At 46.0% G+C, this 72089-nt stretch overlaps 1 pseudogene; it reads right to left on the bottom strand.

The window, feature by feature from the left end:
- Nucleotides 1–17553: 17553 nt before the first annotated feature.
- On the bottom strand, nt 17554–59219 carry LOC136548485 (U-box domain-containing protein 33-like; annotated as a pseudogene).
- Nucleotides 59220–72089: the final 12870 nt, after the last annotated feature.

The following is a 72089-nucleotide window of genomic DNA, read 5'->3' as shown; positions in this document are numbered from 1 at the left end:
GGCTATAATCGTGGTCTACTGTTCTTTGTTCTGACCAGAATACTGGCACATTCGCTTAGTCAATGTTACAACCAGTTGGAGATGACATGAAGACAGATCGCATTAGCCGAAGGAGATCGAATGGCGTTTCGCAGCTTAATACATGGTGCTCGGGGACTAGCTATGGGGGTATTAACCCCTATACCCTTACGGCTAGGCTTGGGCCGGCCCAGACCAGGGGGTCTAGCCCACTAGAAGATGACGCGTGGCCTGGCCAATCTATTCGGAGTCCCACGCAAGGAATCAAGGTAGATTTGGAGATCAAGCAAGATCTTGGTCGGTTAGAATAGGAATCCTTATCCGGCCACCTATGGCAATTGTAACTGATTAGGATTGGTTTCCATATCTATAACCCTACCCCAGACTATATAAGGAGGGTAGGGGACCCCTCTAAAAAACATCTCTCATTGACATATATTAATACAATCAGACATATGACGTAGGTATTACGCCTTCACGGTGGCCAAACCTAGATAAAACCTCGTGTCTATCTTGCATCACCATCTTGTTTGTAGATTGCGCATCTATCTGCCGATAATCTACTACCTTGGGCATACCCCTAGGTAGACTGCCGACCATATTTTGTCGACAATGGGTAATTGCTATTACTATTTGTTTCTTCAATACGTTCCTCTTCTATACAACTTACATGGCATACTTATTGTAGTCTTCCTTGGCTGAAGAAAACTATGGGTTCACTAGGTGGGTCGATCCTCGACCTATTTATCAGCATGCAGAGTACATCTACTACCGGTAGGATCGTATCTTCGATCTAGAAAGGGAAGTTAGTAGCGGTTACAAAGATGACAAACATGACGACAACAACAATGGTGCTGATTCACTAGGAGGCACTCTGTAATGATCCGTATTGCACCTACCTATAACACCCACAAATTATACTACAAATTAGCAATTTATTCTTATCCTTTAATACATTTTCCAGGCATTTTTAACTTAGGCTAAATGATAAGTATTGGATAAATAAAATACACTATAAGGATTAGAAACAATGGTTGTTGCATTCATGCCGAAAGCATATGGTTTTTGATTGAGTGTAGGGCTAGATGATTTGAAGTTGAATTTGGCTTAAAAGTGAAAATGGAGAAAATATATTTGGAAAAGAAATTGATTTTGAAAAATTCATCTCCTTCCCTTTTTAGCCCAGCCCTTCCTCCTCCTTTTTTTTCCTGTGCTGGCCTCCCTCGATGGCCTATCTCGGTGGCCTACCCTGCACCTGGCCTGCACTGCCCCTGCACCGCACGTGGCCTAGTTGGCACCCCGGACCCACAGCGTCGCTAGCTTGCCCTGCCATCACGTGCTCTGACCCAAAGCACCCCACGCCCGTTCGCTCTCTCTCTCACTGCGCCCTATCCCCACCCGTCAGCGTCTTGTCCCTTCTTTCCTTTCTTCTTCCTTAGCTTTCCTGTTCTTCACCGCCGACTGCCTTCCTTTTTCTCCGGTCACCACCGATGGCAAGCGCCGCAGCCGACGCCCACAGAAGGAAAGCAACCCCCCTCTGCCCGAATCCTGCCGCTTCCCTTCCCTATTTCCTGCCACCTAGCTGGCCTATATAACCCCGAGCAGAGCCCCGCCTCGATCTCCCATCCTCTGCTCATAGCCATGAGCCACCACCGCCATAGTTCCCCTCTTCCGTGCCTCAATCACCGACACCGACGCAACCCAGAGCTCTACCGTGTTTTCCCGCAGCCGAAGGTACCACCGTCTCAACGTTTTGGTCACGAAATCCCTAGATTGAACCTCACCTGCATGCCTTCTCTCTCTCTAGAGCCCCACCGCCATCGACCTCACCTCTGGAGCCGTCCCAAATGCCGAGAACGCCCCCATCCGACTCATGGTGAGCTACCGATCCCTCCCGTACCCTCCGTTCATGTTTTGGTGCCCTGGAATGCCGTACCGGCGATTCCAGTTCACGCCGGCCATGGCACCACCGTCGGGCCCTTCTTCCTCAGTGACCCAGTACCCCGCACTCATCCTACGCCGTTAGATCTCGCGTGGATGGCATGGATTAGATCTTACCGGTTCGGTCCACAGCGAGCCGTGGACTCGATCCACCGTGGCTGCGTCAGCGCCCACTGTTAGCGCGTCCACGCCTGCGTGGTGCACCATGCCTATCAGAAGCCGCCACGTGGCCACCCAGTCAATAGCTGCAGTCAAACCAGCTGACAGCTGCGCTCATTTTTCAGAAAAGCCCCTTTGTTTTATCAGAATCAACCCGCAGTCCATTTTAATTCAAAATAGTTATTTTTCAAGTCCTGTTTTTATTCGGTTAGGCCCCTGTACTTTTCAGATTTAATGCCTGCAGTCCTATAACCATGATAATTTACATTTTTAATTGTTTTAATTCAAAAATAGGTTTAGTTTATTTACAGAAATGCCATTACATCTTATTTCATGCATAACTTTCATGTTTTAAGTCTGATTTGAGTGATTCTTTCGCTCACGTGTTTCGTAGCAATGCGTAGAATAGTTTTGTAAGCTTTTGAACTTATGTTTTCACTATTTGGTGTACTGTTCTAATGGAAGTCTATCTTGTATGCATGTAATGATTGGTATGATGCTTGATTGATGATTGGATCACGATTAGAGGGTGAGCCTTTTGAGGTGACTGAGGACCCCCAGCAGGATCAGCAGTACGCTTAGGACAACTTTGAGGAAGGCAAGTGTACCAAAGGCCCCTTGTTACTAATGAACTACTACCACTTACATTCATGCATGTGTTTAATTTGAATTGCCTTTAAGGACTTTACCTAGATGATTCCTTGTACCACATATCCTTGAAACCTAGGGATTATTGGGTAGGCATTTTGGATAGATGTTGCAGCGCTTAACATGAAGTAATTGTCAAACATGATTAAAGACTATATGCAATGTGATAAAATGGAGTTTTTTTAGCAACAGATAGGGGCTGGAGTATGGGGTTGAGTACTCTAGTGCCTCTTCATAAGGACTTAATCCTGAAGCGGCAACCCAGGAGGGACCATACAACCCCGAGTGTCACATGACTCTAACTTTAACCTATTAACTAGATTGTACTAGCTCGTCTGTAGCTCTAGTAAGGGGTAAGAGGGTATCTTTCCTTTTTCTGTTAGGGTGTGCACCGTGCTGCGATGCCCACGCATGCCATTCCTTTGTAGCTATGACCTGTTAGTGCAACTAGCTAAGGGTTTCATAGTGAAACTCTACCACACTTCCTAGGAAGAGGTGTAGTGGGTCTCGCGAACCCTAGCATTGGGAATCTTGGCTCGATGGGTAAAGATGTATAATTTCTATAGAAATGAATAACCTGTTATAACAGCTATGCTCACGGATATGAGCGGTCTGGATCCTTCGAGATTAGTGGTTACTGTGGATGATGGATGGTTGGGATTTGAGATAAAACTTGATGATACTTTAATACCACTTGGGAATTGGGACTATTGATTAAAGTAGTGATTCAGGATGCTAAAATTTGATCAACTAAAATTTTGAACCACAGTCAAACAGTGTCAAGCCTTTTTGAGTCTCATAGATCCCTTTGATATACTTGCTAAGCATGGTGAGCTTACACTTGCTTTACATCCAATGAAAATCCCGGATGGGTAACAGATAATGGATATGAAGAGTTTTTGGAGGATGTCCAGGACTACTAGGGAGATGTTCACCAGTTAGAGTCCCCGTGGTAGTTGGGCTAGATAGTCCATTGTGATTGTAATAATGTTGCCTTGAGCAAACTTTGTATTTACTTTATGATGAGATATGCGATGTAATAAGTACTTTACTTTGATACTATTGCAATTTGTGATATATGTGTGTGTTTGGACATCCTAGGCGCACATATATGAGTACTTGGTTTTGCTATGCAAAATTGGGTGTGACAAATTGGCATCAGAGCAATAACTGACTGTAGGACGAACAACCTAGTTAGAAATAGATGTTTCTAGGATCACATTATCTTTATTTTACTACCTTTAATTTGCTACAAAATTTATGCTTATATTCTGTTCTTTATCTATTGCCAAAAATTATTTTGTTCTAATACTCAACCTTTTCATTCTTGTAGATGGCCCGTACCAAGCAGACCCCATGCAAGAGGACCATCCTGATGCCCACTAGGAGGACCAGGTTCACTTTGGGCAAGCGTGTCCCGACACATCTGGTGGAAGCTCTGAGGACCTAGGAGGAGGAACCGCCTGTGGAGGTGCCCATGGGGGAACCTCTGGAGGACTTGCTGGAGGATCCAATGGATGAAGAAACTAGAAGAGGGACCCATGTTCAAGGAGCCCATTGAGATAGAGGAGTCTAAGGAGGATCCTGAGGAGGAGCATGAACAAGGTGGCCAGGAGGGAGCTGGTGACCCCGACGATGGAGATGGCTCTGATGATTCTGATGCTAATGGAGGTGATGATGGTGGAGACGGTGGAGATGGAGGTGATGATGGTGGAGACTGGTGGAGATGGTGGTGATGATGGAAGGAGACAGGTGGAAATGGGGGTGATGACAGTGATGATGATCACAATGCACTATTGGCTCAGGGATGGACCATGGAGATCCCCTACGACTTGGATGGTGATGGATGTGGTAGAACCTCCTAAGGAATCAGGCCCACATGCACCTATTGTTGTCTTCACTAGACCTCGGATAGCGTACACGAGTTCCCAACAACTCAACTAGGTCTATCGGGTGTCCTCGGGAAACCCAAATCATCCACTGATTCTCTTTTCAAACAGGATCCCAATCACAGTCATTGCAGATTACAACAGTTTATTCAAATATATACCAGAGTAAAAGATAGCGGAAGTCTTAAGATAACATAATTACAAACCAGTTGTTTTCAAACTTACAATACCATAAGTGTTATACAACCATAGTAGCGGGATAATATTACATTGACTTTATTTATCATACAATCTAGTGCCTTGTCCAAAGGCCATTCATTACTCCTCATCGTCGTTGACTTCAGACACCGACATGCAGCAGGGACCAAAACAAGCCTGCTGCATGCTGACTCACCTGCAACAAGGGTTAACAAACCCTGAGTACAAAAGTACTCAACAAGACTAACCCGACATAACGGGGTGTAAGACTTTAGGGATGCAGGGGTTTGGGACAAGGTAAGGAATGTAGCAAAATTCAAAGTCCTTTGCCAAAAGCTTACTATATTTATTCCTATTCTCAAATTTTACCCCTAAGTCCTTTTAGTTCATTATCTCAACTAAATATACATTTCCCATATTCCATTCCTTCTCATTCCATTCTTATTCTCATATTTTAGTAATTCACCAGTCCTGCATTGCTTCTGTAATGAATCGAGTCTCCTATATCCTGCGGAGCACCGGCAATTCGAATTGATTCAAGTCCCTAGCTGGGGATTCCTTATCACACGACATATGTAGAACTTAATCTTGCATATATCAACCTCGCTACCGGATCCTCCTATACTAAGCTGTCTCCACGCCACCCGAGAGCACAGCACACCTCAAATCTGGCCACATTCTAGCCACGAGGGTACACGCTACTCTCTGCCATCTCTCCACTCCTAGTGCGTGGGCATTCAGTCTTAGTATCGGATTAGCCGAAGTAGGCTTACCGGAGTATGTGACCAGTACTACAAAATGTCTCATTCAGAAGATCCACAATGAGTGGCCTTTAAGCGACATAGTCAGGCAACATTACCCAAAAATTCAAGATAAGTCACCCGACTAGTCTCTAATTCATTCTATCTTCTTTCTTTCTTTGGCCAGTATGCCATCTTTGATTGTATCAAAACTTTTACTTTGAAAGCCTACCATAAAGCATACTAAGCATACTACGCTTTTATAAATGAAAACATCTTCAAGGATGGTAAACAATTATCAAGGTAGGTAATGCATCAAGTAGGTAACATTTGAATTAAACAACTTAATGCAATAAGTAACATAGGTGATAAACTTTTCAAAGTAACAAGGTAATGGCTTAATGCATAAACCTGGGGCTTGCCTTCGTTGATGATCTCAGGTTCCGGAATCAGTACCACAAATATCAAATCCCGTGACAACCGGGGATTCTTCCAGAACTTGTTCAACTAGAATCAGTTTCGTTCTCGAGTTCTACACGAAATGATAACATATGCTTTAACATGATGATAATGTAAACATGATGCTTTCATGGTACATGAAATGTAAAAACACCCGCATATGATTTTATTTCACGGTACAGTTGCAAGCCAACAAAACCAACTTGCAATCCTACCATCAAGAACCACACATGTGAATTGACCAAATGGATCTTGAAACCCTACTAGTCACAAAACATGACCGAAACAAGATTCAACACCTAATCAAACACTTAGGGTTTGCTTTTATTTATTTTTGAATTAATTTGGAATTAAGCCCAAAAATGAACTTGTTCCAAATGACCTGAAAATTTTATGTAAGATTCCTCATGACAAATTAGTGTACCAAAACAAATTTCATAATTTTTGGAATTATACAGTGACCTACAAAAATCATAGAAATTGCATTTTTCAATTAATAGACTGAATATTTGAACATTAAAACTTTATTCAAATTTCAAGTTTCAAATTTTTAAATCATACTAGAACATGTACAGAAGCTACACATAAAATTTTAGAATTTTTGGAGCTATCATGAATTTCCTACAAAGTCCCAAAGTTTCAGCACTATTCACAAATTCAGAAAATAAAAATCATCACTGTTCTTCTTCCTCACTCGCACTAACAGCCAGGGCCCACTGTCAGTGACTCAAAGCAAACACACTGGTGGCAGTGGTCAGTTTCGATTGAGCAAAACGCGCCGGCGGTGCTTCTCCGGTGAGATGGACTGCACCAACGTGATCTACACCATGTCGCGAATCTAACCCAACCGTCAGAACAGCAACAGGCACACCTAGATGGAACCCTACGCTGGCCATGGTGGCTCGGACCCGATGGCGGTCGACATAGCTATGGCTACTGGTGCAGTAGAGTCAAAAGAAAGGCGAGCATCATGCTCCGAAGCTCACCGTGATCACTGAGGGCTGTACTTGGTGTAGACGGAGGCGTACTGAATCGCCCTGGCCACGGTGAGGTGGGTCGCGACGGAGCTTCGTCCGGACTTGGGGAAGACGACGTCGCGCGGTGGTGCTGGACTTCCAGGAGCAACACGACCAGGCTTGGGAGGAGCAGGAAGACGAGGCAGAGCTACTGGCGGATGCTACTGACTCAAGATGCTACGACGGACGGCGAATTTTGCGAGCGCAGCGAGATCATCGGTGACGAGCAGAGGCAGGAAAAGAAGAGAGGGACGACGACGGTACGGACTATTTATAGCTGGGGGAAACTCGTCTGGCTTCAACAGCACACGATGAAGATGCCACATGCGATGAAGACATGCCAGGGCGCGAGGAAGCGGCGCAAAACGCTCGGCGGCGGCAGAGGCGTGGCGCCGGCGGTAAGCGGTGATGTAAATCTTAATTTTTGAATTATTTACAGAACTGCCACTGAGTCTATTTTTCAAATTACTCCCAAATTTTCTAAAGAAGTTGAAAATCTCCAAAAAAGAAAGTTGTTCAATTTTTCAAACTCTACAACTTTGCTTCTAGAAATATTTTCAAATTCTGCCTCCATTTTGAAATTTGAATTTAGGGGTGCATTTGAGCATTTGAATCATTTCAAAATTACTCCAAATTTTATATGTAAACTTGAAAAACTTTGAATACCAAAGTTGATCTACATAATATAATCTCCAACTTTGCTTTTAGCCTCAACCCCAAATTCCTCATGGATTTTGAATTAGTCAAAAGGGGCAAAAAGGACTTTTATAATTTGAATATGAATTCAAATTTGATTTGTCTTCCTTTTACTTAGATTTTGATTTTTGACCAGTAACATGGCCCATTAGGGTTATTTGAGTCAAATGACACATGGCCTCACATGATCACATGAAATTTGACCCTTGTGGTCATGATCTTTATTTAGGGTTTTTAAAACACATCACATGAAATAACAACATTATGAAATAAACCTTATTTAGTGAATGCATTCAAAACTTTATACTATATGAATGCTTTGCAATGCACATGATGACATGTCAAATTTTAGTATTAGGTCAAAACACCAGAGGTGTTACAATGGATACTACCACCCCAGGCTTCTCGCACTTGTGCATCGCTACCACCCCGGAGGTACTGCTTAGTACAGGACGGAGCATTGGACCCACCCCGACTACATCGGCTTCTGGGAGATAGAAGTGTACATCCGAGAGGGGACTCGGGTGTGCTACATCCACCACGCCACCACTACACGGCTCACACGTGCGGCCAGTCATCAGGGATGCAGCTCGATAGGCATTGATGGTCAACCGCGACCAGTCACTTCGACGACATTGCCTGGGAGGATGACCGCTATCTTCCCTGCCAGTCGGAGCGGACAGTCTATGTGCAACATCGCTGCACCACTTGGAGAGGCAAACCTAAGGCTGAGGCCTACCCTATTGTGCTTGGCTGAGATCAACACCGACTTGGATCAGACCCTGGATGAGCTCGATGTCATGGGAAAGGCCTACATGCAGCTGGCCCGTGAGCACGCTACATTGAAGCAGCAGCTAGGTGGTCCAGATGTGGAAGATTCAGGAGTACCCGCTCAGTCACCCCCGAGGACCAGAGGAGAGTTTGGAGACCCCAGCACCAGCACCAACATCGACCCGTACCCATAGGAGGGTCTTAAAAATATGTAATAAACACGCGTAGTTACGCGAGAGAGTGTTTAGTTTCTTTCTTTAATGGTTGGACAAGTGTTAGTTGCATGGTTGGATGTTTATCATTATGAAAAATGTTTGATTTGGATCTTTGATATGATTGTGATGACTTGTGGGCATGTCCACGGTCGTTTAGTTAAGGTTAAGGTTTAAGGATATTATGAATAAATAGTTGAGTTTTGTTTGATCATGCTGTCCATTCTGTATCATTCAGAGCAGTCTGTCTTTATCAGTTCATATCTCATAATCTAGATATCGAATGATCATGAAATTTTTATGGAGATAAGTAGACTTCAACATCTTTCTTTTGGCTCTGGTATCACCGCAATACCTATTATAAATTGTGAGATACAGCTGTTGTAAGTTGAGGTTTCTGTGCTGTCAAAATTTCGGAACAGTACTACTTATCGTCTATATTTGACTAAGTAAACGTCAGAATCTGGAAAAGTGTTCTAAATGAAAGTTGTAGAGAATTTCATAAGCTTTCCAGAAAGGTAAAATACGCAATTATATGATAAACACAGAGTGAGATATGCTCGTTTTACAGTACTGCTGTTGTCCGACTCGCTGAAAAAGTTCAGAACAAATATCTTCCTGCATACCCTACATATATCTCTTGTCTACACCTACTCTTGTTACACCAGTATCTTTTAAGAGTTATATGCTTGGATATGTGAGACTTATATGATGCATCTACAGATGGTTAACACCAGGAGGAACAACCAGGGAGGCGAGGAACTGCCACCACCACCCCAGTCACCATGGAGCAGCTGATGATGATGTAGACCCAGTTGCTTCAGCAGATGGCCCAGAATATGCAGAACATGGGGCAAGGGAATGGGAATGCACCCCCTCATGTCAGAGATAAGAGGGGAGAGTTCCTGAAAGGACACCCACCTATATTCAAGCCACTCTACCGACCCACTCCAAGCTGATGACTGGCTACATGCCATTGAGAGGCAACTGGAGATTGCCCAGTGTGATGATAAGGAGAAGGTTTTATATGCTTCTGGACAGTTGCAAGGAGCTACATTAGATTGGTGGGACTCATTCCGCTTCGGCCGTACCGAAGCTAATCCCATCACTTGGGCTGAGTTCCGCAGTGCCTTTCGCACTCACCACATGCCTGCAGGACTGATGAAGTTGAAGAAGGAGTTCTTGGCTCTCAAGCAGGGGTGCATGACTGTTGCTGAATATCGTGACAAGTTCATATAATTGTCATGGTATGCACCGACTGAGGTAGATGAGGATGGAAAGAGGCAGGAGCTATTTATGGAAGGCTTGAATGATGGTCTCCAGTACCAGCTGTTGTCTCATACCTTTGCTTCCAGCAACTGGTGGACAAAGCTTTAGTGATTGAGAACAAGCGCCGCCAGATGGAGGACAAAAAGAGGAAATTTCAAGGACAACAATCCGGGAGCAACTCTCGCTTTCGTACCAACCCTCAACAAGCTCAACCTCAGCAGTGCTATCAAGGTTAGACAGGTCCCAACCACAACCAGCAGCAACAGCAGTAGTACAAGGCACCAACTCAGCGCCAGCAGCAACCCAACAATGTACCAGTGAGGAATAATGCCCCAATGCTCCGTAGATGAATGGCGCACCAAAAGCGCCAAATGCAGTTAATGATAACAAATGCTTCAATTGTGGAGAGCAGGGACATTACTCTAATAGATGCCCCAAGAAGACGGCCAACTCACAGCAGAACTATGTTCGAGGAAAGGTGAACCACGTGACTACTGAAACAGCTCAGGAGGCACCGGATGTGGTGATCGGTACATTTCCGATCAACTCAAACTTAGCTACAGTACTTTTTGATTCTAGTGCTTCGCATTCCTTCATAACATATACATTCATAAAGAAGCATGGTATTCCAGTAAGTGTTATGAAGAAACACATGTTAGTAAGCTCACCTAGTGGGGTAATGAAAGCAGAGTGGATATGCTTAGCTGCTAGTCTCAGCATAAGGGGGGTAGAATTTCAAGCCAATCTTGTAGTCATAAACTCCACCGGTATTGACGTCATCTTGGGTATGGATTGGCTAAGGTTGCAGAAAGCAATTATTAATTGTGGTAATAGTTCTGTGAATCTTATCACTTCATCTGGAGAAGAAGTGGTGTATGTGGCAACTCAGTCAGCTGTAGAAATCTATCGGGTTAATCAGTTAGGAGGGCACAACCTTAGAAGATATAAGGATAGTAAATGAGTACCTAGATGTCTTCCCTGAGGAATTGCCAGGTATGCCACCTGACCGAGACATCAAGTTTATAATTGAACTTTTACCTAGGAACTGCACCTAGAGCTAAGAGACCCTATAGAATGGGAGTGAATGAATTAGCAGAACTTAAGAAACAATTAAGGGAATTGTTAGATAAGGGTTATGTTCAACCTAGTTCATCACCTTGGGGTGCACCAGTACTATTTGTAGAAAAGAAGGATGGTACACAAAGGATGTGCATAGACTACAGGTCACTTAATGAGGTCACAATTAAGAACAAGTACCCACTACCTAGAATTGATGACCTATTTGACCAGTTGAAAGGGGCTTGTGTGTTTTCCAAGATCGACCTTCGATCTGGATACCATCAGTTGAGGATAAGGCGTACTGACATCCCCAAGACTGCTTTTGTGACCCGGTATGGACTGTATGAGTACACAGTCATGTCTTTTGGTCTGACAAATGCACCTGCTTACTTCATGTATTTGATAAACAAAGTGTTCATGGAGTACCTTGACAAGTTTGTCATCGTGTTCATTGATGACATATTAGTGTACTCTAAGAATGAAGAAGAACATGAAGGACATTTGAGGTTGGTGTTGCAGAAGCTTAGAGAACATCAGCTTTATGCCAAGTTTAGCAAATGTGAGTTCTGGCTAAAAGAAGTATCTTTTCTTGGTCACATAATCTCTAATGGAGGAGTAGCAGTAGATCCCAAGAAGGTTAGAGATGTGTTGAGTTGGAAGCCACCTAAAGATGTTAGTGAGATTCGGAGTTTTCTAGGTATGGCTGGGTATTATAGGAGATTCATCGAGGGATTCTCTAAGTTAGCCAAGCCCATGACTACTTTGTTAGAGAAGAATGCCAAATTTGTATGGACTAAGCAATGTCAGGATAGTTTTGAGGAGTTGAAGAAGAGATTGACTTCTACCCCAGTGCTTATCTTACCTAATCTCACCAAAAGCTTCTCTATCTACTGTGATGCCTCACGGCAAGGTCTAGGTGGTGTTCTTATGCAAGAAGGCAGAGTTGTTGCCTATGCATCTAGATAGCTGAGAAAACATGAGTTAAATTATCCGACTCATGATCTAGAATTGGCAGCTGTGGTGCATGCTTTTAAGATTTGGAGGCACTATTTGATTAGTCATAAGTGTGAGATTTATACGGACCATAAGAGTTTGAAGTACATATTCACATAGTTAGATCTGAATTTGAGGCAGCACAGATGGCTAGAGTTAATCAAGGATTATGATTTAGATATACACTATCACCCGGGAAAGGCTAATGTTGTAGCAGATGCCCTGAGTAGAAGGAGTTATGTGAACATGGCCTATACAACTCAACTACCTGAAGAGTTGTGTGAGGAGTTCAAATACCTAAATTTGGGTATTGTGGCCAACACCATAGAGTTAGAGGTAGAATCCACTCTAGAACAAGAGATTTGTAAGGGACAGCTGAATGATGAAAGGATCAAGGATATTGCAGAGGGTATAGTGATTGGTAAAGCCCCAAGATTCCACATGGATGATCAAGGGACGGTATGGTTTGGTAAAAGGATTTGTGTGCCAGAAGTAAAATCTATTAGGGAGTCTATCTTGAGGGAAGCTCATGACTCAGCCTATTCCATACACCCAGGAAGTACTAAAATGTATCTTGATCTTAAGGAGAGATACTGGTGGTATGGACTAAAGAGAGATGTAGCTGAACATGTGGCTATATGTGACACGTGCCAAAGAGTAAAAGCAGAACATCAGAGGCCAACAGGTTTGGTACAGCCTATGAAGATACCCGAGTGGAAATGGGGAGAAGTTGGAATGGACTTTATAGTTGGATTACCCCATACACAGAGAGGATTTGACTCTATCTGGGTGATTGTTGACCATCTAATAAAAGTGGCACATTTCATTCTGGTCAAGGTAACTTATTCGAGTGCAAAGTTAGCAGAGTTATATATGGAAAGGATTGTATGTTTACATGGAGTACCAAAGAAGATTGTTTCGGATAGGGGTGCACAGTTCACATCACATTTTTGGCAGAAATTGCATGAGTCAATGGATACGAAGTTGAACTTTAGCTCAGCTTACCATCCTCAAACAGATGGACAGACCGAGAGAACAAATCAGATTTTAGAAGATATGCTAAGAGCTTGTGCTCTGCAGTATGGGACAAGTTGGGATAAGAGTTTACCTTATGCTGAATTCTCCTATAATAATAGCTACCAAAAGAGTCTCAAGATGGCACCGTTTGAGGCATTGTATGGCAGGAAGTGCAGAACCCCGTTGTTTTGGAATCAAACGGGGGAAAGTCAAGTCTTTGGACTAGATGTCTTGCAACTGGCAGAAAAACAAGTACAAACAATAAGGCAAAACTTAAAGGTTGCACAGTCCCGACAGAAAAGCTATGTGGACACGAGAAGAAGAGATTTGGTGTTTGAAATCGGTGACTTTGTCTATCTCAAAGTTTCACCTATGAAAGGAGTTAAGAGATTTCATACCAAGGGAAAGTTGTCACCCAGGTATGTGGGACCATTCAAGATCATCAACAAGAGAGGAGAAGTTGCTTACCAGCTAGAGTTACTAGAGCAACTCTCAGGTGTTCATGATGTTTTCCATGTGTCACAACTTAAGAAATATTTGAGAGTACTTGAGGAACAACTACCTTTGGAAGAACTGGATATCCGAGGGGATCTATCATACAAAGAATATCCAGTAAGAATCTTGGAAACAACAGAGAGAATCACAAGGAGCAAAATAATAAGAATGTGCAAGGTTCAGTGGAACAGACACTCAGTGGATAAGGCAACTTAGGAAAGAGAGGAAGATCTGAGAACTGACTATCCCAATCTCTTTGAACCATCCAAATCTCGAGGACGAGATTCATCTTAAGGGGGGTAGGTTTGTAACACCCAAAAATTCTACTACAAATTAGCAATTTATTCTTATCCTTTAATACATTTTCCAGGCATTTTTAACTTAGGCTAAATAATAAGTATTGGATAAATAAAATACACTATAAGGATTAGAAACAATGGTTGTTGCATTCATGCCGAAGCATATGGTTTTTGATTGAGTGTAGGGCTAGATGATTTGAAGTTGAATATGGCCTAAAAGTGAAAATGGAGAAAATATATTTGGAAAAGGAATTGATTTTGAAAAATTCATCTCCTTCCTTTTTCAGCCCAACCGAATCAGCCCAGCCCTTCCTCCTTTTTTTCCTAGGCTAGCCTCCCTCGGCGGCCTATCTTAGGTGGCCTGCCCTGCACTGGCCTGCACTGCCCCGCACCATGCGTGGCCTAGTTGGCACCCCGACCCACAGCGCCGCTAGCTTGGCCCGCCTCACGCGCTCTCACCCGAAGCACCCCGCGCCCGTCCACTCTCTCTCACACTATGCCCTGTCCCCACTCGTCAGCGTCTTCTCCCTTCTTTCCTTTCTTCTTCCTTAGCTTTCCGTTCTTCACTGCCGGCGCCTTCCTTTTTCTCCGGTCACCACCGATGGCAAGCGCCACGTCGACGCCCACAGAAGCAAAGCAACCCCCCTCTGCCCGAATCCGCCACTTCCCTTCCCTATTTCCCCCACCAGCTTGGCCTATATAACCCCGAGCAGAGCCCCACCTCGATCTCCCATCCTCTGCTAGCAGCTGTGAGCCACCACCGCCATAGTTCCCCTCTTCCGCGCCTCAATCGCCGACTGCCAATGCAACCCAGAGCTCCGCCGTGTTTTCCCACAGCCGAAGGTACATCATCTCTATGTTTTGGTCATGAAATCCCTAGATTGAACCTCACCTGCATGCCTTCTCTCTCTCTAGAGCCCCGCCACCGTCGACCTCACCTCTGCAGCCGTCCCGAATGCTGAGAACGCCCCCATCCGACTCACGGTGAGTTGCCGATCCCTCCTATACCCTCCATTCACGTTTTGGTGCCCTGGAATGCCGTACTGATGATTCCAGTTCACGCCGGCCATGGCGCCGCCGTCGGGCCCTTCTTTCTCGGCGACCCACTGCCCCGCACTCATCCTGCGCCGTTAGATCTCGCGTGGACGGCATGGATTAGATCTTACCGGTTCGGTCCACAGCGAGCCGTGGACTTGGTCCACCGTGGCTACGTCAGCGCCCACGTCAGCGTGCCCACGCCTGCGTGGTGCACCACGCCTATCAGAAGCCGGCACGTGGCCACCCAGTCAACAGCCGCAGTCAAACCACTGACAACTGTGCTCATTTTTCAAAAAAGCCCCTCTGTTTTATCAGAATCAACCTGCAGTCCATTTTAATTCAAAATAGTTATTTTTCAGTCCTGTTTTTATTCGGTTAGGCCCCTGTACTTTTCAGATTTAATGCCCGCAGTCCTGTAACCATGATAATTTACATTTTTAATTGTTTTAATTCAAAAATAGGTTTAGTCTATTTACATAAATGCCATTACATCTTATTTCATGCATAACTTTCACGTTTTAAGTCCGATTTGAGTGATTCTTTCGCTCATGTGTTCGTAGCAATGCATAGAATAGTTTTGTAAGCTTTTCAACTTATGTTTTCACTGTTTGGTGTACTATTCTAATGGAAGTCTATCTTATATGCATGTAATGATTGGTATGATGCTTGATTGATGATTGGATCACGATTAGAGGGTGAGCCTTTTGAGGTGACTGAGAACCCCCAGCAGGATCAGCAGTCATCTTAGGATGACTTTGAGGAAGGCAAGTGTACCAAAGGACCCTTATTACCTATGAACTACTACCACTTACATTCATGCATATGTTTAATTTGAATTGCCTTTGAGGACTTTACCTAGATGATTCCTTGTACCACATATCCTTGATACCTGGGATTATTAGGATAGGCATTTTGGATAGATGCTGCAGCGCTTAACATGAAGTAATTGTTAAACATGATTAAAGACTATATGCACTGTGATAAAATAGAGTTTTTTTAGCAACAGATAGGGGGCTGGAGTACGGGGTTGAGTACTCTAGTGCCTCTCCATAAGGACTTAATCCTAAAGCGGCAACCCAAGAGGGACCATACAACCCCGAGTGTCACATGGCTCTGACTTTAACCTATTAACTAGATTGTACTAGCTCATCTATAGCTCCAGTAAGGGGTAAGAGGGTATCTTTCCTTTTTCTGTTCGGGTGTGCACCGTGCTGCGATGCCCACGCGTGCCATTCCTTTGTAGCTACGACCTGTTAGTGCAACTAGCTAAGGGTTTCATAGTGAAACTTTGCCACACTTCCTGGGAAGAGGTGTAGTGGGTCTCGCGAACCCCGGCATTGGGAATCACGACTCGGTGGGTAAAGATGTACAATTTCTATAGAAATAATTAACCTATTATAACAACCGTGCTCACGGATACGAGCGGTCTGGATCCTTCGAGATTAGTGGTTACTGTAGATGATGGATGGTTGGGATTTGAGATAAAACTTGATGATACTTTAATACCATTTGGGAATTGGGACTGTTCATTAAAGTAGTGATTTAGGATGCTAAAATTTGATCAACTAAAATTGCGAACCGTAGTTAAACAGTGTCAAGCCTTTTTGAGCCTCATATATCCCTTTGATATACTTGCTAAGCATGGTGAGCTTACACTTGCTTTACATCCAATGAAAATCCCGGATAGGTAACAGATAATGGATATGAAGAGTTTCCGGAGGATGTCTAGGATTACTAGGGAGACGTTCACCAGTTGGAGTCCCCGTGGCAGTTGGGCTAGATATTCCGCTGTGATTGTAATAATATTGCCTTTGAGCAAACTTTGTATTTACTTTATGATGAGATATGCGATGTAATTAGTACTTTACTTTGATACTATTGCAATTTGTGATATATGTGTGTGTTTGGACATTCCTAGGCGCACATATATGAGTACTTGCTTTTGCTATGCAAAATTGGGTGTGACACTGCCCTAACCACAAGAACAAGGAGCCTCCGCCGTCACCCCAGCCACCACCAATTACAACAATTGGAGGCTACCGTGGAGAAGGTGCAACACAATTTGTTATGTGGCCACACTATTATGACGACCCTATCTTATCACATGGCAATCCATGTGTTTGTTGTTTGGTTTAATTACCTAAGGCATGTTAGATTTAGTCGAAGGAACTCTGTACCCTAGTTCGGTACATGTTCTCACATGCCATTTCATGTGTTTTGTATGTTGAATTATATAATGCCCTACTTTGTTAGGTTGTGTTTGCAGCATGTGATCACATTTCACTATGTCCACAACATTATACTGAATATTATGACCACAAATAATGAAAATAACTACATAATAAAAAAGTCCAATACTATGTCACATTAAACAACACAATAATACAAGTACGTGCCGACAGTAGACAACATTGTTCATGAATAAACCATAGAATTAGCAAGTTATGGAGACTACTAAGTGCAACGAGGCCACTTTCCCTTCCTCAAGACATCGGGATTCTCCTCCATCACTGCTTTCTCTCGGCGTGTACGCTCAAGCTTCTTCTCCCTCTCCTCTCTGTACGTAGCAACATGCCTCCTTTCCTCCTCTTCCTTGTGCTCCTTTTTTGTTGCCTCCTCTCCGCGTCTCTTCTCCATCATCTCTCTGTTCTCTGCCTCCCACCACAACAGTTCTGCATCCATTCCTTGTCTTCAGGCTTGATCTCAGTGTCGATCCACTGCTCAAAATCATAGAGCGGTGGAGGGGTCTGTAAAAAATGTAATTGTTACAAAAAAAAAATCATGCAAGATGTCATATGACACAAACATCAATTCCTCACCATCTTGTTAATGCGGCGCTGACAAAGTGTAGGCTCAAACGTAAAATTGGAACACATCCAATACCTCTGCCTATACGTGTCCACTTCATCGGACTTGGCTACCTTGCAAGGATTGCCGCAAAAGCACATGGGCACTGGAACACCACTAGGCAGAGGCAATGGGTCGAAGGCATTTCCGGTCATCCGTCCATAACTACAATACAACCAATTTCGTTCTAAGAACCAAAAGCAATTAACATTAAACCATAAACCTAGGGTTTCCCATTTGATGCACAACGATGAGCCCATAACATAACAACATGCGCTGCGGTTACCTTGGTTTGCTAGCTTTTCCACGTCTTGGCGTCCCTACGGTTGTATAATACAAATATTAAAAATTGCATGAAACCCTAAGTAATGACGATTCTTAGGTTGAAAAATCCGACTAATACATACCGAATCGATGCGAAAAAAACTAGGAGGGGAGCGATGATATCTTGCTCTCGAAGATCTACGGATCAAATCAAAGTTTCCAAGGTCCAATATGCCGATTCGTGGGGTAGGATCCAATCTTTAATGGCGTCACCTTCATATGTGAATCCATCAGCGGCAATATGTGGATCTCGCATAATCTCCTGAAACAACGCAATAATGCATATGCAACATTATATTAGTTGAAAGGAATTAAAACTTTACTCTGGTGGCTGACTGTTAAGAGTTGTTAAGACTATAATGTTAAGACTATAATGCTACATACAACTGCTGGGGAGCTTGCCTATAAACATTCTATACAAACACCATCATAATGTTAAGGGAGTATTTGGTTCCATGGACTAAATTTTAGTCCATGTCACATCGGACGTTCGGATGCTATTTAGGAGAACTAAATATGAGTTAATTATAAAACTAATTACATAGATGGAGACTAATTTACGAGACGAATTTATTAAGCCTAATTAATTCGTCATTAGCATATATTTACTGTAGCACCACATTGTCAAATCATGGACTAATTAGGCTTAAAAAATTCGTCTCGCAAATTAGTCACAATCTGTGCAATTAGTTATTTTTTTCATCTATATTTAATACTTCATGCATGTGTCCAAACATCCGAACCAAACACCCCCTAAGACTATAATGCCTCCACCTCACTCTGAAGGCCAAGTGGACTCTTGCCTGTTAGCAAACGCAGCAGCACAACTCCAAAGGAGTAGACATCGTACTGCGCTGTAAGCTCCCCAGAAAGCATGTACCCTGGATCCATGTACCCCAATGTGCCTTTTATGTGGTCCGTTCTGTGGTAAGGGGTGACAGTGGTGTTTGTCAGGTCTAAGGAGCGAGAAATTCCAAAGTCCCCCAACTTGCCTAAAAAGTTAGCATCAAGGAGGACGTTGACAGGCTTCAGATCACCATGGGCGACGCTTTTTGGTTTGTTGGAGTGGAGGAAGATGAGCGCTGTGCAGATGTCGGCAGCAATTCTGACGCGCATTCTCCATGGAAGTGGGTCAGTGTGTAGCTTGCACTGGAGGCGGTCCTCTAGGCTTCCGTTTGGCATGAATTCATAAACCAGCACCTTGGGATATCTGCACACTCCAATGAGAGTGACAAGGTTCGGATGTCTCATCCTACATATATAGAATCTCCACCTGTAAGTAGTATTTGCAAAAGTTGCAGATTTAGATTTGTTTCCTCCCATGGAAATAAAGCCTACATTTGAAGTGGCTGAAAATTAAATTACCTCATCGTTGAACTCTTTCTCTCCTACTGCGCCTTCTCGGTTGAATTTCTTTATGGCCACAGTGGTCTGACGGAGAAAAACCCTGTAGACACTAGCACATCCACCTTGTCCAATCTCCCTATAGTCATCGAAGTTGTTGGTTGCTTCTTCAGTCTCACTATAGCTTAAACTCTGTCAAGGAAACTTCACCGGCAGAGGCAAAATTTCTGTTGCTATATAGTTTGCGCATCTCTTCAACCTCTCGTAGAGCGTCTTCTTTCTCACGCTGCAGCTCTCCTTGCAGCTGCTGGAGCTCTTCCAAAAGAGAGTTGGTCTGGAGAAGCTTATTATCCAGTTGTGCCCTTTGCTCGTTTGCCTTCTGTAGCTCATTGTATATCTGCAACTTCTCCTTTTCAAGAAATCAAGAATAGACTTTTCTTTGGTCAATTTTTCCTCTACCTCCTTTTTTTCTTTGCGGAGTGAATTCTCCCGTGCTTTGGACTGCAAGAAAATTATTTGAAGACACGAAAGATTAGTTGACCAATTAAGAAAAAATTGCTCATGTTTACCTTGCTGGCATTTGGATCTTTTGTTTTCTCAAAGAAAAAAAAAGATTTCTTCTATTGAGAGATAAGGGTAAGGGTAAACATGTAACATTATGATTAAGCAAGAACAAAGTAGTTTACAAAAGCACAGAAGTCATACCCTTCATGGAAGCTTCAAACAGGTCCCTTTCTGCTTTTTGCCGGCCCTCACATGCTTCCTTTCTTGATCGTTCTAGCTCAGTGCGGGCTTGCTGTAGATGCTCAAACACTTCATTATGCATGCCATTTTGCACCTACAAAAGGTTAAGATCTGCTTTGAGCTCAACAAATAACAGAGCATTATCCAACTACTATAAGTATCTTTTGCAAAATCAAGAATATCAGCCAAATGTTCCATGACTGTTGCAAATTTGCAAATATATGATATAGCAAAGCAACATGTTCTAAGTTCTCAGCAAATGGTGAGCCTTTTTTACACCAGATAACACCATCAATCATAACAAGGGAGTTCTCATGCATATTTACATTTTCTTTAGATCTTGGAATAAAAGATCTACATCCCACATATTTACATTGAGTTACAACCATTACCATATAGAAAAAAGAGCAGACCTAGTGCCGGAAACTCCCACATGAGTAAGGTCTGGGGAAGGGAAAAAACCGAGGCAAGCATTTTCCCCGCAAAATCTGCAAAGAGGCTATTTCGAACCCGCGACCTGATGACTCAGTTACAACCATTACCATATAGAGGCAGTGTTTGCCTAAACGGCCACTAAACGGTAAACGGTGGTAAACTGTTTTGTTTAGAGGGTAAACGGAAATTAAACGGTAAAAAAAACGGAAAAAACGGTCTAAACGGCCTAAACGGAACAGAGATAAACGGTATTAAACGGGTTAAACAGTTGTTTAGGCGAACACGAGGTAAATCTAGTTCAGTTTTGTATGGATAAATTTATATACTTAAGTTTATTATATTTATAAATGTGTATACTTGATATGTTACATGCATAAATATCTATATTTTGTTCTTTTCATATGCATAAATATATATACATACCAAAATAATTGATTTTTACTCAGATAAATATGTATAAATGCTACAATACTTGATTTTTTACATGCACATATATAATTATATGTATTTTTTTAAAGTACAAAACTGTTTAGACCGTTTAACTTCGTTTAAACACCGTGTAAACAGCCTAAGCGCTAAACGAAGGGCGACCGTGTAAAAACCATTTACCGTTTACCGTTTAGGAAAACATTGTATAGATGTTTTCAAAAAAGAGTTACAATCATATAGACATCAATGCCACATGATTAGTAGCATTTTAAGTTTGCATTCCCAAAACTTCAAAAGGCTTTAATTTGTTCCTACAACCGTAGGGAGAAAAAAGAGAGTTGAAACTACAACTTGTTTATGGCCTTTGGTCATAAAAATCTCTATGGATCAATGATTACTTGGAAATTTTGAATGTGATTCCTACATTCAAGAAGAATTATTTGTGTATGAATAGGTCATCAGGTATAGTTTAGAACTCGTAGTAATTATGTATTTGAGATCCATTTAAGCACAGGGGCACCTGGTACCTTATTTTTTTTAACACATAGCAATTGGTTTCAATTGACCTTGTTTTAAAGCATAGCAAATGGTTTCAGCTTAACACTATACCAGTAGTTATTTTGGCAAGCTCATTATTAGAGAACACTACTCAGTTCTGGAGTTACCATAGACATTTGTTGCTCTTCGTAGCTGATAATGGATGCCGGTACTGGCGACCCATCTAAACTGTCTGAATCCTTTAGACTCGATGAGGAGGACCTTCATTGCTCGGGAGGCTGGAGTTCGAAGACCAATTTGTTGTTTTCACATGTATCGACTGTACTAACTGAGTGTGACCGTCGAGGTAGGGCCATGTTTAGTTCACGCCGGATTCGCGCCGCCGGAAAAACGGACACTGTAGTTATACTGTAGCGTTTGTTTTTATTTTGTAATAATTGTCCAATCGTTAACTAATTAGGCTCAAAACGTTCGTCTCGCAAAGTACAACCAAACTGTGCAATTAGTTTTTGATTTCGTCAATATTTAGTACTCCATGCATGTACCGCAAATTTGATGTGACAGAAAATCTTCTTTTTGCATAGTGCCAAATTCTGGAATTTGGGGCAACTAAACATGACCTAGGAATGGTTAATTAGGCTCAAAACGTTCGTCTCGCAAAGTACAACCAAACTGTGCAATTAGTTTTTGATTTCGTCAATATTTAGTACTCCATGCATGTACCGCAAATTTGATGTGACAGAAAATCTTCTTTTTGCATAGTGCCAAATTCTGGAATTTGGGGCAACTAAACATGACCTAGGAATGGTTCATCAGGGGGCCCCTGTAACCTGGATGCCCTGGTGGCAGTGACACCGATCCCGTAGGTAACTCAGTTTCATCTGAGAGAGTGCTTGCAGAACTGCTTCTAGGTGAATCGGCTTTTGTAGAGTCCAGATTGGCATCCCGGAAATTGAGGATGAATCGACGACAACATTGTTTTACCAGGTTGCCCAAAAAATGATTGCGAGTCATTGCACAAGTCAGGATTGCTATACAATTTTTGAGCAGCAGGGATGCATGAAGGTCGAAGGGTAAATACCTAGTGCATCCAACAGACCCTTTGCAAATGAAGAAGATCTGGCAAAATGGTTTGGCCTGTTAATGCACAATGGCTGCAACTTTTGACTTGGTACTATCGATGTTTCGAGTAAATACCTAACGAGTAAATTTATATTATTGTGCGTTAGGCTCGGATGGTGTGCTAAAAAGACAAGATTTATACTGGTTTGGGCAGAATGTCCCTACGTCCAGTTCGTGGTTGCTGCTCGTGTTATTTGCACTGAAAGGTTCATAGTAGGGGTACAAACGGGTGAGAGAGGGACATGTTCCAAGTCTCTGATGGAAAGGTCGAACGGGTGCTGAGAGCTTGGATGCTGCTCATCTATGTAGTGTGATGTGTGTGGAATTGATCCGTCCGCTTAGTGGGGTGCCCTGTCTTCCTTTTTATAGACTAAGGGGGAGCCGGGATTACAGATGGGAGAAAAAAGAAAAACCAGAGGCAAAGGTCCTTCGAAGGTGCCGGGTCTTCCTTTTCCTCTGAGCGAGCCCCGCTGACACGGCAGACGGTGCCAGGGATAACATGTTCGTTGATCCTGATAGGGCCGTGCTCTGGCTTCGTTCAGCAAGTGGTCACGTCCCATCCCATCCCGGCGAGCGGCACGACGCACCAGGGTGCCGAACCGCGACCCTACGGGGAGCAGACGACGTAGAGGCCCCACGTTTGTTACTGTAGATGACATGAGTTTTCTCCTGGACCGTAGCGGTTGTCGTATGTTTCTGTCAGGATTCATGTCTGAGGGCAAATGTCGACGCCCATAACACTGTAAGACAAATATCGGCGTCCACAACACTATTTGGGTTCTGACATGCCTAGAAGGGCTTAAAGCCCCCCGTCTGGTCATATCCTGACGGTACTTTCCTACAGGCGTGCAGGGTATGGTCCTCGGTACTGCGGTTGACTTGAGTGCCCCGCCTTATTTGTACGCGTAGTTATGAAGGAACAACGCACAGACGTTGAGCGAGGCAGAGTCTGCCCCCGGTCGTCGGTGAGGCGAAGCCAGCCCCCGGACGTCGGGTGAGACGGAGCCTGCCCTCAGACGTCGGGCGAAGAGGAGCCAGCCCTCGAACGTCGAGCGAGGTGGAGCCAGCCCCCAGACGTCAGGCGAGGCGGAGCCAGCCCTTAGACGTCGGGCAAGACAAAGCTAGCTCCCGGACATCGAGCGAGGCGGAGCCAACCCCTAGACGTCGGGCGAGGTGGAGTCTGCCCCAGACATCGGGCTAGGCGAAGCCTGCCTCCGGACGTCGGGCGAGGCGGAGCCAGCCCCCGGATGTCGGGTGAGGTGGAGCCTGCCCCCAGACATCGGGCGAGGCAGAGCCTGCCCCTAGACGTCGGGCGAGGCGGTGTCTACCCCCAGCCGTCGGGCGAGGCGGAGTCTGCCCCTAGACATCGGGCGAGGTAGAGCCAGCCCCCCGAGGCAGAGTCTGCCCTCAGATGTTGGGCGAGGCGGAGCTAACCTGTTCGGAAGCATCAACGTTTGATGGTTATTAGCTCTTCCTCTTTGGGTACCCCAGTATTCAATCCCCGACAGTAGTCCCCAAGCCCTCGGGTGATTCAGATAGAATCACCCAGGGGGTGATTTGACTTGCCAGAGGGTGCGCGTGAGCACACCCGACGGGTGTAGCCCCTGAGCCCTCGGGTTATTCGGACAGAATCACACGGGGGTGATTCGTCTTGCCAGAGGGTGCGTGTGAGCGCACCCATTGGGTGTAGCCCCCGAGTCCCTAGGTGATTCGAAAAGAATCTCCTAGGGGGTGATTCAGACCCTTCGCGGGCATGGCTGTGAGATTTGATGGTTTGTTAGTTGGATAGCTTAAACGGGACCAGGGTATCTCGTTCGTGGGGATCCATCCAGGGTCGGCCCTGGCCGAGACTCGATCATGGACCGGGACTCCTATGAAGCTCGTTCGTCTGAGTTTTGGCTGCTTGCAGGCCCATCCTTTGTCGTAAGGGTGCCTTGGGACGACCATCAAAACCGTTGATGGGCCTCCCCTCGAACTCCTAGGCCTAGGCGGGCCGGTCGAAAACGCTTTTTGACCCGTATACCCTTTGCTGGCAAAGAGTCCTAGTCTGTCCGGGGAGGCAAAACGTCCGGTGCGATTTCAGAGGGAAAGGATAGGGATTGGGGGCGCATATCCCACGTGGTGACTGTGGTGGTGAATTGTGGTAGGCGTGGAGATCCTAGTGGATGGTTGCCTTCCTCGCATCCGTCGCCCCTGTAAAACCAAAGGGTTCACCCCTAGGGCTTCGTACATTGCCTCCTTGCTTTTACATTTACAACCTCCGCCACCAATCGCCTAAGCCTCCCGCATCTGCATCTCAAGCCGCCGTCAAGTTCGCACCCACCCACCCCAATCGTTCAATGGAGCCATGGTGCAGATCCAATATCACCCTCCAGCACCTGGAGGGCCTTGTTCGTCGTGGCCTTCTTTGCGCGTAGACTGCTGCCGAGGAGTGGCGGCTACCCAGGCAATGAGGACACGTTGTCGTCGCTCGAAGGCTACGTTGTGTCCTTCGCTCACTTCCACGAGTAGGGATTCACCACCCCCACCCACAAGTTCCTTCGGGGGTTGCTGCATTACTACAAGGTGGAGCTGCAAGCACCTTAATCTCAATGGGAGCCATCACATTGCAGGCGTTCGTCGCCCTATGTGAGGGATTCTTGGGGATTAGTCCCCACTTTCGACCTGTGGAGGTATTTCTATGCCAGACATCCAACTCCGCAACAACCAGGTCAACGAGTACCCGCCGATGCTTCTGTCGACCTCCAACAAGGGGTGGCATTCGTATTGGTTCTATGTTAGGAATGATGCAGCCGCCTCATTGCCTAGAGTTCACCAGGCGCCTCATCGAGGAGGTCCTGGAATCTTGGAGGAAGTGGGGAGTCCCAGAAAAGGACAAGAAGAGAATCCAGGACCATCTCACCGCCATTCCGGATCCTAAAGGAGAGGGACGTGAAGGGGTCGGGGATCATCGGTGCCTACCATATGCGGAGAGTGGCGCTGCTGATGAGGCACGCGCTTTCCCTACACATGATGGTGCCCGGGGTGGCGCTCGATGTGACGGCACTCACCACGGAAGCGCTCTCCCCCTTTGAAGTGGCACAGCGCATCAAGGAGGCGATGGAGCCTCCGTGGGATGACGCCAGTGCTATCCTTGATTTTGTGTATCCGGTACCAGGGCACCCCCAATGTGGCCGAAACCAGGGTACATCGCCTTCGTAAGTTTTCTTTCCTCGTGACTCCTTTTTAATCAACCTCCCTAGCCCCTTGATGCTGATTTTGAAATAGGTGGACCAGCCGAAGAGACTCATCCTCCAAGACCACTTGGCTCCACTGCTGAAGGATCTGGCCATGACGGTGGCCAACCGTGCCGTGGTTGAGCGGTAGCGGAAGGTGAAGAAGGACGAGAGGAGTAAGAAATAGCAGAAGCTGCGTGTGTGGGAATGCAGGGAGGAAACCGACAATGATGATGATGATGACGAGGAAGATGAATATGAGGTAGTAGCCAACGTTGAGTGGGATGACCTAGGGGAGCGAGGATATGCTGACAGGTACCCACTCGTCCATGCAGGGACCCTTCCACTTCCACACAAGGGAAGGTGCGGCCATGAGGCCGGAGGAGGCAAGCTAGGACCATCGGCCCATCCTTAGAGCGATCAGGGGTGGGCAGATCTACCGCTGTGCCCAAGATGCCAGCGGAGGGGAGCTGGCCCCGCCACCATGCCTCAGGAATCAGCACAGGCGGGTGGATCTGCTGCCGCTCCCAAGGTGCTAGTAGGAGCGGGTGGACCCATCACCACGCCCTAAGAATCAGCGGGGGTGAGCGGATGTGTCGCCGTGCCCAAGGTGCCGAGAGAGGGGAGTGGCTCCACCGTCGTGCCCTCAGATGTGAGGGAGGTGAGCCCCTCAGTCCAAGAGTAGGGGCAGGCTCAAAATGGTCCTACCCCGATGAAGTAGAGCAAGGAACAAGAGGTTCATCCCCTAAATGTCTCCACCACCCAAGAACACCAACGTAAGTCGCTGACTCCTCTATTTTCTCTATTTTTCTCTGTTTTCATTAGTGACTTATGCCTTTCATTTCTTGCAGCATACTCAGACGGGGCCGCTCTTTGGCACTAGCGCCCAAGAAGAGTGTCGCCCTTCAGGCAAGATGGCGGCCATCATCCATCGTCGCTCCCATTTTGAGCGGGAGCGGAGATGGTGTCATGGCCTCATCGTTCAGGTCAAGCGCCACTCGTGGTGGTGCCCGTGCCTTTGGCGGTCACCGAGCAACCGGTAATGGAAGCGATTCCACCGCCGATGTCGGAGCGGGCGGAGCTATTGACCGTGCTCGTTGTGTCTACCATGGCAGGTACGGCGTAGCCAGACGAGGTCTCACCAATGGAGGCGGAGGAGACTGGTGGTTATGATGGATGGGTCAGCAGCCAAAAGCTATGGTGGCTGGCACCCGAGGCAGTGGCACTGCCCCGTGCTTTCGGTGGCCCAAGAGATGGCGCCCGTGGTGGGCAGGACAGAGGGGGTCATGACTGAGGGATCCCCGAACACCACGATGGTTGTCGAGGGGTCTAGGCAGGGAATTGTCCCTAGGCCCTAACATTAGGGGGCAGCCATCCACCATGTGCGGGATGAGCCCCTGCTCTGGTGGGTGAGTCCGCAGGACCCATCATCGAAACTCTTCAACCTCGATGATGCCGCTGAGGGCATGGAGTGGGAGAGTGTTAATGAGGGGATCATGGCCACGCAAGAAGCTCTAAACTAGGCCAGGAACGCCCTGCATGATGTCATCATTCCCACTAGCCTGGGTATTTACTTAATTTTGCATCCCGCCCTCTTCTTTTCTTCATCTATTTTTGTGTTCTGACCACCATCTTTTTTCAAGTCTCTTATTACTCGTAGTCGGGAGAAATCCTGGTTCCTTCGCTGAACATAAGGAGGACTAGGATCACCTCATTGATGAGGCATGGCTACTAGAGGGATGTGACCGCCTAGCTCCTGGCAAAGGGTGGCCAAGTTGACCCTCTCTCTGTGGAGGTGGACAATCTTCGACGGTGGGAGGCCAAGGCCTACCGAGACGTGGAGGATGTCGAGATGTCTTTTGAGGAACTGTCAGAAAGGGCGCAGCGGGATGAGGAGGAGGCCACCAGAGTCTAAAAGGAGCAGGACAAGCTGCTCTAGAGGGACGCCGAGGCTTGCTAGCGGGTCCTCGAACTCCTGGCTAAGGTGGAGAAGGAGCAGGAGCTCAAGCTAGGAGCCAAGGAAAGGTCCGTGGCCCTGCAGCAGAGGGCAAGCCTAGACACTGAGGTGATAGCCTGGCTACGCAAGGAGTGAGATGAGCTACGCCAGACTATAAGAGCGCGACCAGGCTGTTCGAGAGCCTAATGAGGCACGTCAGGGGGTCAGCTCCTTTCGGGTTGATCTTGGAACCGCGGTAGCCTGAAGGCTAGAGGCCAAGAGCATCTCCACCAGGCAGGTCATGGAGCTTGCTGAGATGCAGGGGATCCTTCAGGCAGAGAGTGATGAGCACAATCTCCTACGCACTGCCATCGGGGTGGTCTTCGATGACCTAGAGGTGGCGCGGCCGGAGGGAACTAGCTTCGCTTGCGGCCTGTGCTGCCAGTAGATATCACCGTGCAGGTGTGCCAGCTCGAGAGGGAAGCTCTTCGCTCCAGGATTACCCAAGCCTTTCGCCATCGCCCACTCCCACTACGTCGAGAGTATCAACTTGGAGATGATGAGCATTGGCTTCACGCCTAGCTATGAAGCCTCCGAGATAGACAAAATAGAGAAGGCAGTGGCTCCTATCGCTGTGGAACCTAGCGGACAAGGTTGAAGAGATAGTTCTCCCCCAGAGGGGATAGTTAGTTGTGAAAGGATCAAGATGCCCAAGAGGGGGGGTGAATTGGGCTACTTTTAAAATTCTTTGCAATAATTAAGTCCTATGGTTAGCCCAATTAACCCCTTGTGCCTAGAAAGTGTTTCTATTAATCTACCGCATAAAAGTTTAGCAACCTATGTTCCAATCCTACTCTAGCATGGCAATTCTATGCATATAAATGACAAGAATTGAATTTCTCAAAGTAAATGCTTAAAGTAAAGAGAGAAGGAGGAACACGACGATATTTTGGCTGAGGTATCGGACAGTCGCTACTACCCACTAGTCCTCATTGGAGCATTAGCTGCAAGGGTTTAGCTCTCCCTTGATCCGCACAAGGATCAAGTGCTCTCTACGGGTTGATTCTTCGACACTCTATCACGTGGTGAATCACCCACAACCGCTCACAACTTGAGTTGGGTCATCCACAAGCTCCACCGGATGATCACCAAGCTCCCAATCACCACCAAGCCATCTAGGTGATGGCGATCACCAAGAGTAACAAGCACTGAACTCTCACTTGACCACGACAAGCCTAATGAGAAGGGTGGATGTACACTTTGCTACTGTTGCTTTCACTAATGAGGGCTCTCTTTGGGATTCTCAAATCTCAATCACCTCACTAGGACCTTGCTCTTCTTGGCACTCTCAAAGGTGTTTCTCAGTTGTTGGAATGAGCAAAAGTACCCCCTCACATGAATGGAGGAAGTATTTATAACCATGGTTGAAAAATGAACTGTTATGTGCCTCTACGGGGTGACCGGACACTCCGGTCAGTTCTCCCCGAACTCTAGTGTTTAAGTTGTGACCGGACGCGTCCGGTCACAATTTTCCCTCTCTAGAACCTTACTGGAGTCGACCGGACGCTGGCACCCAACGTCCGGTCACTCACCTCTCAGCATCCGGTCGCGTCCAGACAATTTCACCTTGATCAAATGAACTAACCGGACTCTACGCCAGCGTCCGGTCACTCTGGAACCAGCGTCCGGTCAGCATTTGACCCTCCATTCACTTCCAACTCTCGATCATATGTGAATGAAGTTTGCTCCAATGGATCTAAGGGCTTTTTAGGAGCTACCTAGTGCTAGATTTAGCAAGTGTGCACCACACCTAGGTCAAGCTACCCGTCCATACCCCCTTAATAGTATGGACAAAGGAAAAACAAAGTCCTAAACTACTCTAAGTGTCTCCTCAACATCAAACGACACTTAGAACTAGTCCATCCTTAACCTTGTCAGTCCATCCTTTGAAAACTAAAATGATTTCCATCGTAGGGGACATGACCACCATGATAGCCTAATCGATCTCCATTACCATGACCTAACTTAATTGCCTCTGCAAAACACACGTTAATCACAGTAATCACGTATTGTCATTAATCATCGAAACCCAACTAGGGGCCTAGATGCTTTCAATCTCCCCCTTTTTGGTGATTGATGACAATACCACCTCGAGTATGTGAAAGAGAAGAGGTTTTTTAACATGCTTGGTTCATATAAGCTTTTGACAATAAGAACAAAAGTGTTAGGCAAGCTTATATGACCCAAGCCAACATGATGTACTCAAAAAGATATGAAATAAGCAAGAGTACAAGTGATAAAGCTCATTTGCATCGGAGTAAAATGCAGAAATAAAAGCAAATGAGCATAACACAAGTGATATGACATATGAATAATTCAAAGTAGAGAGCACACATGTCACATATCACATGTAAATATCACGATCACATTGATATCACGATTATGATCACACTTAAGTAGTTCCAATGCATAATAGTAAATATGAATGCATAATGTATCACACATAAAACTCCAAATGTAATAGATAAGCTATAAGCTAATAGATAGACTCCCCCTAAATGTATCATTCCTCCTAAGGACTAACATACTCGATCCCTCTCCCCCTTTGGCGTCAAACACCAAAACCTAAGGATCGGTCGACTGGGGCTGCAGTGGACAAGTCAGGGCACTGAGGTGTGAGGATCGACCTTGGAACTATGTGCCATCATCATTTGATCCTAAGCTCTGAGCAGTCTGACCCTCTGTAGCTAGAAGCGATGCTAAAGCGGTCTGGGTCGGATCTATAACTGGCATTGCCTGCTCTGATGATGCAACTAGGAGCGTCTCTATAGTCCTAGTAATAGGTGCAACTGTGGAAGGACCTAGGATATGTAGCTCTAGCGGAGTAGGCTGCCCTGTCAACTCACTGAATGAAGCACCAAGGCTCCTGGAAACTATGGTGAGCACTAACGAACTCTGAGGCAAAGTAAAGCCCAGTACAAAGAGGAGTGAACTATGGGGCTAGCACTGGCGAAGCAAACCACTAGGACCCTACTCTGTAGGTGAAGGAAACTATGGCGCTGGCTATCCCTGACTCTGAAGCTCACTAGGCTAGAAGGCTAGAGTCATAGAAGTGGTGGTAGGCTGATCGAGCTAGGGTGAAGGCTATGGCGGTGGAGCCCCAATAGCTATCACTACATGCTGTATAAACCCAAGTAGCTGCTACTGCATGAGAAGTTGTTGCTGCTGCTACTGGATCACCTACTATAGTCGCTAGAACTCATCCTGCCAAGTCTAAAATTGTGCAAATGTAGCAGCAGTCTCCTGAGCCTTAGCGAGCCTGATCCTGCCTCATCCACTCAAGTATAGCAAGTAGAGCGAGATCTGTCTGTGGTGTAGGTGGAGCTGAACTAGAGCTACCGGCCTCATGATCATGTCGTCATGGAGGCATCTGAGGGATAGGCTATTAGTCATCATCTGAGCTATCACTGGGGTCGCTCAGTGATCATCCCCTCCTGCTGAGCATCTAACTGCTCCTCCTCAGTAGCTGCTATGCCCCTGAATAATCTCATCTGCTAGGCTACAGTCTCTAGCACCTCTAGACGATGGTGCGTCTAGCTAGGTGTCCTCACTACACTATGGCAGGATCATCTGAGTCATGTTGTATGCAATGAATTCTATAGTAGCACCACTATACTCTGCCAGCATCTTAGGTGGCCTCACAGTAACTGCCCTATGGATCACGAATATAATCCAGTGAGCATATGGCAGCTACCTATGACCCCTGAACCCCTCTGCAATAGTATCCTCCATCTTTGATAGAATGAGATCCCAAATGTCAAACACAGTCTGCTGCATCAGAGAGTTCAGTAGCCATAGTTGTATGAGAGTCAAGCCCTTGCGATATCCCATCCTCGAAAGCAGTGTCCTTCTCATAATAGCATTAAGCACTCTAGCAGTAGGAGTGAGATCATTGGGTGTCTTGCTCAACCCCTCGCCGAAAGGCTCTATGAAGCAATGGCGGACCAGATCTGTAGGGGGCACATGACCACCATGAGGGCATCTGGGAGGCGCTATCTGTCCATAGCAAACCTCATGTAGCCAGATGGGCTGCTCCTGAAGTCTGAGTATCTCTCTGACCCTAGAGCTCATCAGCCTGTAATCTCTGCCTCTGAAAGCAAAGTGAATGAATCTATGTTGCGGGTCAATCCAGAGTGTAGCATAGAACTGACAGACCCAAGATGGAACATATAAGCCTATCCATCCAAGTAAATCTATTAGCCCTGGCAGGTAAGCTAGGTAAGGGCGAATATGCTATCTAGCTGCTGCTACAATGGACTCAATATTGCACACCCTCTGAGATCTAATACTGCCCCACTGTTAAGATATGCATTATAAAAATCTTCCTACAGTGGTGTGTAGAAGCCTTCTGAAGCTCGGTCATCCCTCTCTGGCAGGGAACCACTGCTCAAAGTCCACAAATCTAAGTTGTTGCACCTATTTGGCCATGGCAGCCCTCAAATCTAGATGAGTCACTAGAGGCGAACCCTGTAGTCTAGGCAGTGGACGAGAACCCCTCCGCTATGTCTCTACCCTCAGGTGTGACTGGAGCATGGGTATGACCAGAGTAGGCAAAGCTATGGCTAAGGTGCCTGCTCTGTCTCCTCGGCATGCTCTCCCTCTAGAAGTCTAACTCTCATCAATAGCCACACTGCCATCCTCCAACTATGACAGTCCCAACTGGACCACCATGACGGTGCTCAACCTACTCAAGTGCAGCCCTCATAGATGGAGAAAGCTGATATGCAATAACAACACCACTCTGAGTGCCTCCTCTCTCTGCGCGCTATGCGACCTCTACAACTACGGCTACTCTCGCTGTATCTACATCAGGGTACTTGCGCTTCTTTGTCGCTAGCTTCTTCGTTGCCTTGCCTTTTGCATCAGTAGGCTAGCAAGGTGGGGGCCTCGGATCCTCATCACCAGGACCTCCTCCAACATTCTTGACACGAGCCATCTGATGGATCTAAAAAGAATAACTGCCGCTGACAAAGATCAACTGCCAACTGTCACTTCTGAGGCTTGGCCTCGTTCCATACTCGCGAGCTTAGCCCCGAGTTGACTGTCAACTACCACTGAGACCTCAAAACACCTGACTTGCTGCATGTTAGAATACATTGGATTTATAAATAATTATAACATATCTAGAGATACGAAACCCTAAAACGCAAGCAATAGATACGAAATTGGAAACGAGGGCTTGCTACCTGACGAACCGGCGAACCGATGAGAAGAGGAATGAATCGGGGAACCATCGGATCAGGCTAGGATTGGGATTTTGGCGAGGCAGTGAGCACTAGATTGGCGAAGGTAGGCACAAGAGAAGGCTCTAGTGGCACTGTTGAGCTGTGAGCGACTGGTGCTATGGCGTGGCTCTGGTGAAGGCACGACGGCTGGCGCTAAAGCAGAGCACGGGCACGACGGTAGCGCTGGCGTAGGACATGGCGGCAGCATTGGTGCAGGGCACAGTGACGGCGCTGGTGTAGGGCATGGCGATGCGAAGAAGGAATGGGCATGGATGGCATGGGCTAGAGCGGCTGTGCTTGGGCATGGCGGCGAGGGTGTGGGAGCAGGGAGGCATGACTTGGGAGCTGGGCGGCACGGCAAGCTAGGCGGCATGGCGAGTTTGCTGAGTCGAATGACTAGGGCATAGTGGCGATGTCGGTGCAGGTGCGGGATGAAGATTAGGTCAAACGGCATCGCGGATTGGGTTATAAGAAGTCCCCCAATGAGACAGAAAAGGAAACAGAGAAGAAGTCCTGAACCCGCATGATTTCAACTGACTAGACGCTCCAGTGGCAACGACCAGACGCTGCCACCTAGAGTCTGGTCTATTCCAAAGAGGTCCAAAACACCTAGAATCATCACCGGACGTGTCCAGGTGAACCCCGACCATACGCTATCGGAGGCCGGTCCACACTGCCTCCATCGTCTTCACTCGATCGGATGCTGAACCACCATCTAATCAGACGCTGAATAGCAGAGTCCGATCACTCCAACGCAGCAGGTTCACCTCCTGTGAATTGACATACGCTAGACTTCAGAGTCCGGTGCAGCGTCTGGTCACTCTTTTTCCAGCAAATCTTCAAAGTTCTTCATGCTGCCTGTTCCCAATCAAGTCCCTAACATGAATAAGACCCAAATAAACACTAATTGGGACTGTTATGAGAGACCTCTCTCAAACCCTCATATTTTTCAAAATATTTTGCCTTAGGCTATAATTCTTTTTAAGAAAATAGGCAAGAAGAGGGCAATTGAAGATAAATGACAAAGCAACATTCATGCATATGCAATGCAATACTTGAAAGTAAATCTAGTTGCTTGTCAAGTTTGATCTAAGGTTAAGCTTCTTCACACGCTTTACGGTGGTTATCTTAACCATATTAGACTAAGCCCTAAGTGCATTCCCATAAAGTAAACATGTTGTATATTACAATGTAATGCAAGGGACAACACAAGCTCATTTTTTTAGTGAAGTTACTAAAATCAAGCACATTGAGCTCATTCTGTCTAACGGTTTAGTGAAGATATCCGCCAATTGATCCTCGGTCCTTACTCCTTCTAGTGAAATATCATTCTTTGCAACATGATCTCTAAGAAAGTGATGATAGATATCTATGTGCTTGGTGCGAGAGTGTTGAACTAGATTATTTGCAAGTTTTACCGCACTTTCATTGTCGCAAAAAAAGAGGTACTTTTTCTAGAACTACACCATAGTCTAGCAAAATTTGTTTCATATAAAGAATTTGTGCACAACAAGCACCCACGGCAATGTATTTCACTTTGGCGGTGGACAGAGCCACACTATTTTATTTCTTAGAGGACCAAGACACAAGTGATCTACCAAGCAAATGGCACCCTCCGGATGTGCTTTTTCTATCAACTTTACAACCGGCATAATCCGAATTGGAATAGCCAACTAATTCAAATATAGCTCCTTTGGGATACCAAAGGCCAATGCTTGGTGTGTGCTTAAGATACTGAAGGATTCTTTTAATGGCAATCAAATGAGTTTCCTTAGGATTAGCTTGAAAATCTAGCACACATACACACACTAAATATGATGTTCAGGCCTAGATGCGGTTAAATATAACAAGCTATCAATCATAGAGCTGGTAGAGAGTTTGATCAACCGTGTTACCTCCCTCATCTAGGTCGAGATGTCCATTAGTTGGCATTGGTGTCTTGATTGGCTTACATTCATCCATCTTGAATCTCTTGAGAAGATCATTTGTATATTTCTCTTTAGAGATAAAAATTCCTTCTCTCATTTGCTTGACTTGAAAACCAAGAAAGAATGTAAGCTCTCCAATCATTGACATCTCAAACTCCTTCGACATCAATTCACCAAATTCTTTGCAAGAATCTTCATTTGATGATCCAAAGATGATATCATCAACATACACTTGGCAAATGAAGATATAGTCCATCAAGCTTCTTGGTGAATAGTGTGGTGTCGACCTTCTCAATGATGAAGCCCTTCTCAATGAGGAAGTCTCGAAGGCACTCATACCAAGCTCTTGGGGCTTGCTTAAGCCCATATAATGCCTTGGACAACCTATAAACATGATTACGGGTATCTAGGATCTTCAAACCCTAGGTGGTTGATCAACATAGACTAGTTCATTAATAAAGCCATTTAAAAATGCACTTTTCACATCCATTTGATATAGTTTCATGTCATGATGTGATGCATATGCAAGGAGGATACGAATGGCTTCTAGTCTTGCAACCGGTGCAAAGGTCTCTCCAAAATCCAAACCTTCAACTTGAGAGAACCCCTTTGCAACTAGTCTTGCCTTGTTCCTCACAACAACACCTTGAGCATCTTGCTTGTTGTGGAACACCCACTTTGTTCTAATGACTCTTGTACCTTTTGGTTGCTCTTCAAGAGTCCAAACTTCATTGCGGATGAAGTTGTTCAACTCTTCATGCATAGCATTTATCCAATCTAGATCTTGAAGAGCTTCTTCTACCTTGGTAGGCTCAAAACAAGAGACAAAAGAGTGATGTTCAATGAATGAAGCAAGCTTTTGAGAACTAGTCATTACTCCCTTTGATGGACTCCCTATGATGAGATCTTGTGGATGAGCTTGTAGTAGAGGATGAATTTCTTCTATCAACCACTTGAGGGGGGGGGTTGTGGAGCATCAACATCATGTGCTTGTGTCACCATTTGCTCATGGGAGACATGAGTGTCTTCATTTTCTACTCTCCCATCTTTTTCACCATCTTGTGGCACACTTGATGAAGAAGGTGGATTGATCACTTGTACATCATCTTCATCATCATTAGGCTTGATGTCTCCAACCAGAATATTCTTCATGGCCTCCCTCAATGGTTCATCACCTATATCATCAAGATTCTCATGTGCTCCTTGGGAAGCCATTAGATTCATCAAATTCCACATCATATGTTTCTTCAACCAAGCCGGTGGCATGATTAAATACTCTATATGCTTTGGACTTTGATGAGTAACCAACAAGAAAACCAATATCACAACATCTTTGAAACTTCCCTAGGTGTTGTTGCTTCTTGTAGATGTAGCATTTGCAACCAAACACCCTAAAGAAGGAGACTGTCTGGCTTCTTCCCATTGAGCAACTCATAAGGTGTCTTGCCAAGAAACTTTTGAAGGAATAGGTGGTTGGATGCATAGCATACGGTGTTGATAGCTTCCACCCATAGAGCTTCAGGAAGTGTTGTACTCATCAAGCATTGTTCTTGCAAGAGTGATCAATGTCCAGGTTCTTCCTCTCAACTACACCATTTTGTTGAGGAGTATATGTTGCGGAGACCTCATGTTTGATCCCAACTTCATCACAATAGGCTTCTATGTTTGTGTTGTCAAATTCTTTGCTGTTGTCACTTCTAATCTTCTTGAGCTTCACTTCAAATTCATTTTGTGCTCTCTTGGCAAACTTTTTGAAGCATGATGCAACTTCAGATTTGTCATGAAGGAAGAATACCCATTGTGTATCTTGAATAGTCATCAACAATCACAAAATAATAAAGATTTCCTCCCAAACTCTTGTATGTTGTTGGTCCAAATAAGTCCATGTGAAAGAGTTCTAGCACTCTTGTGGTTGATATGAAAGCTTTTGTTGGATAAGTATTTGCAACTTGCTTGCTGGCTTGACATGCACTACAAAGCTTGTCCTTCTCAAACTTCACATCCTTCAACCCTCTCACCAAATCATTCTTCATTAGCTTCTTGAGTGAGCTCATCCCAACATGAGCAAGTCTTCTATGCCATAGCCACCCAAGTGTTGTTTTCGTGAATAGGCAAGTCTTCAAATTAGCATCTTCAGAGGTGAAGTCCACTAGATATAGGTTGTTGTAACTAAATCCTTTGAATATCACTTGATCATCATCCTTCTTAGATACAACAACTTCCTTCTTAGTAAACAAGCATTAGGAAGTCAAGATCACACAATTGTCCAACGGATAGCAAGTTGAAACTCAATGAAGCAACATATAGCACATTTGAGATAGAATGATCATTTGAATATTGCCACTTTGCCCAATCCTTTAACCTTGCCCTTTGAATTATCTCCAAATGTGATTCTTTCTTGTCCATCTACTTCTTCATCTAGTGAGGTGAACATACAAGGATCACCGATCATATAGTTGTGTGCAACCACTATCAATAACCCAATGACTTCCACCGGTCTTGTAGTTCACCTACATACAAGAGATCAAGCTTTAGGAACCCAAACTTATTGAGGGCCCTTCACCTTCTCAACAAGTGACTTTGCTACTCAAATTTTCTTAGGCCTATTCTTGTTGGGAGGCTCCTAAGAACATGACTTTCATCTTCCCACTAGAATCCTTTCTAAGCATGTAATGAGCATTGAAAGCAAAAGGTCTAGCATGCTTGAGCAAGGGTTGTGGTGGTGGAGTTTGGCACTCATGGGCAAAGTGGCATTGTTGTCTACACTCAAAACATCTCTCTGGCTTTGGCTTTGATTTGTGTTGTTGTTGAGCTTGAGCCTTCTTCTCTTGGTTTGCCAAGTACCCAATGCCACTTCTATCCATTTTCATGACTGGTGTTCATTAGTAGCTCACTTTGAAGATGCTTGTCTCTTGTGAACTTGCTCAATCCAATCTTGAGATGCTCTTTCTCCAATTTGAGCTTCTTGTTCTCTTCCTTGAGTGCATCATTATTTTTCTCTTCCTTGAGCTTCTTGTTCTCTTCTTTCAACTTCTCATTCTCAAGAATCAAATCACCATCATGATCAAGAGTTTCTAGCACTATGGTGTTGGTGGTTTTGAGCTCTTCAAGATCTTTCTTTAGCTTTTCATTGTCATTCTTGAGCTTGAACATACTCATCATAACTATCGGTCTCAACCACTTGCTTGCCCTTGCTACTAGAACTTTGCTCAGTGCTCTCAATGATCAAATCATCACATGATGTGGCTATATCAATCTTAACAACATTGTTAGTAGCATCATGTGGCTCATTAGGATAAATATTCTTGAGCAATGACAAGATTATCATGATTAATATTAAGAGTAGTATATTCTTCTTTTAGCATGTTGTGGCTAGTGATGAGCTCATTGTGTATCCTCTCAAGTTTATCATGTTTTTCTTTAAGCTCTTTCTTAGAAGATTTGAGCTCCTTGAGTTTGGATGATATAGCATCATTTGCCTCTCTAAGCTCAACACTAGCCTTTTTGGCTACTATCACATTTAGCTAAAAGAGAATCATTCTTAGCTTCTAGTTTTTCATTCTTAGCTCTACTCTTTCTAATGATCTTAGTGTATTGATTTAGCAATTTAACAAGATCATCATAAGAAGGTGATTCATATTCATCATCATCACTATCACTATCATCATTGCTAGCATGTTCATCACCACTACTGTCATCATTTGATACCTTGTGATCACCCTTGGCCATAAGGAATAGGTGTGTAGAGGATGATGGTGGTGGTGGTAGTGAAGATGATGAAGAGTCAATAACAATGGTGGCCACCTTCTCATTGTCACTATCATCATCGGATGAGCCACTAGATGAATCAATATTCATGAGCCAATCACCGACGATGTATGCCTTTCCACTTTTCTTCTTCTTGTGGAAGTCCTTCTTGCCATCTCTCTTCTTGTATGGCTTGTTTTTCTTCTTCTCATCTTCTTCTTCAATGCTTCAGTCATCTTTCTTGCCCTTGTTCTTATTCTTGAACTTGTCTTTCTTAGGCTTGGTGCATTGGTGTTCTAGATGACCAAGTTCTCCATAATTGTAGCAATCCATCTTAGAGATTAGCTTCCTTATAGAGCTAGTGAAGAACTTCTTCTTGTCATCAAACTTGATCCTACTCTTGTTGAGCTTCTTTAGCATCTTGGCGGTTCTTCTCACCATGAGAGCAAGACTAGCATCATCGACTTCATCATCACTTGAGCTCTCATACTCAAGCCTTGCTTTGCCCTTCTCTTGGCTAGCTTTGAATGCTAAGTCCTTGTCTTTCTTCTTGTTAGAGGATGAGCCATCTTATGGAGTGATATGCATGTACATCTCATGAGCATTGATCTTTCCCCAGTTTTGTGTTGGTGTAGCGGTGGAAAGATCACCTTGATGAAGTATAGGTCACAATATGCCCATATTTGTCAATAGGGAGGACACTCAAGATCTTTCTTACAACATTGGATGGTTGCATTTGAGCAAGTCCAAGCCCATTGACTTCCTCTACAAGAACATTCAAGTGTGAGTACATTTCATTAGCACTCTCTTTAGGAAGCATCTCAAATGAATTTAGCTTTTTCATGACAAGATGATAGTGTTCCTTCATGCTCGCTTTTAGTTCCCTCATGGAGCGCACAAATGTTCGACCATAGTGCATGGGCGTCCTTGTGGATCCTCACCCTGGTTAAACACATCTTTACAAAGACCCCTAAAGATGGTGTTTCGAGCCTTTGCATTCCATTTCTCGTAATTCACCTCATCGCCTTGTAGGTGTGTAGCATCCCGAGGTTTTGGGAAGCCTTGTGAGGTGACTCTAAGTAGTTCCAACATCTAGAGCTTTTAAATAAGCCTCCATGTGGATTTTCCTAATATGGAAAATCATCCCCCTCAAAGATAGGAGGAGGACCATCCCTGTGAGACATCTTTCTCTAGGCGGTTAAGCCTAAATACGTGAGCACAAGTCTCTAATACCAATTGAAAGGATCAAGATGCCCAAGAGGGGGGGTGAATTGGGCTACTTTTAAAATTCTTTGCAATAATTAAGTCCTATGGTTAGCCCAATTAACCCCTTGTGCCTAGAAAGTGTTTCTATTGATCTACCGCACAAAAGTTTAGCAACCTATGTTTCAATCCTACTCTAGCATGGCAATTCTATGAATGTAAATGACAAGAATTGAATTGCTCAAAGTAAATGCTTAAAGTAAAGAGAGAATGAGGAACATGGTGATGTTTTGCTAAGGTATCGGAGAGTCACCACTCCCCACTAGTCCTCATTGGAGCACCCGCGCAAGGGTGTAGCTCCCCCTTGATTCGTGCAAGGATCAAGTGCTCTCTACGGGTTGATTCTTCGACACTTCATCATGGTGAATCACCCACAACCGCCCACAACTTGAGTTGGGTCATCCACAAGCTCCACTGGATGATCACCAAGCTCCCAATCACCACCAAGCCATCTAGGTGATGGTGATCACCAAGAGTAACAAGCACGAACTCTCACTTGACCACAACAAGCCTAATGAGAAGGGTGGATACACACTTTGCTACTCTTGCTTTCACTAATGAGGGCTCTCTTTAGGATTCTCAAATCTCAATCACCTCACTAGGACCTTGCTCTTCTTAGCACTCTCAAAGGTGTTTTTTCAGCTATAGGAATGAGCAAAAGTACCCCCTCACATGAATGGAGGAAGTATTTATAACCTTGGTTGAAAAACAAACCGTTATGTGCCTCTGTAGGGTGATTCGGATGCTCCAGTCATGTTGACCGGATGCTCCGGTACAGTTCTCTTCGAACTCCAGTGTTTAAGTTGTGACTAGAACGCGTCTGGTCAGCACTGACCGGACGCATCCAGGTCATGATTTTCCCTCTCTGGAACCTTACTGGAATCGATCGAACGCTAGCACCCAGTGTCCAGTCACTCACCTCTTAGTGTTCGGTCGCATCTAGATGATTTCACCTTGCTCAAATGAACTGACCAGACTCTACGCAAGCGTTCGGTCACTCCGAAACCAGCAGTCTGGTCAGCATTTGACCCTCCATTCACTTCCAACTCTCGATCATACATGAATAAAGTTTGCTCTAATGGATCTAAGGGCTTTTTAGGAGCTACCTAGTGCTAGATTTAGCAAGTGTGCACCACACCTAACTCACTAGACTCACCTAGGTCAAGCTACCCATCCATACCCCCCTTAATAGTATGGCCAAAGGAAAAACAAAGTCCTAAACTACTCTAAGTGTCTCCTCAACACCAAACAACACTTAGAACTAGTCCATCCTTAACCTTGTCATCCATCCTTTGAAAACCAAAATGATTTCCATCGTAGGGGCATGACCACCATGATAGCCCAATCAATCTCCATTACCATGACCTAACTTAATTGCCTCTACAAAACACATGTTACTCACAGTAATCACATATTGTCATTAATCACCGAAAGCCAACTAGGGCCTAGATGCTTTCAAGTTGAATGGGTCTAATGGACATTATCTGTAATCTATGGACAGGTGTCAACACTTTTGTATCTTAAAAACAGATTCATAATTTCATTTCGTTTAAAAGATTTCGTAATTTCATTTCGTTTAATCGAACTTGCTTTCTTCCCTTTTTGCATTCGAAAAAGGGGCTCATGTAATTCGACCCTTTAGTTCATTAAGACCATAGGGCCCAAGGTGTGTAAGAGGGAAACTTCGATTATGCTGGTGAGCAAAGTTACCGTAGCCGTCGAGGCGAGGGTTTTTTGTAGTCTGACCAGGCACGCTTGGTTATTCGTTCCCACAAACCTTGCCACTAACCTTAACATGAGAAAGAGGTCCTGACGCAGTGACTGTTTCAAAAAAAGGGTGTTTGATACCTTTATCAGCCCTCGAGTGAGATCCAACCCCTTATGGTTGCTGGGGTCAAATGTTACTGAAGACCGAAGAGAGGATAGCGAAACTACTCTTGTATTCGCACGTACCCCTTCCTTAGGATTTTAGCTATCGTTCTGTGACCGTGCTGTTCGGTCTCCTTGTAAGTCCAACTTTCCTCGAGCCCTTGTGCATAGCAGAGGTTTGGTCAAGGGTTGGCTCATTTTTGTGATCATCGCCCCGTTCGTGGTTTCTGCAACCGGAGGGTTTGAGTTAGCATCACTTGCCTTGATGGCTCGACTGACGCGCTCGGTGAGCTCGCTAGGGGGTAATGTTCGGATGGAATCTGGTTCCATCACCTGGGATGGGATCAGCAAAGCCCTCAAGGGCATTCCGTTGCTCCTTAACCCACCTTCCAACAAATTCCCCCTCAATGGGGATTCTATGGGCTCGGCTAGAGGCTAGGATCGAAGGAGAAGGTTGAGACAGCCTTGTCGGCTTCTAAGCAGGACGAGCACAAGCCACTGAGGCTCATTTGCTTTTTCCCTTGGCTCTGTTTGACGCAAGGCGACCTTGGCCCTTCGCGGGTAGCCTTCGAACCTCGGCCTATTGATTTAGGATTGGGTGGCTTGAGCCCCTGAGCCCCTTGGGGTCTGATAGGGGTTGGTCATGTTTCATGCGTCACCCCATCCTCAATTTCCACAACCGGAGGGGCTGAGCTAACGACACTTGCCTCGACAGCTCGAGTGTCATGCGCAATGAGCTCGCTAACGGGCGTGTTCGAGTGGGATCTAGGTCCAGTCATCTGCTGACGGGGTCGGTAGAGCCCTCATGTGGCATTCTGCTATTTCTTAACCCACCCCTCGGTAGATGCCCGAGCCATTCGATAGGCTCGGGTGGCCTGTTGGCCTCTCCTTGATGGAGATTCTATGGGTTTGGCTCGAGGTTAGAATTGAACGAGAAAGGTCAAGATGTCCCTCTCCACTTTTGAGCGAGGTTAGGCAAGGCCGCCTAGGGCTCATCTTAGTTTTCCCCCTGGCTCTGTTTGACACGAGGTGGCCTCGAGCCCTTCGTGGGTCAGGCCTTGGAACCTTAGTATGTCGTCATTCATATCAAATGAGACAAGTACCACTTTGTGATGTAACACAAAGCATTGCTGATGCTACAATCGCATGTGCAATGTTTGGATGTATGGGATGATTGAATGAATGAGCATAAAGAAATAATGGGGGTCGGATAACATTACATTGACGGCACGAGTGATGGGTTCTGGGAGCTCTTACAGGATATGTCCGTGTGGGGTTTGGGTCCAACGTTCATGATGGGGCCGGTGTAACCTGCACAAGCATCCTAGTTTTCTGTTTTTGTCTCTCAGGCAGTGATCCGAGCCGTTCGATCGGCTTGGGCGACCTGACAGCTTCTTCTTGATGGAATTTCTGCAAGTAGGCCCCTCTGAACCCTTCTCGAGAAGGTGGATGCTAAAGCTTGGAGTGTGGGGACAAAGACTTCGATTATGCTAGTGAACAAAAACCCCAAAGCCACCGGGGCGTATGGTTCTGGCGGTTCACCTAGTTTTACTCAAAGTTAATGCCCGCACACTGCGCCTCCAATTTTTAAACGTAAGGAGGCACCGAGTAAAGAAAAATGTCTAGCGAGTAGACTCTCTTGCCAGCCCTCGAGCGATGTCTGATCCCCTACCATTGCTGGGGTTGGTGGCTTGGTGATGAATTTAATATGTAATGTAAGCAAGTAACGGTGCTTATCTCTCGGTGGTGGTTTTGAGCTGTTCGATCGACCCATTTCTCGGCAGTGGCCAAGCCATCTGGTCGACTTGTGTTTCCTATTGAGACAAGATTTTCCTGTGGGAGTAGAGGATGAGAGTATCCCGCATGAGAATTTAGTTGGGCAGATAAGCCAGGCGATGAACTTGTGCGAAAATGGACAAGTTCTTCGTTATAGCAAACAACTTTTTTTGCTCTTCTCCCTCTTTTTGCAAAGGGGTTCAGTGCATTCTGACCATTCCCGTAGTTACGGTCATAAAAGCTTTGAGTGAGGGTGAGCTAGCTTTGATCACGGCTAGTGACCAAAGACGTCATAGCCGCTGGGGCGTAGGTGCCTCATAGTCTAGTCTAGTTTTACTCAGAGCTTGTTCCCAAACTTCTAGCTCTTAGGATTTATCATGAGAAAGGAGGGTAGGCACAGAGAATGTTCGTAGGATAAATGTACTCATATCAGCCCCTGAGTGAGGCCCGACCCCTAGCACTTGCTAGGGTCAGATGTCACAAAAGATTGGGGATTTCAATGACAAAACTGATAAGGAGAAAGTATGTGTTTATTTAGGGGTAAAAGCGATGTAGCTGCTCGATGTTCCAGGCAATGGTGAAGACCTCATCGTCGATGGTTTTCAGCTTGTAGGCGACTGGCCAGAGTACTTCCACGATGATGTATGGCCCCTCCTAGGGCAGGGAGAGCTTGTGGCGGTCCTTGTTGCTCTGCATGAGGCAGAGGACCTGGTCTCCCATGTTGAAGGCTCAGCCCTGCACTCATCGGTTGTGGTACCATTGCAATGCCTGTTGGTACTTGGCTGAGCGGAGGAGGGCGACATCGCATGCTTTGTCCAGCTAGTCCATGGCATCTTCGTGGGATGCCTTGGCTCCCTATTCATCGTATGCCCTAATCCTTGGTGCTCCATAGTCGAGGTCGGTTGGGAGGACAGCCTTAGAACCATAGACCATGAAGAAGGACGTGTAGCCAGTGGCTCGATTGGGGGTTGTCCTTAGGCTCCAGAGTACCATAGGGAGCTCGGCGACCCACCGTGTGCCAAACTTGTTCAACCAGTTGAATATCCTAGGCTTGAAGCCCTATAGGACCATGCCATTTGTGCGCTCGACCTGCCCAATTGGGGGTGTGCGACGACAGCTCAATCGACCCGGATGTGGTATTCATCACAGAATCGAAGGAACTTTTTTCTGGTGAACTGCGTACTGTTGTCCGTGATGATAGAGTTCGAAACTCTATAGCAGTGGATGATGTCGAGGAAGAACAGCATGGCTTGCTCGGACTTGATCGCAGAGATCGGCCGAGCTTCTATCCACTTTATAAACTTGTCTATGATGACAAGCAAGTGGGTGTAGCCCCTAGGCACCTTTTTTAGAGGTCCAACCAAATCAATCCCCTAGACCACGAACGGCCATGTGATGGGGATCATCTAGAGTGCTTGGGCTGGGAGGTGAGTCTACTGAGCATAGTACTAGCACCCTTCGTAGGTGCGCACGATCTGCTTAGCATCGGCTACTGCAGTGGGCCAATAGAAACCCTGTCGGAACTAGTTTCTGACTAGGGTTCTAGGTGCGGCATGGTGACCGTAGATCCCACCATGGATATCGCTCAGCAAATCCTTCCCCTATTCGATGGGGATGCAGCGCTGCAGGATCCTGGTGTGGTTTCACTTGTAGAGTTTGCCCTCCATAAGAACAAAGGACTTGGCATGACGTGTGAGCCATCAAACTTCCATCTTGTCCATCGGTAGCATGTCACGGAGGAGGTAGTCAAGGTAGAGTACCCTCCAGTCGACCAGAGGTTCGAGCTCTGTCACTGGGTCTTCTTCGAGCTCCATGACTTTGGGGCCAAACAGAGCCGACGATTGGTCATTAGCCTGTTCTGACCCCTCATAACAAACCAAACCCTTGTGTTGGTCATTGGTGAAGACACCCGTTGGCATTGGCTCTTGGCCGGATGCCACCTTCGCAAGCGCATCAGCTGCCTCATTGAGGCACCTCGGGATGTGATTTAGCTCGAGGCCGTCGAACTTGTCTTCTAGTCATCGGACTTCTTAGCAGTATGCAGCCATCTTGGCATCGTGGTAGCTTGACTCCTTCATGACTTGATCGATGACTAGCTAGGAGTCTCCCCGAACGTCGAGACGTTGGATGCCCAACTCGATGGCAATGCATAGGCCATTGATGAACACCTCATATTCGGCCACATTGTTTGAGGAGGGGATATAGAGATGAACCATGTACCTCAAGCGTACCCTAAGGGGTGACACAAAGACTAGCCTTATGCTAGCCCCCTTCTTCATCAGTGATCCATTGAAGTACATCGTCCAGTACTCTTGATCGATGACCACCGGTGGCATTTGGACCTTGGTCCATTTTGTGATGAAATCAGCTAACACCTAGGGACTTGATGGCCATCCGAGGGGCATATGTAATGCCTTGATCCATCAGCTCGAGCACCCTATTTCGTAGTTCTCCCCATGGCATCCTGACTTTGGATGACCTCATCGAGGCGGAAGGATGTCACAACCGTTACTAGGTGTGATTCAAAGTAGTGGCATAGCTTCCTCTTTGTGATGAGGACGGTGTACAAAAGCTTTTGGATTTGGGGGTAGCGGATCCTTGAGTCAGATAGTACCTTGCTAATGAAGTACATAGGGCGATGTACTTTGAGGGTGTGCCCCTCTTCTTCCCATTCTATTACTAGGGCGGTGCTGACCACTTGCGTGGTGGCCGCTATGTAGAGCAGAAGGGATTCTTCCTTAGTGGGAGGAACTAGGATCAGGGCCTTTGTTAGGAGCTACTTAACCATGTCAAGTGCTTCCTGGGCCTTGGATGTCCATTCAAAGTGATCTTCTTTCTTTAGGAGTCGATAAAGGGGGAGACCTTGTTTGTCGAGGCATGAGATGATACAGCTGAGCATGGCAAGGCACCCCATAACCCGTTGTACCTCCTTTATGTTCTAAATCGGGCCCATCCTCATGATGGCCGAGATTTTCTCTGGGTTGGCTTCGATGCCACGCTCAGAGACGATGAAACCAAGTAGCATGCCCCTCGGGACCCCAAAAATGCACTTCTCAGGATTGAGTTTGATGCCGTTTGCTTAGAGTTTTGCAAAGGTCTGTGCAAGATTGGCAACAAGATGGTCAGCCCATTTGGACTTGACCACGATGTCGTCAACATAAGCCTCAACGGTCCGCCCAATGAGGCCCCCAAAACATTTGAGCATACAACTCTTGTATGTAGCCCCAGCGTTCTTCAGACTGAACGACATTGAGATGTAGTAGAACTATCCGAAGGGGGTGATGTGAGATGTCGTGAGATGGTCGGAATCTTTCATCGTGATTTGATGGTACCCGGAGTACGCATCATGGAAGCAGAGGGTTTCGCACCCTGAGGTAGAGTCAACTATTTGGTCTATGCGCGGCAAAGGAAATGAATCCTTTGGGCATGCTTTGTTGAGACCCGTATAGTCAAGGTGTGCTCGGTGACTTCCCTTGGGATGCTTGGCATGTCCGAGGGTTTTCACATGAAGATGTCTCTGTTGGCACGGAGGAAGCCGATGAGCGCGCTTTCCTATTCGGAGGAGAGCGTGGTACCAATGCGTAATGTTTTTCCCTCGGTGCTCCTGAGGTCTATGAGGGTTTCTTTGGAGCCCTCTGTAGGCTCGAAAGACCCAGTAGACTTCTTAGGGTTGGGCACTTCTTCAGTGACCTCCATCTTGATGGCGGCGAGCTCTCCGGAGGCGATGATTGTTGCAGTATGATCGCAGCACTCGACCTCGCACTCATAGGAGCACTGGAAGGAGGTGCCGATGGTGATGACCCCTGTCGGGGCCTGGTATCTTTAGCTTGAGGTAGGTATAGTTGGGGACTGCCATGAACTTTGTGTAGCATGAATGTCCATGGATGGCGTGGTAGGTTCCGGGGAACCCGACCACCTTGAAGGTGAGGGTCTCTGTCCTATAATTGGATAGATCCTCGAAGGTAATGGGCAGATCAATATGCCCAAGTGGCATGGCCTGCTTTTCGGGTAGGATGCCATGGAAATGTGCTCCGGTTGGGTGGACACATGTCCGGTTGATGCCCATTTCATCGAGCGTCTTGGCATACATGATGTTGAGGTTGCTGCCTCCATCCATCAGTATTTTGGGGAGCTGTTTTGTGTCCGACGATTAGGTCGACCATGAGTGGATATCTCCCTAGATGCGGGACACTCTCTAGGTGGTTGGTCCTGATCGAAGGTTATGGTGGACTCTGACCATCGGAGGAAGGCAGGTGTGGCCGGTTCGATCGTATAGACCTCGCGGCGTGTGACCTTCTGACAGTGTTTGGATTCGTATGATGCCGATCCTACGAAGATCATGAGGCAACCGTCTAGTGTCGAAAAGCCACCATCCTCCTCCTCAACATCGTCTATGGTGGGGTCAGGGTCCTTCCCATGCTTGCCTTTGTTGGAGCCCTTGGACAAGAACCACTGCATGAGGCTGTAGTCCTTGTACAGATGTTTGACTAGAAGGCATGGTTCGGGCATGGCCCCTCAAGTAATTTTTTGAAATGGTTCGGGGTGCCCTCCACGGGCTTCCGACCATGAGTGAGTCCTCACGTTGTTGCTTCTTGTTCTTCTTTTTGGCAGAACGATTGGATGTGCCTTCGCTAGCGTCCTCGTCCCACCTCGCCTTGCCATCGAGGTGATCGAAGATTGCTCCGACCATTTCTTCACCCGAGGCATGGCTGGTGGCGATGTCTAGGAGTTCCTTAGTGGTTCGTGGGCCCTTGTGTCCTAGCTTATGAACTAGAGATTCATAGGTGGTCCTAGATAGGAAGGCTCCTATAACATTGACGTCGGCGAACATTAGGAACCTCATTGCACTACTGGGAGAAGCGCCTGATGTACCCATGGAAGGGTCTCACTAGGTCTTCTATCGGCAGTTCTTAAGGTCCTATGGGTTTCTAGAGCGCTTGTATGTGCCCTAGAAGTTCCCCACAAAGATCTCCTTTAGATCCGCCCAACTCTAGATTGCGTTGGACGGCAGGTGTTCCAACCACGCTCGTGCCAAATTGGCTAAGAACAGTGGAAGCTTCTGGATAATGAAGTCATCATTATCCGCACCACCGGCTTGGCAGGCAAGCCGATAGTCTTCTAGACATAGTCTAGGGTTTGTTTCCCTAGAGTACTTTGGGATATTGGTCGGTGGTCGGTAACTTGGCGGGAAAGCAGCGTTGAGGATGTGATAGCTGAAGGCCTGAGGGCTCGGTAGGCTAGGGCTCGGGCTTCAGTCCTCGCCAGCTGTCATAGCGTCTACCGTGACAAGGATGATACCCACGATGGGCTCCTTCTCTTGGGTCATCGTAGGTACTGTCTACGGGCACCGAGGGTGTCGCGTGCGTCTCAGTTGCAGCCGAGACGCTGGTGCACCTGGGATCATAGTGAGCTGCCTACCATCTTGCGGCGCCTGGGGAACCGATGTGTCCCTATTAGGGATGCTCCAGGGTGTATGATGGCTAGCATCGAGCTCGTGTCAGTTGAGACAATGAGCTCTCAGCCTATTACACCACCGCACGCTCGAGTAGCGTGCGGATCTCATGGTGGGCTCGACGATCCTTGGGCGTCGTGTCCTCTAGGAAGGCCATGGAGTAGGACCACTGTAGTGGTGATATTCTAGGCTTGCCTAGGCAAAGCGAGGGAGGGCTTCACCATTGGTGATGATCCTCTGGTTTACATCACGGGCCATGGCACGTGCGCGCCTACCGTCTCTGTGGCGTTCAATCTCCCGATCGAGCTCCGCGCATTCCTGCTCAAGCTAGAATCGCGCTTCCTCGATCTCCTGGTGTTGGGCGTTCAACTGCTCCACCCTCATGCGAGGTGGGGCTACTGTCTCCCCCTCAGCCTCTTCAGCTGAGGTTGTTCGTCAGGGGTAGCCTCCTCCTCGGAGACGCTTTCGACATGTCCCTTGGAGGGTACCTATCATGAAGCATTCCCAGGAGGGGTGATGGCTCCCCCTGCTAGAGTTAGAGCCAGAGGGCAACCCTGGCTCCTCTGTGAGGAGGTCGTGGAGAGATTCCGTGATGTGTTCGATCACCCCCACGAACTCATTGTTTGTGGGGAATGGGATCATGCGTTGTGCCACAAGGTGGCTAACGGTCGTCGTGGCGTTGCGGAGACCAAACTGGAAGCACTATCGAGGTGCTCCAGTGTGGGGTGTTTCAGGAGAGGGTGAGGCGGCACGGGTCCTCCCTGAACAGGTTAGAGGCTGATAGAGGGGAGAGGTTGGATGGCAGGCGTGAGCCAACGCCAACTCTTCTCCCACCATGACGATGAAGTCCAAGTCACCGAAGCGCACGTGTGCACCCGGGACCCAGCTGATTCTGTGGCCTGATGATAATGTCAGAATGCACAAAGGTCCCCTACCTGGTGTGCCAACTGTCGGTGTTTCGAGTAAACACCAACAAGTAAATTTGTATTATTGCGCAGTTAGGCTCGGAATGGTGTGCTAAAAAGACAAAAGGTTTATACTGGTTCGGGCAGAATGTCCCTACGTCTAGTTCGTGGTTGCTGCTCGTGTTATTTGCACTGAAAGGTTCCTAGTAGGGGGTACTAATGGGCGAGAGAGGGACAGGTCCCAAGTCTCTGATGGAAAGGTCGAAACGGGTGCTGAGAGCTTGGATGCTGCTCAGCTATGTAGTGTGGTGTGTGTGGAATTGATCCGTCCACTTAGTGGGGTGCTCTGCCTTCCCTTTTATAGACTAAGGGGGAGCAGAGATTACAGATGGGAGAAAGAAAAAAAAACCAGAGGCAAAGAAGGTCCTTCGAAGATGTCGGGTCTTCCTTTTCCTCTAAGCGAGCCCCTGCTGACATGGCAGACGGTGCCGGGGATAACGTGTTCGCTGATCCTGATAGGGTCGTGCTCTGGCTTCGTTTAGCAAGTGGTCACGTCCCATCTCGTCCCGACAGGCGGCGCGACGCACCAGGGTGCCGAACCACGGCCCTATGGGGAGCAAACGACATAGAGGTCCCACGTTCATTACTGTAGATGACATGAGTTTCCTCCTGGACTGTAGCGGTTGTCGTATGTTTCTGTCAGGATTCGTGTCCTGAGGGCAAATATCGGTGCCCATAACATTGTAAGACAAATATCGGCGTCCACAACACTGTTTGGGTTCTGATATGCCTAGAAGGGCTTAAAGCCCCCGTCTGGTCATATCCTGACGGTACTTTCCTGCAGGCGTGCAGGGTATGGTCCTTGGTACTAGCGGTTGACTTGAGTGCCCCGCCTTATCTGTATGTGTAGTTATGAAGGAATAGCGCACAGACGTTGGGCGAGGCGGAGTTTGCCCCCAGGTCGTCGGGCGAGGCGGAGCCTGCCTTCAGACGTCGGGCGAAGCGGAGCCAGCCCTCGGACGTCGGGCGAGGCAGAGCCTGCCCCCAGACGCCGGGCGAGACGGAGCCAGCCCTCGGACGTCGGGCGAGGTGGAGCCAGCCCCAGACGTCGGTCGAGGCGGAGTCTGCCCTAGAAGTCGGGCGAGGCGGAGTCTGCCCCTGGACGTCGGGTGAGGCAGAGCCAACCCCGGACGTCGGGCGAGGCGGAGTCTGCCCCAGACGTCGGGCGAGGTGGAGTCTGCCCCCAGACGTCGGGCGAGGCGAAGTCTGCCCCCAGCCGTCAGGCGAGGTGGAGTCTGCCCACAGACACTTGGGTGAGGCGGAGCCAGCCCCCCGAGGCGGAGTCTACCCTCAGACGTCGGGCGAGGCGGAGTCAACCTGTTCGGAAAGCATCAACGTTTGATGGTTATTAGCTCTTTCTCTTTGGGTACCCCAGTATTCGATCCCCTACAGGTACTTTCCTCTTCCTGTTCATGGAAATCAATGGTCAACGACATAAATAACAGAGCTGACCTCTAATTTAGACAGGGTGATGGTAACTATAAAATCATATTTTGCTTATACAAAGTTCAATCACACCTTGTGATTGCCATGTACCTTGTAACAAGTATGCAAGAAACAGAAGCGACTTTGTTTTAGCAAGTATCTTTCTGTTGGCTATCAATCCTGTTGCCTTTCTTGTACTTATTAACATGGAAAGCAACAGATGTGGCGATGAACAAATTGAACATAGTGCTTTCACAACTCAGACTTTTAGATAAAAGGAAAATAATCCAGCCTCTATATCCACGCATGAATGTATATAGCCCAACTTTCACAACTCAGATGATGCTCTGATATTCCACTAAACGAAAGATGGTGTATTAATATCTATATAATAATCTATGCAGTTTAGGATAAACTCATGTATGATTTATGATAAAAGCTCATCATAGCACTAGAATAGCTGTATGTCTGCATACGTTGAGAAGGAAGACATTCCCATGACAAGCTTTGTGATGGGATGCTGATTAATGAGCTCTACAATGCCATCTGCGACATTGTTCTTCTCAATGATCAATGTTTCAGCTTGGACCTGTAAAAGTTAATGTTTTAGTGGGATGGCAATGGCATATAAATAGAAAAAAAAAAGCACTGCCTAGTTTGTAGTTTATGAGGAACGGCATTTTTTTTTTTTGGAAATCCTGCCTTAGCAATTTCCTTATTACTAGTTGAGGTTTTTTTTTTGTGAACAAGTTGAGGGTTTTCCCATGATGTACTCTGATTTTTTTCTCACGAAGTTCAACTAGACCTGACACATAGATGCATGGTAAGTTGACCAGAGCGCAGAGATACAATACAAATAAAGAAATGCTGGGAAGTAGTTGAACTTTACAGATGGCTCAAGGAAATTAAATAATTGACTGACCTTGAGATACGACCTGCAGTGGTTCACGTAGGTGTTGAGAAGTGTGTCCATCTCTCTTGTTCAATCTGCCTGTATGCTTTGAGTTTCTTTTCTTCTAGGTCTTGTTTAGACTGGGGTTAGGAATCAATATTTGGCACTGTAGCATTTTTATTTATATTTAATAATTACTATCTAATTATAGCCTAACTAGGCTCAAAAAATTCGTCTCGTAATTTATAATTAAACTGTGTAATTAGTTATTTTTTTATCTATATTTAATACTTATATCTATATCAAAGATTTAATGTGATGAAGAGAGAGTAAAAAATTTACGATCTAAACCAGGCCTAGCTGGCTTGCAAGAACCTTGCAACCTAGTCCTACACACACAGAAATTAACGTAGAAAAACATAGATCGGTGTTAACTCCATTTATGATTACAATTTTTTTGCGTGCGTGAAGCGACAGGGCAATAGGAAAGATTACTTATTTTGCAGGCGTGGCGACTCCGTTACCTCAGCTATAGCTAGGCTAGTCTATGGAAAAGAGACAAGGGCCACAAACTAAACAAACAAGACCTTTTTAGACTGAGGTTAGAAATCAGTATTTAGCACTGTAGCACTTTCGTTTATATTTGACAATTATTGTCCAATCATGGCCTAGCTAGGCTCAAAAGATTCGTCTCGTAATTTATAATCAAACTATGTAATTAGTTATTTTTTTATCTATATTTAATACTCCATGCATGTGTCTAAAGATTTAATGTAATAGAGAGAGTGTTGCAATATAAAGTTGATGGCCTGTTATTTACCGTTCATGATCCTGTCGGCAGGTTGGTGGACATGGAGCAGGACGGGCTTGAGATAGCCGCCGACGAGCCCGAGGCTCTGAGCGGCGCTGAGATTGGACTTGCCATCCTTGAGGTCCTTTCGGACGGCCTCATAGAGCTTCCTGCTGCCTCCATCGTCGTCGGCCACCACCACCGCAGCCTCCTCGTCGATGTCTCTCAGTAAGTAAAAAACGGTTTATAGTAATGGGTTAAATTTTTTTTTAGGGGTGGCTGGTGATAAAGCCACCCCTATAATGGCGTGCTTAGGAGCTCAGAGATCAGCCACCCCTAAAAATAAAACAGCAGGAGCGACTGTTACAAATGAGTCGGATTTGTAGAGACGGCTCACTCACCAGCTGCCCCCGGTATTGCTATTTGTAGGGGCAGCTGATGATTGAGCCGCCCCTACAAATGCCCACGCCGATTTGTAGGGGCGGCTCCATCACCAGCCGCCCGTATAAATCACCCACATATAAAGCAAACTGCAGCAACTTCTTTCTCCTCGGGTCACTAACTCCAACCCGTGAAAGAAAGGTGGGGAGGCTTTGGACACCTTTCAAAAATTGTTCTACTAAGAGTAAATGTTTTGGTCTCAAATCCTTTGGTGGAGAGGTTGTAGACGGTAAGAAAATACTATTCCACACTTTTTTTGAAGTTTTAATGGTTGGTTAGTGAGTAATTAGAGTTTTGCTTTTCTCACTTTTCTCACTTTTCTATGGTGCTTAAGCTACTTATGAAGCAAATTAGACCCAAGTTTTGAATGTACTAGGGTAAATTAAGGAGGGAAACAAGATCATACCCTTATTTGGTCCATGTTTCTTGATTTTAGTGAACAATTAGTTAGTTTTATGCATATTTCATGTGCATGTACATCTAGATCGAGGGTTTGGTTTTTTTTATTAATTTTGGTTTTGTAAATTTGTGTTTGATGAAATTAGACTAGGATTTGCATGAAAGATATTGGGTAAAATATAATTGTTGCTAATTGTTGTCTTTGAAATTATTTATTGTAATCAACAAATATGTATTTTAATTATTTATGGATAAATGGGTCATTAATTAATTTTCTTCTACCATGGTGTGTTTGTATGCTTTATGTAATTATATTTGATTTATATTCATATATATCTGAAGTATATACAATTATTCTCAAGTAATTATTAATTTGATTTATTTTTATATATATCTGAATAAGTAGTCCTTTATATTTGTTTTGTTGTTGTTGTAAAAGATGGAGTACATGAACTCTTTGATGTACGGTTCGTTAAGGTTCAAGGTAGGTTTCCGTGAAGAGGTGGATAAATGTATTAAGGCCACAAAGAAGCATGCAACGACATTGACAGAGAATAAGGATACAATTATTTGTCCCTGTAAAGATTGCAAGAACTGTATGGCATGGACAGATGTGACTATCATCAGATCCTATTTGATTATGCGAGGATTTGTTGAGGACTACACAGTGTGGATTCATCATGGTGAAACAGTTATTATTAACGACGAGGATGAGGAGGAATAGGATGATGAAACCATAAAATCCCTGTCCCAATATTCAGCAGAGCTTGATGCACGAATGGATTCAGAGTTTGGCAATGAACAAGGTGGTGATGCTGGTGGTTGGGATGGTAACGACGAAGGTAGTGTCAATAATGGTGGTGGAGCACGTGTCGGGGATGAAGATGATTTAGAGGACATGATTTAAGCCCTTGGACCAAAGATTTTACTAAATAGCCCGAAAGGTCTAGAAAATTTGAAAAGGGTGATAAAACATCGAAGGAGACTGTGTATGGTGTTGAAAAGGGTTGTTCGACACATTGGACATCGCTACGTTTTGTGCTTGAGCTACTCATCCTGAAGGCTAAGAATGGCTGGTCAGACTGTAGTTTCAATGATCTATTGCATCTCCTGTCATGGGTGCTGCCACAACCAAACTCAGTTCCCGCCAATACATACCAAGTGAAGAAGGTCATAAGTCCATTGACAATTGGGGTTAAAAAATCCATGCATGCTTCAACCACTGTATACTTTTTCATGGCGAAACATTCAAGTCACTAGATAAATGTCCCCAGTGTGGGGCCAGCCGGTACAAGAACAATGACCTTTACAGTGGGGACGAACCCTCCACGGGGAAAAAGAGGAATAAGAAGGGTACAAAAAAGGTGGTACAAGAATCTCAACCCCCAGAGGACACTCCATTAGGCAACGATGCAAAGCAGAGAAGAATTCCTGCCCTGGTAATGTGGTACCTGCCAGTGACCGACCGCTTGAGATGTATGTTGCTAAACCCTAAAGAAGCCGCACTCATGACATGGTGGGATGATGAGCGCAAGGTGGATGGTGATAAGATTGCACACCCAGCTGATTGTAGTCAGTGGCAAAGGTTTGATGAGAAGCACAAAGAATTCAGCGATGACCCAAGGAATGTATGGTTTGGCTTGAGCACCGATGGAATGAATCCCTTCAATGAGAGGATGAGCAACCACAGCACATGGCCAGTGATCTTGACCATGTACAACATCCCAACATGGTTGTGTCAGAAGATAAAGTACATTCTCCTCACTATTCTTATTTCTGGCGCTAAACAACCAGGCATTGATATAGACGTGTTTCTCGAGCCCTTGATGCAAGAAATGGAGAGGCTATGGAGGCATGGGGGGCAGATGTACGATATGTTCCAAAAGGAGAACTTCATATGTAGAGCAATAATATTTGTTACTACCAATGATTACCCCACGCTGTTTGCTTTGTCTGGACAGATCAAAGGGAAGACGGGATGCTTGGTTTGCTTAGATGGTACTACATGGGTGTACTTGGATGTATCTAAGAAGATAGTTTACCTAAGGAACCGACGCTTCTTAAAGACAAGTCACAAGTACCGCAGCAAATTATTCTTTAGATTTTATGACAACGCCCCGGAGATTGAACCCCCTCCAGAGAGACGTCATAACGAAGAACATGTGTATAGAATGGTGAAAAACATATGAGTCGTCTATGGAAAGAAGAATCCAGATGGGACGAACAGAGATAGAAGCACACCTCCTATCGAAGGCGGTTTCAAGAAATAATCGATCTTCTTTCAATATCTGCCTTATTGGCCAGACTTGGAGGTCCCCCATGCCATTGATGCTATGCATGTATAGAAGAATGTCTTTGAGAGTCTCATTGCTACCTTGATGGACACAGGCAAGTCAAAGGATGGTCTGAAAGCACGGAAAGACATGGTGCAGCTAAACGTGATGCCATAGCTTCACCCGGTACCTGAGGCTAATGGAAAATACACTCTACCCACGGTGTGCTTCAACCTAACACCAGACGAGAAGAGAGCTATATGCACTTTCCTGAGGGGGATCAAAGTCCCGACTAGGTTTTCAGCAAATGTGAAGAAGCTAGTGTCGATGAAGGACTTGTCAATAACACACTATAAGGCTCACGATTGCCATGTGATGCTGACAGTGTTTCTACCTATTGCAATCAGGGCTATAAAGCTAGAGTTCTTGAAAATGGCCATTACCTACATGTGCTACTTCTTTTCGAAGATCTCACAGAAGACAATTGGAAAGGAAGAGCTGAGTGACCTACATGAATTTGTGGTGGAGACACAAAACCAACTGGAGATGTGTTTACCTCCTGCTTTTTTTGATATAATGCCACATCTCATGATTCACATGGTTCATCAGATATAGGCATTTGGCCCTTGCTACTTGCATGAAATGTGGTCCTATGAGCGGTTCATGTCGGTTTTAAGTCAATACATGCATAATCGAGCATACCCAGAGGGCTCCATGATAGAGGGTTACAGTATTAAAGAAGTCGTCGAGTGCTGTCAAGAGTACCTAAAAGTATAGAAAGGGATTGGTAAACCTGATTCTTGTCACAAGGGTAGGCTGGCTGGGAAGGGCACCAGTGGTAGAAAAGTGTTCATCGACCATGATTACAAAGAGGTGAGTCGGGCGCATTACAGTGTCTTGCAGAGTACACAACTGATGCAACCGTATATTGATGAACACTTAGCTATCATTATGGCGGAGAGAAATGGCCATTCGGAGGATTGGGTCATGAAACAGCACAAGCAACGACTAACGACATGGTTGAAGAACCAAAACATACCACCTGGAGAAACCATAGACTCTATTACCATCAGTAGGTTGGCGGAGGGGCCATCAAAATAAGTGACATCTTGGAATGCTTATGATATCAATGGGTATACGTACTATACCCACGCAAAGGATAGTAAATATGTGAACCAAAACAGCAGCGTTCGAATAGAGGCTCTCGATGGATTAGGGCGAAAGATCCAATACTTTGGCATCATTGAAGAGATATGGGAACTTGACTATAGAAGGGATATAACGGTGGCCCTGTTTCGATGCCGCTGGATCAAACAACACCAACTGAACCAGATCAGATTGAGAGTCTTGGACCTCGAGAATCTAGGCTACTAAGATGACCCTTGGGTGCTCGCTTCATGTGTCACACAAGTTTTTTATATGTCTGACCCACAAAGTAACCTCCCCCCAAAGAAGAAGACAAAGCACGTGGTTACCTCCGGGAAACAACACATTATTGGAGTTGATGGCGTGGACGATGTTGAAGCTTACAATAACTATGATGAGATGCCGCTATTCACAGACTTTCCTAAGAAGATCAGTGTTGTCGAAAAGAACCTCCCCAAAGACATAATGCCATGGGAACAAAAAGGTGTCAAGGGGAAAGTCATTACAGTGGGCTAGCTAGTTGTTGAACGTGGAGGTTTGTATAAGTGTGTGTTTGTAAGACTTCATTTATGCATGCGTGCGAGACTATATATTTATGTACATGTGTAAGACTACATATTTTTGTATGTGTGTGAGACTACATTTTATGCATGTGTGTGAGACTACCCTTTGCAACATCCAAATGACTCTATTTGAACATCCACTCTATTTTCATTTATTACAACATTTTTATTTTATTTCATTTAATGTCATAAAATTGTAGTCGAAGTTTTAAAATTCAAATTTTTAATTTTTGTTTTCTATATTGTTTTGACTACAATTGTTTATATATATATTTATTCATATATAGAATAATACAAAATATTATATTTGTGCATATACACAATTTTTTTATATTACTTTGCGTTTTTATGATATAAAAATATAGAATTTATAATTTAAAAAATAGAAACTATTTGTAGAGGCGGTTGGATCAAGAACTGCCCCTACAAATGTATTTGTAGGGGCGGCTGGATCAGGAACCGCCCCTACAAATGCATTTCTAGGGGCGACTGGACCAGGAACCGCCCCTAGAAATAGGAGGGAGTATTAATAGGACGGCGCACGGGAGTGATGTCATCTGGGCGCTGTCTTCTTCCACCAACGACGTTGTCAGGCTACCCATGCGCCTAGGGTTTCCGCCGCTGCCCCCGCCGCTGGTCCTGCGCCCGCGCTCGCCCACACCCGGGCCCCGGCGTCCGCACCCGGCCCCCAGCGCCTGCCCCTGCGTGCCTAGGGTTTCCGCCGCCAGCCATGCCACTGGTCCCACGCCCGCACCCGGCCCTAGGCGCCCGGCCCCTGGCCCCCGACGCCCGCCCCTGCGCGCCTAGGGCTTTGGTCGCCGGCCACGCCGCCGGTCCGCGCTCACACCCGGCCCCAGGCGCCCGGCCCCCGGCGCCCGCCCCTATGCACCTAGGGTTTCCGCTGCCGACCACGCCGCCGGTCCCACGCCCGCACCCGGCCCCAGGCGCCCGGCCCCCGGTGTCCCGCACCCGGCCCCCGGTGCCCACCCCTACGCGCCTAGAGTTTCTGCCGCCGGCCACGCCGTCGGTCCCGCGCCCGCACCCAGCCCCAGGCACCCGGCCCCCGGCGTCCCGCCCCCGCACGCCGACGACGCACGCTCCCGGCGCCCCGTGCCCGGCCCCTGGCCCCCTGCCCCCGTGCACCGACGACACATGTATGTTCCTCCTCTCCCTTTCTCTGTTGTCCATCCCCATCTTGAACAGAGGCTGAAGAATCCTCGCAATTCTATTTGCTCTTCTTAATTATATTGCTTATGCAATTCTATGCCTTCGCCTTCAGACTTGTCGTAAGATTAGTATGCTTGTGTTTGCTTCAATTAGTATGAGATTTGTCGTAAGTCCAGAACTGAAGGGAATGAAATTGAACATGATATAAGCAGTTTCAAAAATTAGTATGCTTGTGTTTGCTTATACACAGGTTTAGGATTGAAGTTTTTTTTAGAGTGGCAGTTTCAAAAATTTAGGTATCGGGATATCAATTTGTCAACAGATTAGAAATTAAGAATGCAGTTTGTAGGATTTTTTTACATGGTGCTGGTGACGAACATGAAATTTCTAGCAGCAAGTACACATGTTATTTCTTTAATGATCTGTTCTGACTTCCTGGATTATATACTATAGTAAAACTTAATTATTTGTTTTTTATCAGCAAGTACACATGTTATTTCTTATTTGCAGTATGACATGATATGATTTGTGGTAGGTTCTTGCATTTGAACTATGGTTGGATTGATACATGATGTTGCAGAGAAGAATTTAGTTTTCATTGTTGAGTTATCAGTTTGACTTCAGCATAATGAGATGTGCTAGATTGCTTGTCAAAATATTGCTGCATTGTTCTAGCATGCTGGCTTGACTGTATTTTTTTATGAAAACTTGTGCTACTTGCTGGACTATTATAGTAAAGTTGTATTACTTGCTGGACTATGATACTTGCTTGCCTGTATTAGTTGATAGTTTCGATTTAGGTGATTGTCGTCCACACCTAGCATGTCAAAATCAAGAACTGGACTCACAAGCAAAAGCCAACTCCTAATATAAATAATATAAAATGCTATTCACCTTATAATTTGAGACTTGGAGGATATACTGTCGTTCCTTGGAGTCTATCATAACAAGCTTTGTTTGCTAATCCATCATTTGCTCTACTTGTTGCTTCTCCACATCATTTTTAAATTTCTCCAACATCCTAGAAACAACACAAGTACTTATCATGTTTGACATAGAAGCTAGATGATATTTTGTTCTATGTTTTGTGTTTGGTTTTGATTGGGCTCCATGGCACTTACACTGCATACTTTCAACTGTCTTGATGCTTACTACTTTTAGCACATGCCACTCTATAACTGTCTTGATGCTTACTACTTTTAGCACATGCCAGTGGTTGTCACTGTCTTGATGTTTACTAGCAGTGGTTGTCACTGTCTTGATGCTTACTAGCAGTGGTCGTCAATATCAAATCCTTAGTACTACTGCTACTAATACTTAACTACTACTTAAGCTGTCCTTCCTACTAGTCTGTACTCTTACTCTTACTCTTACTACTACTCTTACTCGTACTACTCTCTATACTACTACTACTGCTCTACTCCTACTCCTATACTAATTGCTGCTGCTACTCTATACTACTACTACTCTCTATACTGCTACTACTGCTCTACTCCTACTCCTATACTAACTGTTGCTGCTACTCTATACTACTACTACTCTCTATACTACTACTGCTCTACTCCTACTCCTATACTAACTGCTGCTACTACTCTATACTACTTAACTACTGCTGCTACTCTATACTACTACTTAACTAATACTTAAGTTGTCCTTGCTACTACTTTATACTCTTACTCTTACTACTACTTCACTACTCTTACACTACTACTCTTACTACTACTACACTGCTCTTACTACTCCTACTACTCCTCCTCTTACTACTCCTACTCCTCCTCTTACTACTCCTACTACTCGTCTTACTACTTGCTACTCCTAAGTGGCTGCTGTTGCTTTTTACTACTACTACTGCTCTACTCTACTACTTTTACTACTACTCCTCTACTCTACTCTACTATCTCTACTACTCTCTACTTTTCTATACTATTACTACTACATAACTACTGCCACTGCTCTATACTACTACTACTCTGTACTACTTAACTGCTGCTGCTATTCTATACTACTACTTAACTAATACTTAAGTTGTCCTTGCTACTACTTTATACTCTTACTCTTACTACTACTTCACTACTCTTACATACTACTACTCCACTGCTCTTACTACTCCTACTACTCCTCTTACTACTCCTACTACTCCTCCTCTTACTACTTCTACTACTCGTCTTACTACTTGCTACTCCTAAGTGGTTGTTGTTGCTTTTTTACTACTACTACTACTGCTCTACTCTACTACTTTTACTACTACTCCTCTACTCTACTCTACTATCTCTACTACTCTCTACTTTTCTATACTATTACTACTACATAACTACTGCCACTACTCTATACTACTACTACTCTATACTACTTAACTGCTGTTGCTACTCTATACTACTACTTAACTAATACTTAAGTTGTCCTTGCTACTACTTTATACTCTTACTCTTACTACTACTTCACTTCTCTTACACTACTACTCTTACTACTACTCCACTGCTCTTACTACTCCTACTACTCCTCCTCTTACTACTCCTACTACTACTCCTCTTACTACTCCTACTACTCGTCTTACTACTTGCTACTCTTGTCTTTTGCCATCAGCTGCTGCACTATGTTTGCTAAGCAGCTGTTGGTTTTTTTTTGCCAAATCTCCCCTCTCCTCTCCTCTCCTCTTCTTTGTTTTGCCGATGATGAAATTGTCCAAGTCAATACATTATATGGAATATGAGCTGATGATCAAGAACTTGTGAGGAACTTGGCATCATTAGCAGCCAGCCCCTACATTACCTTCTCCTCTCTTCTCTGTTATGATGCTTTGATGCTCCAAGTTCAAGATTAGATGATGATTGACATGTTTCTAAGGCCTCTACTACTGCTACTACTAGTTTTTTTATATACTATTGTTTTATAGGACTACTTTGGTTTATAGCCCTTTTTTATTTCTTATACCTTCTCACGTACCTAAAGCACACTTTCTTGTATCTTTTATAACAAAGCGTGAAATAATGTCACGAACAACTAGACAGTGCAGCTCGATGCCCTGAGCATGATGAGTAGCCAATCCCTTGAGGAGCAAGCACTAGAGGACCAGCTTACTCAGGAATAGTTCGATAACAAGGTAGAAAAGGATCTAGAAGTGATGCTTACTCAGGAGGAGTGTGACGAGGAGGAAGGCCCTGAAGGAGAGGCTGCTGAAGGCAAAGAAGAAGAGGATGATAATGATGATGACTCAGAAGAGAGGATATGAAAGTCCCGAGGATCCTTTCCCACCTGAAGCAAGAAGGAGGCCAACAGAGGAAGATTTGGACAAGGATTTTGACCCAAATGAGGAGGTAGGGAAGAAGCCTTAGCTTGTAAATTTTGCTAAAGCTTTGGCTGTGTTACCTCTGCTAACACTTTGACCTATCCTATATACAGGTCCCTCCTGAAACTCAGAAAAGATGACGTCAACAGTCTACGACATCTCGCTGGACAAGATGGAGTAGAGGAAAGGAGAGCAGAGGCAACAGCCATAGAGACAGATCACGATGCCTCTGCTCCACAAACTCAAGACATAACCATGACTACCAAGCCTAAGAGGAAACAAGGGGATAGAAAAGGAAATCTATATCTAGATAAGGCTTGCTATGTGATAACGAAGGTCGGGCCAGTAGGGGAGATCCTTGAGCTGAAGGAATTAAGAGGACGATTCTGTAATGCGATCGGGGCCCTAGTAAGAGATAAATTGAATCCCAGCAATCCCTAACTAGAAAGAGGTACCAGAGAACATAAAGAATGCACTATGGGATAGGCAGCTGAAGGTCAATTTTAGATTTCCGAAGGGTAAGCATGAATTGGTAAAAAAATGCTATCAGGATGATGGGAGAGTCATTCCGATGTTGGAGGTCGAAGATCAACATGAAGTATATCCAAAAGGGGTTAACTCCCTTCAACGAGTTCGGCAAAATAACTCCTAGTCAATGGGAGGAGCTCATGGCTCAGAAGACTTCACCGGAGGCATTGGAGCTCAGTGCCCGTAACACCGAGCTGGCAAAGAGGAACAAACACCACCATCATCTAGGCCCAGTGGCTACTATGCCAAGGAAGAGCAGTTTAGGAAGATGGATGAAGAAGCCACAGCTGCTAGGGAATATCGATGTGATGAACTTGAAGGTACGCTCAAGGAACTGGAATATATGCGAGGAGTACAGAACCATCCGGCAGTAATCTTAAGTTTGATAAGCCAGAGACCCAAGAGGCGGTATCAAGGATACTGAAATATGCTGAAGACAAAGAGATGGGCTCATTCAATCCTTCCAGAGAGAGAGGGATGAGCTTAGCCTTGGCTTGGGAAACAAGGAGCACACAGGCCACACCAGGGGGCTAGGGAAAAGGATGACCTGGAAGCAAGGATTCAAAGAGGACTAGGCACATGTACAAGAAACATGGCCGAGACTAGGGAGACTAGTCTTGAGCTCCAAGTGAAGGCTCTAGTTGCGAAGGTGCTGAAGGAGCAAGGACTGTCTACTGGAGCCACGGATATTAGTGACGCCACCTAGGAGAACTGGCATTAGTTGGCAGCCCTTCCAAAAGTTCCTAGTAGCTAAGGTTCCACTTGTAGGCCACAACCCCTAGTCGATCGCATACTGGGAACCAACTAGTTGCACCTTGGTGTTTCTCAGCGGCCGATAGAACACTGTGATGGAGGTGGCAACGGGTGTGGCACATCCTCCCAGTGGCTTACACCACAATAATAAGATACCAGCCAGGACTACACTAGGGTCGAGGTGCATACAGTGAAGCCTGAGTTCATGCAGTGGAGGATAGACTACGCAACTCCTGAGGGGCTGGTGTTACTCAGAGACATTATGGGGCAGTTCATCCTCTGGCACAAATAGGACATTATATTGACTGCTTCTTCACCGACTCCCCCTCTCCCAAATTTGGAGCGATTTGTTGAGGTCGGGGAGATATTTTCACCATCTCGTGACCCCCACATTCCTGAGATGCCACACTCTTCCCCACCTCCTATCGAGCATGTGCCTGATGAGATGCCACAACCTTCTCTAGCTCATACCGAGCAAGTGCATCATGAGATGCCACTAGTCTTCTCAACAAGCACAACCGATACATGAACAACGAGTACCTGCTGAAGAAGGTGATGCACAAGAAGATGAGCACGTGCCTGAATGGCAACTTCGAAAGAAGATTCCAATCAACATAAGGTCCAGTTTATGTTTCTGATCAAAGATGTCTCGTCGGTGTCCAAGTGGTATTCCCTATGACCAGTTCAAGCCTGAGAACCAAGTTAAAAAGTCTCATCACAGGGTTCTGAGGAGGCCGTCACTAGCAAACTCCACCAAATTGCAAAGCAGTATCCAAATGTTGATGCCATCAAATGGTCAAAGGATTGCTCGAAAACATATGAAAGAGGCAAGCCCTTCCTACCAAACCGGGACATCCAATGCCTACCACTTGGAATGAGAAGGTTCCATGATTGGTACTTGCATGTTCTCCCAACGAGCATAGATATCATACAAGCATGCTTTCCCACCGGCACATTTGGAACCCTAGCCGGGAAAATTGTCTTTGACTTCAATGACATGCACACATGCTTTCACCTAGGAGAAATGGAGATGAATCTAATTCGCACGTGGTGCCTATAAGTCCTTGTCCTCCCGATATGATATGAATGTAATCTTTGAATTTTGTTGTAACTAACCCACGCCGTGATTTGTAGAATGCAAGTGCACATTATCAAACAAATGCTAAGTGTGAAAGTCGGGTATGTAGACCCTCAAGCTATAGCCCAAACAAATTTTAATTACCCTAAACGGTGGACACTGGATGCCAAAGACCTAGCAGCTGCAAAGACTCTTCGGGAGAAAGAGCGCATCTATAGTGCGAAGCTAAGGGAAGAGTCCCTTAAGGTTGCGGCATACATTGCCTTGGCTTTCAAAAATCTCCAACACCACTCTACTATATGGCTACCATACAACTTCGAGTAAGCTCAACTCTATACTTAAAGCTTTGTTCGATATATTTTATTCGATGCAAAAGGGCTTATCTAGTTCTATAATTAAATCCATGTAGCAACCGCTGGATTTGTATAGCCGTCGATGTCGGGAGGAGCATGGCATGGGTCTTTGATTCATTAGATAAGGACACGGTGACATACAAAGACTTCATATCGATTCTCAAGACGTATACATATCGACAATCCTCATTAGCTTATATGTTTGTATACATACTTGTAACATTCACTTTTGATACTAACAAGTTGTATTTGCTAAAATAATTCGAGCAGGGCATTTAGGTTCTATGTTACTAATCATCATGGAAGGCATGATCTAGCAAGGAAGGAAAAGCTGGCTATAAAAACACTATGTGCGGTAAGTGTAACTTACTTCTTCAGTGCTCCGTTACATGGCTGTCAAAAGCATTACTTAATATTTCCATATGCAAAACACACAGTGCCCCAAGCAGAAGCCTGTGAGTGTACATTGTGGATACTATATATGTTCTATAATGGGTAACACCGGTGCCTACAGGAGACACCCCTTAAGGGTAAGTTCGAACCTCTTCACCCGTAGTATAAAAACTTCGTAAATGGTATGAAATACTAAATCGAAACGTGTTTTCTTGTAGTGGAGAGAAGAGAAAGGAATGAAAAAAGACCCATACAAGGATGACCAACTCTTAGAGCTCAGTCGGCGACCTTTGCAACTTCATATTGGACCAGATTGTACACGTCAGAGGCACCTACCATGACCGAGAGTCTGAGTTAGGTACAAATCCTCAGTACCAATACCTTCGTGAGACTGAAAGGCTAGCTCTAGGACGTTGATAACAATGTGTATGGAATTTGTATATTTAATGATGGACTTGTATATATTCTTGTGAATTGGACTTGTAATTGTAGTTTATAGAATACTCTTATGCTTGTAGTTGCGGTCGCGGGGTGTTCGGCAACGCGAACGCTGGTCGCGGGGCAGTTCGGCAACGCGAACGCGGTTCGGAACGTTGGTCGCGGGGCAGTTCGGCAACGCGAACGCGGTTCGGAATGTTGGTCGCGGGGCGTTCGGCAACGCGAACGCGGTTCGGAATGTTGGTCGTGGGACGTTCGGCAACGCGATTTTGAATTATAATTTTGATTTTTTTTTTGTGGAAAAAAGTACTGTAGGGGCGGTTCTAGATTGAACCGCTCCTACAAATACCTGTTTGTAGGGGCGACTGGTAATACGAGCCGTCCCTACAAATTGATTTGTAGGGGCGGCTGGAAAACACCAGCCGTCCCTACAAATTGATTTATAGGGGCGGCCTGAGAACCGCCCCTACAAATGCATGATTTGTAGAGACTCTTGCATAGGAGCAGCTGGGCAAACTGTCCCTATAAAAGATTACCAGTCGTCCCCTAAAAATGCTTTTTGTAGTAGTGTATATATATGTGCTTCCTTTCGTCGTCACACATACAGCTACTTGCAATTGCATTGCGCCAAACGCTAACCTGACTTGACTGGAGCCATGGATCACCATGCCTCCGTCCCGCTCCTCCTCATTGGGTCCGTTGACCCCATGAACTTTATAATCCTTAGTAAATTACTGTTCAAGCTTAATAAAATTTATATCACATAATGAAGTTGACCTCGATGATCCTAATTGTGTTTTTGCTAGATTTACCATTGTCCTCTGCGGGAAACAGTCTAACTTTTGTAGGCTATGTATGCGAGTTAGACCTGACAATTGAGAGCCCATATGTACTCTTGAAACTAAGGCCAGTTTGGTACGACCCTAGCTCCTCTAAAAACAGCTTCGGTTTGGGCTCTTGTAAGGAGCAGCATCTCCTAGAGAGTTGAAGCTTTTTTTTATCATTGGGCAAAATAGCTTCTTCAGGTAGCCAAAAGGGTAAAAAGTCCATAATACCCTTATTTTTTCTTTTCTTTTCTTTTCATTCTTTTCTTTCTTTTCTTTTACATGAGCTAATTATAAAACTAATTACATAGAACTAAACTAATTAGCGAGGCAAATCTATTAAGCCTAATTAATTCATGATTAGCACATGTTTACTGCAGCACCACATTATCAAATCATAGACTAGTTAGGCTTAATAACTCGTCTCACAAATTAAATCTCAATCTATACAATTAGCTTTGTAATTAGTCTATATTTAATATTCTAAATTAATGTCAAACATTCAACGTGACAGACTAAAGTTTAGTCTGTGATCAAACTTCTTTGCATAGGCGTAGCTTATAGCTAGGCTTCTAGTGCTAATACTAGCTGGATTAAATGTTGTCACGACTGCCTGATGATTTACCTTAATAATCAATTGAACGTACCGTACCTTTTTTTGAGAGGAAGGTAGAATTCTTATTTATTCACACAACATAATGTTTTGAGGTAGTTAGTAGCTTCTACCGGTCATTAGTCAATACTCAATACCTGCAGTTTGTCATATGCAATGCATCTACCAAGCATGCCACTTGATGTCCTATCATTATACTTCCTCAATCCTAAAACAAAAGCACTTCTAGCATTTGAAATTTGTCTCAAAATAATTGTATTTATTGGTGTGACCCACCTAATTATAGTAGGCTTCTTTTCCTCTCTCTAATTTTAAAATGCATCCATTATATGCTGAAATAGGTTTTCATATGTGTAAATATGTAATTCCTAAGTATCATTGATCTCTTCTAATCTAAGAATCCCAAAAACACATTTAATTACATAGGAGTAGACTAATTAGCGAGGCGAATCTATTAAGCCTAGTGTTGGTGTTTCGAGTAAACACCAACGAGTAAATTTGTATTATTGCACGTCTGGTTAGGATGGTGTGCTAAGAGGACACGAGGTTTATGCTGGTTCGGGCAGAATATCCCTACGTTGTTCGTTGCTGCTGCTCATGTTACTAGCACTGAAATGTTCATAGCAGGGGTTACAAACGGACGAGAGAGGGATATGTCCTAAGTCTCTTGTGAAAAGAACGAATGGGTGGCGAGAGCGTAGTCGCTGCTCAACTATGTGTTCGAGGTTCGATGCTCGTGGTTCTGATCTGGTGCGGTGTGTTGCGATCTCGTGCGATGCCTTGCGAGTCCGATGCCCCTCTAAGGGATGCCCTGCTTTCTATTTTATAGGCCAAGGGAAAGCACGAGTTACAACGGGAGAAAAGAGAAGAACGAGAGGGAGAGGAAGTCCTTCAGGGCCACCAGGCCTTTCCTTTCCTTTGTGCGGGCCTCGCTGACATGGCCTGGTGGTGACAGGGACAACCCCATGCCGGGCGCCTGTCCGCCTGATGAAGCCATGCCCTAGCATTGTCAGCGGGTCATGACATCCCATCCCACCCCAGCGGGCGGCACGGCGACCCAGCGTGCTGATCAGCGGTCGTACAAGGAATAGGCAGCATAGTGACCAGGCGTCCGTCACTATGGGCGATGTGAGTCCCCTGGAATGACATGTCATGGGGACAGGCCGTGTTGAGACATGACCGCTCCCTACACGTTGCTAGAAGTTTGTCCTTGGGTTGTACTTTTTGGCCCGTAGTGGTTAGCAGCAACGTGAGCTTCCATTAGGAGCCATACCCGAGGGATCAGGCAAGGCAGAGTCAGCCCTCAGACGTCGGGCGAGGCAGAGCCAGCCCTTAGACATTGGGCAAGGCATAGCCAGCCTATAGACGTCAGACGAGGCAGAGCCAGCCCTTAGACGTTGGGCGAGGCAGAGCTCGCCCTCGGGGATTAAGCAAGGCAAAGCCAGCCTGCAAACATTGGGTGAGGCAGAGCCAGCCCTCAGACATCAGGCGAGGCAGAGCCCACCCTCGTTGGTCGGGCGAGGTGGAGCCTGCCCTCGGGGGTCGGGTGAGGCGGAGCTAGCCCTCAGACATCGGGCGAGGCAGAGCCAGCTTGCAAACATCTAGCGAGGCAAAGCCTGCCCTTGGGGGTCGGGTGAGGCAGAGCCAGCCCTCAGACATTGGGTGAGGCGGAGGCAGCCTGTAGACGTCGGGCGAGGCAAAGCCCGCCCTTGGGGGTCGGTTGGAGCTATAGTCGCACCTTTGACTACCTGGATGGATTAACATATAATGACCCTCAGCCCCTCCTCTATGGGTACCCTAGTATTGGTCCCCGATAGTAGCCCCCGAGCCTTCGGAGGAGTAGAATACTCGTTTGGAGGCTCTTCCAAACGGGAGGACTCTGAGGGCTTTGGCCTTCTTCAGTAGCCCATGACGAAACCTAGGAACATTTGTTCCCTCTCATCGAGACTGGACCCTTTGCGGGTATGACCATGAGATTTGGTGGTTTGGAAAAGGTCTTTCCTGATTGGGGCCCCGGTATCCCATTCACGGGGATCTGGCTAGAGCCAACTGGTGACCGACTCTAGATTCTCAGCAGTTAATCCATATAGTTCTCAGGTCCGTTTGACCGATCTCGAGGGCTCTCTGCCATCTTTAGAAAAAAGACCATGGTTCATATCTGGCGAGACTCGAATGTGGACCAGGATGCCCATAGTGCTTGTGCGCCTGGGTGCTAGTCGCTAGCGGACCCATCCCTTTCCACTTCCTTACCTTGAAGGTGCCTAGAGCAATTGTTGAACTTGTTGATGGGCCAACCTTTGAGCTCCTGGGCCTAGACGAGCTGTAGAGGTGTTTTTAGATCCATATTTATCGCACTTGCGGTGAGTCATGACCCATCTAGAGAGGTGAAACGTTCGGGGAGTTTTCCGAGGGAACGGATATAGATTGCATGCGCATATCCCACGGCGTGACGTTGTGGCAGATCATGGTAGACGTGGAGACCTAGGTAGGCGGTTGGTTTCCTTGCACCCGTTGCCCCTATAAAACCAAAGGGTTCGCCCCCCTGGGTTTCATATCTTGCCTTCTTTCCTTTGCATCTGCAACCGCCGCTACCAATCGTCTAGGCTTCCTGCGTCCACCTCCTCGTCGCCGTCGAGCTCACATCCACCCGCCCCCATCTTCCAATGGATCTATGGCGTTGCTCTGACATCACCTTCTAGCGCATGGAGGGCTCATCTGCCGTGGCCTTCTCCATGTGCGAACCTCGGTAGAGGAATGGCTGCTGCCCGGCGAGGAGGAGTTGTCGTCGCCGCCCGACGACTACGTGGTGTCATTCATGCACTTCCATGAGCGTGGGTTTGTTACCCCCATCCATAAATTTCTTTGGGGGCTGCTGCATTACTACAAGATTGAGTTGTAGCACATCAATCCCAATGGAATACAGCACATGGCAGCATTCATCGCCCTGTGCGACGGATTCTTAGAGATCAGTCCCCACTTCGATTTGTGGCGGCAATTCTTCACCGTCACCCTCTAGAAGAAGAGGGAGAAGAGCAGCAGGCATGAGCTGCATATGCCGATGGGATGCGCCAGCATCCACCTCCGGAACAACCAGGTCGGTGAGTACCCATCGATGCGACTGTCGACCTCCAACAAGGGGTGGCATTTGCAGTGGTTCTATACCAAGAATGCCACCGCCGCCCCCTACCGGAGTTCACCTGGCGTCTAATCAAAGAGGCCCCAGAGTTGTGGAGGAAGTGGGGTGTCCTAGAGAAGGACAAGAAGAAGATCTGGGGCCACCTCACCACCATCTGCATCCTGAAGGAGAGTGGCCTAAGGGGTCAGGCATCATCAGGGCCTACCACACGAGGAGGGTGGCGCTATTGATGAGGCGCGCGCTCCTGCTGTATGCGATGGCACCCAAGGCATCATTCGATGGGACGGTGCTTACCGAGGGAGCGCTCTCCCACTCTGAGGTCACACAGTGCATTAAGGAGGCAATGCAGCCTTCACGGGACAACACGGGTGCCCTCCTTGATTTCGTCTATATGGTGTTGGGACATCATTCGATGCAGCTAGATCTAGGCTATGTCATCTTCGTAAGTTCCCCTCCTCACGCCTCCTCTTCAATTGATTTCTTGACCTCTTGATACTAACATTGAAAGGGACGGGACTAGCCAAGGGACCTCATCCTCATGGATCACCTGGCTTCATTGCTGAGGGATTCATCTGTGAGGGTGGCGAATCGCGTTGAGGGCGAGCAGTTGATGAAGGCGAAGGAGGACAAGAGGAAGAAGAGGCAGCGAAAAGCTGTAGGTGTGGGAGTGAGGGGAGGACACCGACAGTGACAACGATGATGACGAGGAAGATGATGACGAGGTAGTCGACTGACATCGAGTGGGATGATCTAGAGAGCAAGGATATGCTGATAGGTATCGGCTCATCCTTGTAGGAGTCGGGACCCTTCCCATTCCACGGAGGGGAGGGCACATCCTTGGAGCCAACGGAGATGGGTTGGACCGTCGGCCCATCCTAGGAGCCAACAAGGGCGATAGGCTCTGCCGCCACGCTCGAAGGTGCCAGTAGAGGTAGGTGGCTCTGTCAGTCAGTGCCCCAAGATCCAAGGGGAGCAAGCCCCTTTCCCCAAGAGCAGGGGTAGGCTCAAAATGGCCTCGCCCTGACAAGACAGAGCAGAGGTCTAGGGGTTCACCCCCCAACATTATATGTCACATAACAGCGCCGATGTGAGTCATCAGCTCCCCTGCTTCTTCTGTTTTGGGTGGATTTCATCATGACTTATGTTTTCCATTTCTTGCAGCGTTGGGAGGTGTGTAATCCCTTGGCGCTGGCGCCAAAGAAAAGTGGCACCCTTCAAGCAAGGCGGCAGTCATCGGCTGGCGTCATGCTCATTTCGGGCAGGAGCGACGCCAGTGTGACTGTGTCACTGGTTGGTCAAGCTCTGCCAGTGGGACAGCAGACATGGGGGCCAAAGGGGTACCTTCAAAGATCGCTGAGCAGCCAGTGATGGTGGCGACATCACTGCCAATGATGGGGCATGTGGGGCTACCGACTGCACTCGTGGCATCGACTGTGGTGGGTGCGACGCAACTAGTCATGACCCAACCAATGCAGGTGGAGGTGGCGGTGGCTGT

Source organism: Miscanthus floridulus, chromosome 4 (genome assembly GCF_019320115.1).
Source record: "Miscanthus floridulus cultivar M001 chromosome 4, ASM1932011v1, whole genome shotgun sequence".
Taxonomy (NCBI): Eukaryota; Viridiplantae; Streptophyta; class Magnoliopsida; order Poales; family Poaceae; genus Miscanthus; species Miscanthus floridulus.
This window is presented reverse-complemented; position numbering and strand designations above follow the sequence as displayed.